We start from the raw sequence: 72,089 nt of genomic DNA, 5'->3' as shown, positions 1-72,089 counted from the left end.
ATCATGATAAGATGTGATATCAAAAATAGTATTTTTATAGACTTTTACAACCATACAGATGAATACATTATATGTATGTCCATGTAGTCAACTCTCCCTTAAAGACTCCATCACAAGGAGTAGAACAGGATAAATTCCCACATTATCTCAAACATCTTGATGCATGTCTATGGTCTTTTGGTACGACTCTTCGATTGATCTAATTTCATTATAGGCTCAATAAATAATGTGTTCTCACATATCCTACAAAATCTTAATTTTTCTTGGTAGGAACACACAAAATCATTTTAAACATATTAGATTAGCGTGAGTGAAAAGTTTTAATTGTTTCTTTATGTCTATAAATTAGTTTGAATATCCCTGCAAAAAATAGAATGAATAAAAAAGAAATGCTATAAGTATCATCTTCATTTTGTGGTGGTGCTCCATTTTAAAAAGATTATAATAGATAGTATACCGTTGTGTTCTTTGAAAACCAACTAGATTTTGAATTGTCAAAGAATTGGTACTGACTCAACGACAACCATTGAGTTTGCCTTCTACTTCGTTGCTTCATGAATTAGTCCTAAGAAAATTAGGCAAGGGTAGGAGTATGAGTTGGTTCATTTTAATGTCCAAAACAAGTTGGCATGATGAGTGTGATGATGTAAGATACATTGGAACAATAGATTTTTTTAGATTTTAAATTAATCATAGTTATCCTGAATCTAATGGTGCTTTTGTCTTACATAACTATTGTTTCATTTTCTTATGTGCTAGAAGCAACAATTAAATTTATTAATCCAACTAATTATGGATAAATATGGATGATTGTGACATCAATGAAAAGACGAAAAAAATCTAGAAAATATGTGGACAACAATTGATATTCAAATTTAGATTAGATAAGTATACCTTGAGTGTATGGTTACCAAGAATGATGTGTATATATTCTTTTTGATAGATTCTCAAGGAGATTCGTCAATATTGCAAGAAAAATGTTGAACGGGAGGCTTATATGTTGCTCTATACTGTTCACCATTACACATGCCACACTATATATAATTCTTAATTTACAGTAATTAAGATAAACTAGTCGTCAACCCGTGCACCCGCACGGGCTAGTCTTTCCTAAAACAGATAAATATATACATACTAATGCATTTATTAGATAAACCAAATTCAGAGATATAAAGTATAAAAAATACAACATTGACCACTTATTTTATTGGAAACATGCTAATTTATGATTGCTTATATAGGCAAAGAAAATTGTTTATTTTTTCTTTTATAAATGCTAACAAATAGATCCAAATTCAGAGGTACACAAAATCATGAAAAGTGATGTAGCAATAACTTAAAAACTTTCGATGACAGGTCATTTTTGACTCATTCACCTCAGTTATTGCCTTACTTTTTTGCTTCAAAACTACGGCCTGTGTGTAAACAGCTGACAGAGTTTTTGCCCACATATATTCTATTTGTGAGCTTGAACGACTGAAAATCTTGAAGAGATTACAAACTTTGAAAATCATAGAAACTACAGGTAATTCTTGGATTTGTTATCCATAGATCTCATATTCCATTTATGCCGCTACCAAGATTGGAGCTTCATATATGAGCTTCCAGATCCAATTATTCATTAGTGATTGCCCTGAATGGTATGTGAGAAGGTAGTCAAACTCGTCTCAGCTGACATATTAAACTAAAAAAATATGATGCTAATGCGTGTGCCATCTAGTAAATGGCCGAAAAAGACAGGTCACACAATGGAAGCATCACCAGTTCATTTGTTGTGGTTTAAAGACAACCTCAGATTTCACTGTGGAATAGGAAAATCGCGTTCCTAAGAAAATTACCAGGTTACCCTACATGCATAAGAAACGTTCTTCGTTAATTTATTCACCATCTGAAATAGTACTGAAGCAGACTTTTGAAATATAAATGGTTCAGAAAAATAAATATTTTTTTCTAACATGTGGTTACCTGCGGTGCTGGCTTGGTATCATATAGCAAGGAAGAAAAGATGGCAGCGTGCACTTGAGGAGAGATGGGCGGCCACTGAATTAGAGGGTGCCCAATGACCAGAATTAAAAGATCAATTCTGGTATTTCTTTCAGCAGCTGAATCGAGGAGAATAATCGAAACTGGATCAAAAAAAGCAACATGGACGGAGGAAAGGCTATGTACATTCTAGTTATTTAGAAACAAACTAACGGAACTTACTAATGGAGCTCGGAATAATGGTTCACATGAAAGCCATAGATAACTCACATTGTTTGTTGCCGCTCAAGATATATATACTACAGACTGTCTCCCCTTGATGCACTAATGTTACTAAATGATGATATACCTTCAGATTGCTTAACTATTTGGCTACTCGATGGCATGTAACTATTTGGCGAAGTTTGTGGAATGTTAATAACAAAAGGAAAAGTTCAGTAATATTATATGTCTAAAGGAAAAAAAATCATGATAAAACCAAGGCTACGAATTTGCAAAGTGTGACCTAGGTTGCTGAACGGCCGGAGGCAGCTGGTCAAGAGGCCCAGCAGTAGTGGCGTTGTTCATTGTGAACCTACACTATTAAATAACTGAGAAGATAATTTACTCTTAATTATGTGACGATTTTTGAACATTTTGCCTAGCTATTATGAAAGTTTACTATGATAGTTGCATAGCAAAAAAAAAGATGTCCTCTCATCTGTTCAACCACAATTGAAATACCATTGCTTCATTTGAAAAACATAACAGACCTAAATTCAACAGTGGCTAACACACGGCCACTATCTAAAAGCAAGTACGTTGCATCTTGTAAAAATTGATCACTATGCACAATTAGTAAAAAAATATTCTATAGGATCTTAGGCAACACACAACCACATGTACCCTGAATCTTTCGTGAACTCTTCAGTATTATTGTGCACCCCGAGCAATATAGCCATAGCATGTGCTCAGTATAGTGGGCTACAATTCGTCGAGGACATCGTGGAATGCGGCTGTATTGCCCGTGGTAGTGGCCCAATGAATTTCTTTAAACTACCATCGGTATGACTCCCATAAAGCAATATCTGTCGTGGGATATATCGATATGAGATACCAAATAGATGCTTGATTGCAGCATGGTTATAACTTGGAATCTAGGTTGCAAAGAAAATATATTATAATAATTTTGGAGTGATGAAATTGATACCTAAGAGTGATTGTCCAATTTGGAGGAGAGTGAAAAACATAACATATGTTTGACATCGTAAGAAGCTACCCCTCTCGACTCATTGAAATGCCTCCAGAAAATGATCAAGCTGAATTAGTGTGCTAACTTGCATGTATTTTGTTTACAATTAAGCTAAGTTTGAAAGTATGATACTCCTAACTATTACCATAATTACCATAATTACTATAAGCCAGAACTGCTATTAATATACTATATGATAGTAGATACGGAACCTACCCAGTAGGAACATTGGATCTAGTAACAGTAGTAAAGAGGGAAGGAGCAGGACGGGTGTAGTGGAGAGAGAAAGACCAGAAGCACCGCGGCTAGGATAATTCGATATGCAAAGAATGCCAGACGTACATGTAATAACCCATCTGACTTCCGAAGTGCAGGTAAGACATATTGCTACTTCATCCAACTGTTAACAAATGCACAATAGAGCTATGTCTGCGGCGTCGACTTATGAACTTTGACAATGCAGGATGGCTTTATTCAATCTCGACGTGATCCTACACGGAAATCGTCCGGCAAGATGCACACATGGAAGGCATCCTTGATCGACCTGAACATGCACCTACACAACATCATTATCAAAGATACACATAATCAATCTTTGCGGCTGGAAACGCAATGCACAGGAAGACGATGTGTTTACCTCTAACAAACTGATCCCATTAGAGGGTGCTAGATGATCGAATTGGGGATTCCAACCTGGATATTGTACCGATCATTGAATCGAGGCCTTGACGACGCACCGATGATGTTGTGCGCGAACTAACACTGTGGCGGAGATATTACTTCTGCCTGTTCCAATCTGGATGGAGAGTAAGCGATGTTCACAGGTTCCTTCTCCGCCATATTGCTGGAGTGATGGATCAGTCGGAGGAATATTTGTTGCCGGATCATACTCATCTCCAACAGATCATTTGAAGGTAGGGATCTTTTCCTTTTGGACATATATTGATTGAAAATAGGGCCTACCCCTAGGCAAAGGAGGAAGACTTCTTTCTCTTTCTGCAGGGAGAGGAAGGTGAATTATGCGGGAGGGGAGACGGAAAGGAAGAGGAGGTCAGAACCGGCATCTAGGAAGATAAAATTGGAGGCAGAGGGCAGGGGATCGACATGGGTTTCCTGTTTTTTTTCCAACAAAACAAACTCAGTCCTAGGATTAACGTGAAGCCTTGAAAAGGTCTTTGATGCATGTAGGTTAGTTCAGATTGGCTTCTTTTCCCAACACAGCAGTCACGGGATATAGATGCGTTCTTGAGAATTTTTCTTTTCACCCAAGAAATTGTGAGATATAGGTCGTGAGGGAGATATACGTGACATTTTATTTCCTTTTTTTTGGAGCGATGCATGAGGGATTAAGAGTTGGATGAGTTTTCTTTTTCTTGTTTTGAGAGATACATGCGGGATTAAGAATTGCATCGTGGAAGTTTTTGTTTTCTAGGGACGTGGCATCTCCTGTTTTTTTAGACAGCACGTGGCTTATGTGTTTTCTATTTTTTCTAGTTAATGTAATTTCTAGTATTGATCTACACCGAATTTTCTATTTTTTCTAGTTAATGTAATTTCTAGGATTGATCTACACCGTAATAATTCGGCCCCACCAGATTAACGGCTCCTAATTTCTAATTAACGTGATAATTTCTTGGGAGTCTGTAATTAGTATAGGTATAGAGGTATAGATAGATAGATAGATAGATAGATAGGTAGATAGATAGATTCATGTTGGTGACAGTAAAATAATTGTGCACGACAACAAAAATGCTAGAACGGGAACGCATGTTGTGTTCTATTATGATGTGGAATTGAAAATAGGGGTTGTTAGGACAAAATAAATCCTATTGAACTAATCATGACCTAAGAGAAAGCATACAATAACTACAGATGTGACGGTGTTGATATAATATGAGAAAACATTCAAAAATCAAAGAACTGAGATATTTCAAAGATCAACAAAAGTACTAGCATGAGCAGAGGAATTCAAAAGGATAACTACGTAAGCTTTCTTGGTGTATTTTCCTAATCTTTCATAATATAAGTTTCAGACCTATCTAATGACTATAAGCATCTTAGTTTTTGACTAACACATTTTTCTTATGTGTTTGCAAGAGCATGTAAATATATTCCCTGTTTAAAAAAATATAAAGCAGGTTCCGATTGATGATGAAGTCATTGTAAACCAGACTAAAAGTTTTAGGACAAGGTGCACAAGTCGTGTTATTCATCCTTATGAAGACTCAAACACTGAGTGATTTCAGGAAATAAATGAATTAAAATTCATGGAATCAAACTGCACGAGGAAGTGTGCCACAAGTTCAAAATAAAAAAATACAGTCTTGATGATGCAAAACCTAGAAAGGAAGTTACTCGGCAGCATAAATATTCAATATTCGGGACAACGCATAATGGAGTGATAAACAATCAGTGTACCGAGACATTCAGAACCAAGTTGTGTCAAGGACATAATAGACAGGTAGCACATTCAGGAAATTTTGGTAACAATTTCACTAGTAGAAAAGGGGGTATTGGTCCAGGCCGGGTCAGCCCATTAGTCCCGGTTCAGTCTAGAACCGGGACAAATGGTGGCATTGGACCCGGTTCGTGAGCCCCGGGGGCCGGCCGGGCCACGTGGGCCATTGGTCCTGGTTCGTCTGGACCTTTTGGTCCCGGTTGGTAGGATGAACCGGGACCAATGGGCCTCGCTCCTGGCCCACCACCATTGGTCCCCGTTGGTGGCTTGAACCGGGACCAAAGGCAGCCCTTTAGTCCCGGTTCATGCCACCAACCGGGACCAATGAGGTGCCTATATATACCTCCTCGCGTAACAGCAGAGCACACTGCTCTGTTTTTCTGGCAGCCGAGGGGGAGAGGGCTTGGTAGTGCTCTAGCTCACCTCCTATGCACACAAGGTGTTCGATGGAATGCCCGAGCCACACTACTTAAGCTTTCTCCTCTCCAAGCTCGACCTCCAAGCTCCATTTTCCTCAATATTTGTCTAGGTTTAGCGGTCCGTCCCCGTCTTCACCGCCGTCGATCACCCGCGCCGATCTCATCGCCGGCACCACCGTGGTGAGCCTCTTGTTCTTATCTTCTTTCTGGAAGGAAAAATATTCTTACTTGTATGTTTAGATAGATACTTGCATTATTTTTTTACTTTTATTATTGCATCTTATATAGTGCGATGGTTTTGGTATCCGCCCCCGTCGGCCCTCGTCCTGTCTATGATTCAGATGTGGTATATATTATCTTTTCATAACTATTGGTTCATTTATTGTTTATGAAAATTATGCCGACCAAGGTGACATAGATTTTATTTATCTAGGAAGTTGTTGAACCGGAAATTCCAACCGACCCTATTGTCGAGAGATTAAATTTAGTTGAAGAAGAAAACAATTTCTTGAAGGAAAAAATAAGAAAAATTAAGGAGGAGAAGATGATATTGGAGTTGCATGTTGCGGATGTCGTCGATGATCACAAGATCAAGATGGATGCAATGCGCTTGAAGATTAGAAAGATTAGAAAATATGCCATTCATACTGAGGCTTGGTATCATTATGCCGTTGGATTAGTTGTTACCTTGGTTGCGATTATGATCGCATTTGTTTTCGCATTGAAATGTTTTACATAGTTTCAATGTTTGGTTTAATTAATTTAGATGCTCTGCAGAGCTTTATGTTGTTATGTAATGATTTTCGCTTGAAGATGAGAACTATGTATGTACTTTCGTTTTAATGTGATGATGAACTTCTATTAATTTGGTCACTTAATTATCTATTCATGATGTTCTGTAATGATTTTTGACACACTTAATTATATATAATGCATGTAGATGAACCGGCAATGGATGTACGGTAACAGACACACCTCCGAGTATATTAAGGGCGTGCATGATTTTCTTGAAGTGGCTGAGGCAAACAAGAAGAATGGTTTTATGTGTTGTCCATGCCCTATATGTGGGAATACGAAGTCTTACTCTGACCGAAAATCCTTCACACCCACCTGCTTTACAAGGGTTTCATGCCACACTATAATGTTTGGACGAGGCACGGAGAAATAGGGGTTATGATGGAAGACCATGAAGAAGAAGAGTACGATGACAACTATGTGCCCCCTGAATAGGGTGATGCTACTGAACATCAAAAGGAACCAGACGATGTGCACGATGATGCTACAATGGGCGAAGCTGCTGAAGATGAATCTGGAACCAGACGATGTGCCCGATGATGATGATCTCCGCCGGATCATTGTCGATGCAAGGATGCAATGCGAAAGTCAAAAGGAGAAGCTGAAGTTCGATCGCATGTTAGAGGATCACAAAAAAGGGTTGTACCCTAATTGCGAAGATGGAAACACAAATCTCGGTACCGTACTGGAATTGATGCAGTGGAAGGCAGAGAATGTTGTGCCTGACAAAGGATTTGAGAAGCTACTGAAAATATTGAAGAAGAAGCTTCCAAAGGATAACGAATTGCTCGACAGTACATACGCAGCCAAGAAGGTCGTATGCCCTCTAGGACTGGAGATGCAGAAGATACATGCATGCCCTAATGAGTGCATCCTCTACTGCGGTGCGTACAAGGATATGAACGCATGCCCGGTATGCTGTGCATTATGGTATAAGATCAGACGAGATGACCCTGGTGATGTTGCTAGCGAGCCCCCTAGGAAGAGGGTTCCTGCGAAGGTGATGTGGTATGCTCCTATAATACCATGGTTGAAACGTTTGTTCAGAAACGGAGAGCATGCCAAGTTGATGCGATGGCTCAAGGAGTGTATGGTTTGCTTTAAGCGCGGATGGCATTAATCCTTTCGGGGAGCAGAGCAGCAATCACAGCACCTGGCCCGTGACTCTATGTATGTATAACCTTCCTCCTTGGATGTGCATGAAGCGGAAGTTCATTATGATGCCAGTTCTCATCCAAGGCCCTAAGCAACCCGGCAACGACATTGATGTGTACATAAGGCCGTTAGTTGAAGAACTTTTACAGCTGTGGAATGGAAACGATGTACGTACGTGGGATGAGCACAAACAGGAGGAATTTGACCTAAAGGCGTTGTTGTTCGTGACCATCAACGATTGGCCCGCTCTCAGTAAACTTTCAGGACAGACAAGCAAGGGATATCACGGATGCACGCACTGTTTACTTGAGACCGATAGTATATACCTGGGAAGTTGCAGGAAGAATGTGTACCTGGGCCATCGTCTATTTCTTCCGACCAACCATCAATGTCGAAAGAAAGGCAAGCATTTCAAAGGCGAGGCAGATCACCGGAAGAAGCCCGCCATGCGTACCGGTGATCACGTACTTGCTATGGTCAATGATTTACACGTAATCTTTGGAAAGGGTCCCGGCGCACTAGCTGTTTCGAATGACACTGAGGGACACGCACCCATGTGGAAGAAGAAATATATATTTTGGGACCTACCCTACTGGAAAGACCTAGAGGTCCGCTCTTGAATTGACGTGATGCACGTGACGAAGAACCTTTGTGTGAACCTGCTAGGAATCTTGGGCATGTATGGAAAGACAAAAGATACAGCTGAGGCATGGGAGGACCTGCAACGTTTGCACAAAAAAGACGGCATGCCTCCAAAGCAGTATGAAGGTCCTGCCAGCTATGCTCTTACCAAAGAAGAGACGGAAATCTTCTTTGAATGCCTGCTTAGTATGAAGGTCCCGACTGGCTTCTCGTCGAATATAAAGGGAATAATAAATATGCCAGACAAGAAGTTCCAGAACCTAAAGTCTCATGACTGCCACGTGATTATGACGCAACTGCTTCCGGTTGCATTGAGGGGGCTTCTACCGGAAAATGTCCGATTAGCCATTGTGAAGCTATGTGCATTCCTCAATGTAATCTCTCAGAAGGTGATCGATCCAGAAATCATACCAAGGCTAAGGAGTGATGTGGTGCAAAGTCTTGTCAGTTTCGAGCTGGTGTTCCCACCATCCTTCTTCAATATCATGACGCACGTTCTAGTTCATCTAGTCGACGAGATTGTCATTCTGGGCCCCGTATTTCTACACAATATGTACCCCTTTGAGAGGTTCGTGGGAGTCCTAAACAAATATGTCTGTAACCGCGCTAGGCCAGAAGGAAGCATCTCCATGGGCCATCAAACAGAGGATGTCATCGGGTTTTGTGTTAACTTCATTCCTGGCCTTAAGAAGATAGGTCTCCCTAAATCGCGGTATGAGGGGAGACTGACTGGAAAAGGCACGCTTGGAAGGGACTCAATAATATTCAGGGACGGATATTCTTGGTCTCAAGCACACTACACAGTTCTATAGAACTCTACCTTGGTGACCCCGTATGTCGATGAACACAAGAATAGTCTGCGCTCCAAACACCCGAAGTAGTGCGACGACTGGATTACATGTGAACACATCAGGACTTTCAGCAGTTGGTTGGAAACACGTCTCAGAGGTGACAACACTATTTATGATGAGCTGTACTTGTTGTCCAGGGGACCATCTTCGATTGTTACGATTTGGAAAGGATACGAGATAAATGGGAATACATTTTACACGATTGACCAAGATCAAAAGAGCACCAACCAAAACAGCGGTGTCCGCTTTGATGCAAAAACTGAGAGGGGAAAGGACACGTATTATGGTTACATAGTGGACATATGGGAACTTGACTACGGACATGATTTTAAGGTCCCTTTGTTTAAGTGCAAATGTGTCAATCTGTCAGGAGGCGGGGTACAGGTAGACCCACAGTACGGAATGACAACAGTGGATCTGAAAAATCTTGGGTACACTGACGAACCGTTCGTCCTAGCCAATGATGTGGCAGAGGTTATCTATGTGAAGGACATCTATACTAGACTGAGAAAATGCAAAGATAAGGAAGCGAATACATCATACGATGAGCCAAAGTCCCACATAGTTCTTTCAGGAAAAAGGGACATCGTGGGAGTGGAGGGCAAGACAGACATGTCTGAAGATTATGAAAAGTTTCATGAAATTCCTCACTTCAAAGTCAAGGCTGACCCCAGCATCCTGATAAACGATGAAGATTATCCATGGTTACGGCGCAATAAGGAAATGACACAAGCGAAGAAAAAGTGAAGACTTTCTCCCGCAACTATTATGATGATACCATGCCAACTTTGTAACAGACGAGTATGATACCATTGTCCGTTTTGTACATGCACATGCTATGTGGGTGAAATTATGATACCATGCCAACTTTCAACTTTTTCAAAGTTCATTTGAAATGCTTTAATGTCTTATGGTTCGGCCCTCGTAATACCATTAATCCCGGTTCGCTCCTTGTCAACTATGTTCTCACCAAGAACACTCTCAAGAGGGCAGCCACGTGGGCCATTGGTCCCGGTTCGTCTGGACTTTTTTTCTCTATAGGCGCATCTATGTTCATTTTTTTAGTAAAGTTAATCACAAACTTGTGATTCACACAAATTTCAAAGAATTCAAATTTTAACTATTCAAATTTGAAAACTAATGGCACTAACAGAAAGTTTATAGTTTTTCTAAAACTAAGCAAAAAGAATTAAAACATAAAGCAAAAAACAAAAGAAAATAAATAATGCAAAAAAACAAAACAAAAAAACTGGAAAAAAACAAAAAAAATTGCAACCTACTTGGCCACCACGGCGTGAATACGACTAGAAACCCAACCTGGGCCAGGATTCAGGCCCGCAGAAGGCCCAATAGGCCCACAGCAGCATAGTATGAGATTAGGCCCGAAAGCCTGCAGTTGAGAGGAGCTCGAGAGGGTGGGCGCAGCAGCGCTTATAAACCACTCTCGAGCCCTCTCAACTAGCGAGGTGGGACTAAACTTTGGCCGCGACGCGGGCAGCACAGGGGCCTTTGGTTCCGGTTGGTGGCACCAACCGGGACTAAATTGGGGCATTGGAACCGGTTCGTGGCACTAACCGGGACCAATGCCCCACCTTTACTCCCGGTTGGTGCCACCAACCGGGACCAAAGTCCGCCGCTTCCCACCCTTTGGGCTGCTGAAAAGAGGCCTTTGGTCCCGGTTGGTGGCACCAACCGGGACTAAAGGGGGCATTGGTCCCGGTTCGTGCCACGAACCGGGACCAATGCTCTTGCTATATATACAGCACTTAGCAGTTTTGACCAAATCCCCACTTCTCCCCGACACCCCCTGCTCCTCCTCGTCGCCATCGCCGCCCGACGGCCCTGCTCCACCTTGCAGTTGCTGCCGCCACCGACGCCGTCAGGCTGCTTGCCTTCCTCGTCACCGCCGCCACTGACACCGTCAGGCTGCTCGCTTTTGCCGTCGTGGACGCCCCCTGTGAGCACATGCTCCCGCGCCCCTCCCGTCCCGCGCCCCTGCGCAGCCACCGCGCCACCGCCCCTGCCCTGCGTGGCCGCCGCGCCGCCGCCCCTGCCCTACGCGGCCGCCGCGCGCCGCCCTTGCCGTGCGCGGCCGCCGCGCGTCGCCGCCCCTTCCTTGCGCTGGCGCTGCGCGCCGCCCCGCCGTGCCTGCCCTGCATTTTTCATAGCATTTTTTGTATTTTTTGTGTATATGTGTTTGTATGTGTATATATGTGTACATGTTCATAGTATTTTTTTTCATAAGTGTATTTTTTGTTCATTGCATTTTTTCATATATATAATGTATATATGTATGTGGTATCTATATGATGAATGGATGTGGCTATCTATGTATGAATATAATGTGTATAGCATTTTTTTGTTTATATATGTTTTTTAATATATGTATTAATTTTTTATTTAGGTTGTTAGTAGATATCAATTTTAGGTTAGTGCATTTTAAGTTAGTGTAGAGGAAAAAGTAAAATAAGGAAAAGGTAGAAAAGAGGAAGAAGGAAGAATAAGAAGAAAAAGAAGGAGAGGAAAAAGGAAAATAAGAAGAGGAAGAAAGGAGAAGAAGAGGAGAGGAAGAAGAGGAGAAATAAATAAGAAGAGGAAAAAAGAAGAAAAAGACGAGGAGAAGAAGAAAGGAATAGAGGAGAAGAAGAAAAAATAGAATATTTTCTATTTTTTCTTCTTCTCCTCTATTCCTTTCTTCTTCTCCTCTTTTTTTTCTTCTTTAGTTATCTTCGATCTTCTCCTCTGTCGTCGTCGATATACCCCACCCGATAACTTCAACATGAGGGAGAAGAAGAAAAAGAAGAGGAGAAGAAGAAGAAAGGAATAGATGAGAAAGAAGAAACTTCAACACGAGGGGGTGGGTACCGATACCCCCTCCCCGATAACATTATTTTCCCATGTATATGTATGTCGCATCGTTGTCGATATAACCCCCTCCCGGATAACTTCGACATGAGGGGCGGTCGATATATATACCCCCCTCGGCCCTCTTGCTCGACCAAAACTCTCGAGGACACCCAAACCCTAGAGAAAAAACGATGTTGGTCTCCTACCCCATCCCGCCGCACCCCTACCCGACAAACTCTCTTGAGGCCACCCAAATTTACCATGTTAAAAGAGCGTTGTCGTCGAGGCCACCCCAAACCCTTGAAGCATTGTGTCAAGGCCACCCCAAACCCTAGACAAGCAGCGTTGAGGCCACTAACATGATTCCTTATTGTGATTAGCTAGCTAGTTCTATGTTTGCCACTAATATATATCCATCTGTACCATGTTTGAATAATAATTGACATGTTGTAAATATTTGCAGAAACTATGGAGCACTCCCGAGACGAAGCAACAGAAGAGATGTTGGTGGAGATAATGGCACAAGGAAGTGATGTCGTTGCATCATTTCTCAACGACACCGATGGTCAGGAAGGACTGGGTGAAGAAGAGGTCTATGTTCATGATGGCTCCGGCCCATTAATGCCGGTACAAGAAGAGGGCTATGTTCATGATGGCTCCGGTGACCCAATGGAGGTACAAGAAGGAGACCGTGCTGACTGCTCCGATGATCGAACCGAGTCCGGCCAGGTATATATATATTAGTTAAGCCCGTGCTGACTAGTTAATTGATGCATTCATTGTTTTGGTATATGTACACATATTAATTAACTCTTGTCTTTCTTCCTTTTTCTAGCCGTCCGGATCGAGCACAACTTCGGTAAGGAGACGAGGCCCGAAGAAAAAGTTGAGCTCGGATGAAAAGTTTGAGATCACAGCAATCGCGCGCGACGGCAAACCGATTGAACCCATCCGGACAAAGAACGAATTTGGTGCTCAGTGCGGGGTTCTAGTTAGGGACAAGACCCCGATGAGCATCCACCAATGGTATAAGCCTAAGGAGGAGGACCCTCAGGTGTCTTATGTCAATGATATGCAGAAAAATGATCTTTGGACTGAGCTGAAGGCAAATTTCACCCTACCGCCAGAGGAGGATCTGGAGAAGCCAGTTAAAGAGCAATTAATCAAGTCTTGTGCTCTTAAGAAGATGGCAGGCCTATTCAGGAGGTGGAGGAAAGAGCTGAAACAGTTTGTCGACAAAGAAGAGACACCAGAATTCATCGGCAAATATGAGAAGATCAAAGATCACTGGCCCGCATTTGTAGCCCACACAACATCGGATAAGAGTAAGAAGATGTCGGCGACAAACAAGCAAAATGATGTGAAGAAGAAGTTTCACCATCGCACGGGGTTAGGTGGCTACCTCAAAGCCTGGCCTAAGTGGTCCAAGGCTGAGAATGATCTGCTTGATAAAGGGATCGAACCAGAGATAATGAGATGGCCAGACCGTTGCCGGACTTGGTTCTTCGGGGCTGGCGGAACCTTGGACCCTGTATCAGGGAAGTGCCGTTGGACGGATGAGCAACTGAAAACACCAGTCACAAGGCTTCGGCAGTATATCAATGCAGCACAGCAAGGGATGTTCGTTCCAGACAGGGAGAAGGACGAGCTCACAATGGCCCTCGGGAATCCTGAGCACCCTGGACGGACACGAGGCACGCCAGGCACCATTCGATGGAAGGTTGGTTTTCTGGACGCAGGGGTTACAAAACCCAGGAGAGGAGGAAGAAAATAGAGTAGAGCCAACTGCAGGCGCTGCACGAAAGGGTAATGGGGCTAGAGGATCGAGAAGCAGATCGCAGCAAACGACCTGTCGAAGCTTCCCCCGAAGCTAGCCCGCCATCTCAGCGGAGAAGCAGCGTGGATTCCACCGAGCTGCTTCAGCCGGAGCATGTCTTGACGGCTCCTGCCAGCTATCCCGTGGATGCTATCACGGAGTCTCAAAATTGCCACATTATGACATGATGGATCAATTTGAAGGTCAAGGCGGCTGTTGGCTCTGTTTATCCTACTGAACACGACGCAAATTTTCACTGCCGGCCGATTCCAGAAGGATATGCTCGGGTGACGGTGGATGAAATAATGGAGGGATTTGAGGACCTCCAGCTTGACTACCCTACCGGTGAAGGGGAGACTAGGCTGGGTTCTGCTATGAAGACTCCATGCCTATGGCGGAAGGAGCTCATCAACCTTCCGAACTAGACGCCTCCGCCACCTCCTCCTCCTCCAGCGAGTTAGGGCTGAAAGTGCTAGTTATCGACTAGAGGGGGGTGAATATGCAATTTTTATCAAAGTCTTCAAAACGTGGAAGTTTCGAAGACAAACAATAGAAATGACCTAATTGATATGCAGCGGAAGATAAACTACAACAAGCAAACCATAGTCAAGTATGCAATAATGTGAAAGTACAAAGACTAATAGCAGCTTGGTAGTAAGGATCGGGATGGAAGATAGTATGAAGCCAATCAACGATAGTAGTCAAGCAACGAAGTCAAACAGGTATGAAAAATAGGCAATGACTTCATGAAGACAAACTTAAGGTAAAGGGAGTTAGAGGATAGAACCAGTCACTTGTTGAAGACACGGGGTTTGTTGGACCAGTTCCAGTTGCTGTGACAACTGTACGTCTGGTTAGGGAGCTAAGGACAAACAGTCCTCGCCCAATCACTTCTGTAAGTCTTCAAGGTAGACTTTCGAACCTTCATAGACTTTGTTCACCGGCGATCCACAATGACTCTTGGATGCTTAGAATGCGACGCATAACCGGCTGGAGGATACACAGTCCTCAAGTGTAATAAGTCTTCAGGTCACTCAGACAGAAAGACTTCAGTGATGCCTAACACTCTTTGGCTTTGGGTGTTTGGGCTTTGTCCTCGCAAGGATTTCTCTCTCTCAAAGCTTCGAGGCGGGTTGCTCTCAAACGACAAATGCCGTAAACTAACTCTGAGCAGCCACCAATTTATGGTGTAGGGGGTGGGCTATTTATAGCCACAAGGCAATCTGACCTGATATGTCCAAAATGACCCTGGCTCACTAAGGAACTGACACGTGTTCCAATGGTCAGATTTCAAACACACACTGTAACTTTACTTGGGCTACAAGAAAAGCTGACTCATCAAGCTCTGGATAAGATTTGCTCTCATTGTCTTCGCTTGAAGACATAGGATTTGGGTTCAGCATCACTTCAGTCATTCTGACTTTGTTCACTTGGACCCCACTTAACAGTACGGTGGTTCCTATGACTCAACAAAGAAGAAAAGGAAACAACGAAACAACACAGTCTTCGCGCTCCATAGTCTTCACTCATTGTCTTCTCATGTCATAGTCTTCAATATGAATATCTTCACATACCACCATTGTCGTCAATATCTTCATACATTTTTAGGGGTCATCTCCGGTAGGTAAACCGAATCAATGAGGTACACTACCTGCGTTATCCTGCAATTCTTACAAACGCATTAGTCCCTCAACCAACTTTGTCGTCAATATTCCAAAACCAACTAGGGGTGGCACTAGATGCACTTACAAGGGCACTCCGCCTCCTCCACCGCCTCCTCCTCCGGCGAGTGACGATCAGGGCACTGGGCCTCCTTCTCCGGCGCGTGGCGGCACTCCGCCTCCTTCTCCGCCTGCGCCGGTGCGCCCAAGCAGCCAGCAGCCTCCTCCTTCTCCGCCTCGCCAGCAAGGGCAGAAGAGACCCACCGCCGCCCCGGCTGCTCCGGCGCGTCGTAGTCCTTCTCCTCCGCCTCGCAAGCAACCATGAAAGAAGACAGATGCCGCAGCCGCTCCATCTGCTCCATCGTCTAGCAGTACAGCCAGAGGCGGGAGGCAATACAGATACGGTCCTCCTCTCAAGCGTCTAGAGAAGTTACTGTACGAGAGTACCATGGAGGCAAACGCGAAGATCGTGCGGGCCGAAGTGGACAACTTCTTTGAAGGGTTGAAAGCAAAGAGACATCCACCTCCGGGGGAGAAGGTAGATCCGGTGAAAGCAAAGCGCACTCTCGATTCCCTGAGGAAACCAGCAAAGTCTCTGCCGAGAACCAACTATGAGCGCATCACTGAATAGACATATCTCCAAGCGGAGCGGTCGGGAAGTACTGTCAGACATCAAAGGTCAAGAGAACGAGCAGCTGCGAAAAATATTTCCCAGCTCGGCGAACAAACAAATCAATCGTGCCCCCCCGCTTAATGTGTCTAGCGGCGACATCATCGCTAATGCTCCAGGGACGGTGGCCGGTTATGGCAATCTTGCAGATTACATGCCTGATGGTCAACTTCCTGATTTCATGGAGGTGGACGAACACAGATACAAGTACAGGAAGCCTCTCGTCAAAGATGAAAAATCTCTAACAACTATGATGCGAAGATTCCATAATTGGTACATGAAAACCTGCAGAGAGTCAGGGGGGACGAATGCTTTGTATCTGAATATTAAAGAGGAGCATGACCTCGTTGGAACTGATCTGTTGACTGTTCCATTTGAGGAGTTCTTCGAGTTCTTCAATCAAAAGGCCCTCGATAAATAAACGGTCTTTTGCTACTGTCTGTAAGTGCTATTTCTGTCATTAAGTCTCTATATATAGCTCGGCTCTTTCATTGCATGTATTTATAATTAATTATCCTCACTATATTATGCAGATTGAAGATCATCGAGTGCAAAAAACAAGAAATGTATGATATTGGGTTCATTAACACAAATATCATAGATGAAATTGAGGTTACAAAGCACGCCGAAGAGGTCGAGGCTAACTTGCTACAATCATTGATCAAATATCAAAAGAAAGATTTAATACTCTGTCCTTACAACTTCCAGTGAGTGTTACTGTCGTGTGCATATTCGGTTTCCCTTATTAATCGAGTGAGGTTATAGTAATGTAATTGATGAGTTATGCATGCGTGCGCAGATTTTCCACTATGTTCTTATAGAGATTAAGCTTGAGCGGGGAGTAGTAAATGTCTTAGACTCGAGACAAAAAGATCTCGAAACCTATGCGGACATGACTAATTTGCTCGACAAGTAAGTTGAATCGATCATTATCGCACCATATTGGCAACTTTTTGTTCATTTTCTGATATCTCAAGTAATAATGACTATTTTCTTTGTCTTGCAGGGTTTGGAAACAGTTCACCGCAGAAGTTGCGGGACTGCCGAAGGAGCTGCGATATACATACCCGAAAGTAAGTACTACTAGCTAGCTAGTTGCGCGCATCTCCCTTTGATTCTATAGCTGTACTTTCATCAATGCCATTTATAATGCTTCATTATCAGTTTGATTGACTTCTATTTCTCGTAAAGTGCTTGTGGCAGGAACAAGGGAATCATTTCCGTGGATAGTACGTGTGCGAGTTCATCTACAACGCGACTTTGAAAAATAAGCGGGGCTACTCTAAAAGACAATACGAAGTGTGTAAGCAATAATATTCACAATTTCATTTTATTACACCATCATTTTTGTTGAGTTTCATTCATATATGTATTAACCCCCTTCTTCAAATTAGACGTGGCAGATGCGGGATGAAGTCCTAGAACAAGATCGCATGAAAGCAATTCAAGAGGAATTGGCGGGATTCTTTCTTGACCACGTCATCAATAAAGCCGCGGAATACCATGTGGAAGTTCATTTCAATTGCTAGGGGATTGTAAGAGATCTTACATATTGTATATGTATGTAGCCAGTAGCGTCGGATAGGTAATACGAAAACTTGTTGTTTGACCAATCTCTCGGAGAAGGAGAGGTCGATCGATCGCTTCTCTCGGTATGCATGACGAATTTCTGTACTTAATGGTTCCCTTCATTTTCTTACTAGCTAGCGTGTCGAGGGCCTCTCTATGTACAGTACGTAGCGTCGACCAAGCACGGACATAAGAGAGGACACTTCTCTTTATTAATTAGCTAGCTAACACAATATATGAAACACCTAAATTAACCCCCCAAAACCCCCAACCCCCACCCCTTTCAAAAAAAAACCAGCCACTGAATTGCTGACGTGTGGACGACTTTTGGTCCCAGTTGGTGCCACCAACCGGGACCAAAGGCCCTCCTGCCTGGGCTCGGCGCACCGGCCACGTGGAGGCGCATCTGTCCCGGTTCGTGTTAGAACCGGGACTAAAGGGGGGATGCATTAGTAATGACCCTTTAGTCCCGGTTCAAGAACCGGGACTAAATGCCCTTACGAACCGGGAAAAATGCCATGTTTTTTACTAGTGTTTGTTGTAATAGAATGTACGAGAACATCATATTTGTATGTTATATATGCTTTATCATGAATGCCTTTCCTTTTGGGTCAGCAAATTACTAAAGTGCCTCCTAATCTAGAGAAGATCATAGGTTTATATCTTAAATTTCTAAAATAATAAAATCTTTCTCACCCCTACTGCTCACTAGTTGTAGTCAACATCCATCGAGCTCATAGTGGAAAAAATAAGAAAAACATAAGGTAATTGTTACCACAACATATACCCATTAAATGATCTGATTGTTTAATCATAAAAAATTATAATGTAGCAATATGCCAGGTGATCAAACAATCCAAATGTGTAAAAAACAAAGACAAAATAGCAAAAGGTTGCTTCCTCGGCAACCAAGCTCCAAACTCGCGATACTAGAATCTAATGATAATCAATCAGACATCATTAGAGCAGCATGGAATAGAGCTACACCTTAAAGAAAGAGATATTATAGCTGACATTCTGAATATGCTAGCCCGTGCGAACGCACGGGTTGGCGACTAGTGTTACTAGACCATGATGAACCTATGAGCTATGAGGAAGCGATGATGATCCCAGATTCTGTGAAATGGCTTGAGGCCATGAAATCTGAGATGGGATCCATGTATGAGAACAAAGTATGGACTTTGGTGGACTTGCCCGATGATCGGCAAGGCATAGAATATAAATGGATCTTTAAGAAGAAGACCGAAGCAGACGGTAATGTTACTGTTTACAAAGCTCGACTTGTTACGGAAGGTTTTCGACAAGTTCAAGGAGTTGACTACGATGAGACTTTCTCACCCGTAGTGATGCTTAAGTTTGTCTGAATCATGTTAGCAATTGTTGCATTTTATGATTATGAAATTTGGCAAATGGATGTCAAAACTGCATTCCTGAATGGATTTCTGGAAGAAGAGTTGTATATGATGCAACCGGAAGGTTTTGTCATTCCAAAGGGTGCTAGCAAAGTGTGCAAGCTCCAGCGATCCACTTATGGACTGGTGCAAGCCTCTCGGAGTTGAAATAAACGCTTTGATAGTGTGATCAAAGCATATGGTTTTATACATACTTTTGGAGAAGCCTATATTTACAAGAAAGTGAGTAGGAGCTCTGTAGCATTTCTGATCTTATATGTAGATGACATATTGTTGATTGGAAATGATATAGAATTTCTGGATAGCATAAAGGGATACCTGAATAAGAGTTTTTCTATGAAAGACCTTGGAGAAGTTGCGTACATATTGGGCATCAAGATCTATAGAGATAGATCAAGATGCTTAATTGGACTTTCACAAAGCACATACCTTGATAAATTTTTGAAGAAGTTCGGAATGGATCAGTCAAAGAAAGGCTTCTTGCCCATGTTACAGGATGTGGAGTCAGACTCAAAGCCCGACCACTGCAAAAGATAGATAGAAAATGGAAGTCATTCCCTATGCTTCAGCCATAGGTTCTATCATGTATGCAATGTTGTGTACCAGACATGATGTATGTCTTGCTATAAGCATAGCAGGGAGGTACCAAAGTAATCCCGGAGTGGAGCACTAGACAGCAGTCATGAACATCCTGAAATACCTGAAAAGGACTAAGGATATGTTTCTCGTTTATGGAGGTGAAAAAGAGCTTGTCGTAAATGGTTACGTCGATGCAAGCTTTGACACTGATCCGGATGACTCTAAGTCGCAAACCAGATACGTATTTTTATTGAATGGAGGTGCTGTCAGTTGGTGCAGTTCCAAGCAGAGCGTCATGGCGGGATCTACGTGTTAAGCGAAGTACATAGCTGCTTCGGAAGTAGCGAATGAAGGAGTTTGGATGAAGGAGTTCATATTGATCTAGGTGTCATACCTAGTGCATCGGGTCCAATGAAAATCTTTTGTGACAATACTAGTGCAATTGCCTTGGCAAAGGAGTACAAATTTCACAAGAGAACCAAGCACATCAAGAGACGCTTCAATTCCATCCGTCATCAAGTGTCGAAAGGGCACATGGAGATTTGCAAGATACACATGGATCTGTATGTTGCAGAACCATTGACTAAGCCTCTCTCACGAGAAAAACATGATCAGCACCAAAGCTCCATGAGTGTTAGAATCATTACAATGTAATCTAGATTATTGACTCTAGTGCAAGTGGGAGACTGAAGGAAATATGCCCTAGAGGCAATAATAAAGTTATTATTTATTTCCTTAAATCATGATAAATGTTGATTATTCATGCTATAATTGTATTAACCGGAAACTTGGGACATGTGTCAATACATAGCCAAAACATATAGTCCCTAGTATGCCTCTACAAGACTAGCTCGTTAATCAAAGATGGTTAAGTTTCCTAACCATAGGCATGTGTTGTCATTTGATGAACGGGATCACATTGCTACCTCTTGATCACTGTGTTGGTTTTCCCTTGAAGAGGAAAGGGTGATGTAGCAAAGTAGCGTAAGTATTTCCCTCAGTTTTGAGAACCAAGGTATCAATCCAGTAGGAGGCTACACGCAAGTCCCTCGTACCTACACAAATAAATAAGAACCTTGCAACCAATATGATAAAGGGGTTGTCAATCCCATCACGGCCACTTGCAAAAGTGAGATCTGATAGAGATGATAATAAGATAAATATTTTTGGTATTTTTATGATATAGATTGGAAAGTAAAGATTACAAAATAAAATAGATCAGAAACTTATATGATGGAAAATAGACCCGGGGCCATAGGTTTCACTAGTGGCTTCTCTCAAGATATCATAAGTATTATGGTGGGTGAACAAATTACTGTCGAGCAATTGATAGAAAAGTGCATAGTTATGAGAATATCTAGGCATGATCATGTATATAGGCATCACGTCTGCGACAAGTAGATCGAAACGATTCTGTATCTACTACTATTACTCCACACATCGACCGCTATCCAGCATGCATCTAGAGTATTAAGTTCATAAGAACAGAGTAACGCATTAGGCTAGATGACATGATGTAGAGGGATAAACTTAAGCAATATGATATAAACCCCATCTTTTTATCCTTGATGCAACAATACAATACGTGCCTTGCTGCCCCTGCTGTCACTGGGAAAGGACACCGCAGGATTGAACCCAAAGGTAAGCACTTCTCCCATTGCAAGAAAGATCAATCTAGTAGGCCAAACCAAACTGATAATTCGAAGAGACTTGCAAAGATAACCAATCATACATAAAAGAATTCAGAGGAGATTCAAATATTTCTCATAGATAAACTTGATCATAAACCCACAATTCATCGGATCTCGACAAACACACCGCAAAAAGAGTAACATCGAATAGTTCTCCAAGAAGATCGAGGAGAACTTTGTATTGACAATCAAAGAGAGAGAGAGAGAGAAGAAGCCATCTAGCTAATAACTATGGACCCGAACGTCTATGGTAAACTACTCACACTTCATCAGAGAGGCTATTGCGTTGATGTAGAAGCCCTCTGTGATCGATTCCCCCTCCGGCGGAGCACCGAAAAAGGCCCCAAGAAGGGATCTCACGGGTAAAGAAGGTTGCGGCGGTGGAAATAGGTTTGCGTGGTGCTCCAAGATGTTTTCAGGGTATATGAGTATATATAGGCAAAGGAAGTCAGTCAGGGGAGCCACGAGGGTCCCACGAGGGTGGGGGCACGCCTCCCTGCCTCATGGCTGCCTTGTTTCTTTCTTGACGTCCACTCCAAGTCTCCTGGTTTGCGTTTGTTCCAAAAATAACTCTCCCGAAGGTTTCATTCCGTTTGGACTCCGTTTGATATTCCTTTTCCGCGAAACACTGAAATAGGCAAAAAACAGCAATTTGGGCCAGGCCTCCGGTTAATAGGTTAGTCCCAAAAATAATATAAAAGTGCTTAGTAAAGCCCATTAAACATCCAAAACAGGTAATATAATAGCATGGAACAATCAAAAATTATAGATATATTGGAGACATATCGAGCATCCCCAAGCTTAATTCCTGCTCGTCCTCAAGTAGGTAAATGATAAGAAACAGAATTTTTGATGTGGAATGCTACCTAGCATATTTATCAATGTAATTTTCTTTATTGTGGCATGAATGTTCAGATCCAAATGATTCAACATAAAAGTTTAATATTGACATAAAAATAGTAATACTTCAAGCACACTGATAACCCACAAGTATAGGGGATCAATTGTAGCCTCTTTCAATAAGTAAGAGTGTCGAACCCAACGAGGAGCTAAAGGTAGAACAAATATTCGCTCAAGTTCTATCGACCACCGATACAACTCTACGCACACTTAACGTTTGCTTTATCTAAAACAAGTGTGAAACTAGAAGTACTTTGTAGGTGTTGTTGGATAGGTTTGCAAGAATATAAAGAGCACGTAAATATAAACTAGGGGCTGTTTAGATAAAGAAGCAATAAAGTTAGTATAGCGAGTGTGGAAAAGAGGTGGTAGGAGTTGCGGAATTGTCCCTAAGCAATTGACTACTTTACTAGACCGGTAGCAAGTTTTATGTGGGAGAGGCCACTGCTAGCATGTCATCCCTGACTTGGAATTCTATGCACTTATGATTGGAACTATTAGCAAGCATCCGCAACTACTAATGTTCATTAAGGTAAAACCCAACCATAGCATTAAGATATATTGGTCCCCCTTCAAACCCGTATGCATCAATTTCTATGCTAGGTTGAAGCTTCTGTCACTCTTGCCCTCCAATACATAGTCTTATCAACATACAACTAACCCTATGGTGTGATCCACGTGCGCGCTCATATGATGGGCACCAAAGGACAGCAACATAACCACAAGCAAATTAAACCAATCATAGCAATTCACCAATTACCGATAGGACAACGAAAATCTACTCAGACATCATACGATGGCAACACAACATTGGATAATAATATGAAGCATAAAGCACCATGTTCAAGTAGAGGGTACAACGGGTTGCGGGAGAGTGGACCGCTGTATATAGATGGGGGAAGGTGATGAGATGTTGGTGAAGATGACGGAGGTGTTGGTGTAGATCGCGGTGATGATGATGGCCCCGGCGGCGTTCCGGCGCCACCGGGAGAGAGGGGGAGAGAGAGCCCTTTCTTCTTCTTCCTATATGGGAGAAGGGTTTCCCCTCTGGTCCATGGTCTCCATGGCGTGGGAGGGGCGAGATCCCCTACGAGATTGGATATGTCTCTCTGTCTCTCTCTGTTTTTGCGTTCCAGATTCTGGCCTTTCATCGTTTCTTATATTCCCGGAGATCCGTAACTTCGATTGGGCTGAAATTTTAACACGATTTCTATCTGGATATTAGCTTTCTTGCAGCAAAAGAAAGGCACCAACCTCCTTACGGAGTGGCCATGAGGGCCCAGGGTGCGCCCGACGCCCTGGGGCGCGTCCCCTGCCTCGTGGATCCCTCGACATCGTCTCGTGTTGATTCTTCTTCCCAAAATTCATAAATATTCCAAAAAAAATCTCCATCAGTTTTTATCCTGTTTGGACTCCATTTGATATGGATTTTCTGCGAAACAAAAAACATGCAACAAACAAGAACTGGCACTGGGCACTGGATCAATATGTTAGTCCCAAAAATAGTATAAAAAGTTGCCAAAATTATGTAAAAGTTGTAGAATATTGGCATGGAACAATCAAAAATTATAGATACGACAGAGAAGTATCAGCATCCCCAAGCTTAATTCCTACTCGTCCTCGAGTAGGTAAATGATAAAAAGATAATTTTGATGTGGAATGCTACCTAGCATAATCTTGATCATATATCTAATCATGGCATGAATATTAAGACATAAGTGTTTCCAAGCAATAGTCTATAATTTGACATAAAGACATCAATATTCAGGAATCCCAACAAACAATCGTGTCTTTCAAAATATCAATGCTAAAGAACGCTATCCCTACAAAATCATATAATATTGTCATGCTCTGTCTTCTTAACACAAAGTATTTATCATGCACAACCCCGATGACAAGCCGAGAAATTGGTTCATACTTTTTAACGCGCTTCAGCTTTTTCAACCCTCATGCAATATTTGAGTGCAAGCCATGGATATAGCACTACAGGTGGAATAGAGTATGATGGTGGAGGTTGTGTGGAGAAGAAAACAAGGGAGAAAGTCTCACATCGATGCAGCTAATCAACGGGCTATGGAGATGCTCATCAATTGATGTCAATATTAGGAGTAGGGATTGCCATGCAACAGATGCACTGGAGCTATAAGTGTATGAAAGCTCAAACTGAAACTAAGTGGGTGTGCATCCAACTTGCTTGCTCATGAAGACCTCGGGCATTTGAGGAAGCCCATCATCGGAATATACAAGCCAAGTTCTAGAATGAAAATTCTCACTAGTATATGAAAGTGATAACTCAAGAGACTCTCTATATGAAGAACATGGTGCTATTTTGAAGCACAAGTGTGTTAAAAGGATAGTAACATTGCCCCTTCTCTCTTTTCTCTCATTTTTTTGTTTTTTTGGTGGGCTTCTTTGGCCTCTCTTTTTTATTTGGGCTTCTTTGGCCTCTTTTTTTTTAAAGTCTGGAGTCTCATCCCGATTTTTGGGGGAATCATAGTCTCCATCATCCTTTCCTCACTGGGGCAATGCTCTAATAATGATGATCATCACACTTTTATTTACTTATAACTCAATATTACAACTCGATACTAGAAACAAAATATGACTCTATATGTATGCCTCCGGTGGTGTACCGGGATGTGCAATGATCTAGCATAGCAATGAAATCAGAACGAACAAGCCATGAAAACATCATGCTAGCTATCTTACGATCATGAAAAGCAATATGAAAATGAATGCTCAAGTCATGTATATGATGATGATGGAAGTTGCATCGCAATATATCTCGGAATGGCTATGGAGATGCCATGATAGGTAGGTATGGTGGCTGTTTTGAGGAAGATATAAGGAGGCTTATGTGTGATAGAGTATCGTATCACGAGGTTTGGATGCACCGGCGAAGTTTGCACCAACTCTCGAGGTGAGAAAGGGCAGTGCACGGTACCGTAGAGGCTAGCAAACTGTGAAAAGGTAAGAGTGCGTATAATCCATTGCTACGTCTTGAGCTTGCGTTGGTTTTCCTTGAAGAGGAAAGGGTGATGCAGCAATAGTAGCGTAAGTATTTCCCTCATTTTTTGAGAACCAAGGTATCAATCCAGTAGCAAGCTCCTCAAAAGTCCCACGCACCTACACAAACAAACAAGAACACGCAACCAACGCAATAAAGGGGTTGTCAATCCCTTCACGGCCACTTGCGAAAGTGAGATCTGATACAGTAGTATTACAATGGGTGAACAAATTGAAGGAAATATGCCCTAGAGGCAATAATAAAGTTATTATTTATTTCCTCATATCATGATAAATGTTTATTATTCATGCTAGAATTGTATTAACCGGAAACATGATACATATGTGAATACATAGACAAACATATAGTCACTAGTATGCCTCTACTTGACAAGCTCATTAATCAAAGATGGTTATGTTTCCTAACCATAGACATGTGTTGTCATTTGATTAATGGGATCACATCATTAGAAGAATGATGTGATTGACATGACCCATTCCGTTAGCCTAGCACTTGATCGTTTAGTATATTGCTATTGCTTTCTTCATGACTTATGCATGTTCCTATAACTATGAGAAATATGCAACTCCCGTTTACTGGAGGAACACTTTGGGTACTACCAAACGTCACAACGTAACTGGGTGATTATAAAGGAGTACTACAGGTGTCTCCGAAGGTACATGTTGAGTTGGTGTATTTCGAGATTAGGTTTTGTCACTCCGATTGTCGGAGAGGTATCTCTGGGCCCTCTCGGTAATGCACATCTTTATAAGCCTTGCAAATAATGTGACCAAATGAGTTGGTTACGGAATGATGCATTACGGAACGAGTAAAGAGACTTGCCGGTAATGAGATTGAACTAGGTATTGGATACCGACGATCAAATCTCGGGCAAGTAACATACGATGACAAAGGGAACAACGTATGTTGTTATGCGGTTTGACCATAAAGATCTTCGTAGAATATGTAGGAACCAATATGGGCATCCAGGTTCCGCTATTGGTTATTGACCGAGAATAGTTCTAGGTCATGTCTACATAGTTCTCGAACCCGTAGGGTCCGCACGCTTAACGTTACGATGACAGTTTTATTATGAGTTTATAAGTTTTGATGTACCGAAGTTTGTTCGGAGTCCCGGATGTGATCACGGACATAACGAGGAGTCTCGAAATGGTCGAGACATAAAGATTGATATATTGGAAGACTATATTTGGACATCGGAATCGTTCCGGGTGAAATCGGCATTTACCGGAGCACCGGGAGGTTACCGGAACCCCCCGGGGGTTATTGGGCCTACATGGGCCTCGAGGGAGAAGAGGGAAGGAGGCAGGAGGGGGCCGCGCGCCCCCTCCCCTTCCTAGTCCGAATAGGACAAGGGAGGGTGGGCGGCCGCCCCCCCTTTCCTTCCCTCTTTCCTCCTCTTTTGCCCCCCTTCTCCTATCCAACTAGGCAAAGAAGGGAGTCCTACTCCCGGTGGGAGTAGGACTCCCCCCTTGGCACGCCCTCCTTGGCTGGCCGGCCGCCTCCTCCCCCCTGGCTCCTTTATATACGGGGGCGTGGGGCACCCCATAGACACACAAGTTGATCTACGGATCGTTCCTTAGCCGTGTGCGGTGCCCCCCTCCACCATATTCCACCTCGGTCATATCGTCGCGGAGTTTAGGCGAAGCCCTGCGCCGGTAGAACATCATCATCGTCACCACGCTGTCGTGCTGACGGAACTCATCCCCAAAGCTTAGCTGAATCGGAGCCGGGGATCGTCATCGAGCTGAACGTGTGCTGAACTCGGAGGTGTCGTACGTTCGGTGCTTGGATCGGTCGGATCGTGAAGACGTACGACTACATCAACCGCGTTGTGCTAACGCTTCCACTTACGGTCTACAAGGGTACGTGGACAACACTCTCCCCTCTCGTTGCTATGTCATCACCATGATCTTGCGTGTGCGTAGGAATTTTTTTGAAATTACTACGTTCCCCAACAGTGGTATCAGAGCCTAGGTTTTATGCGTTGATGTTATATGCACGAGTAGAACACAAGTGAGTTGTGGGCGATACAAGTCATACTGCTTACTAGCATGTCATACTTTGGTTCGGCGGTATTGTGAGATGAAGCGGCCCGGACCGACATTACGCGTACGCTTACGCGAGACTAGTTTCACCGTTACGAGCACTCGTGCTTAAAGGTGGCTGGCGGGTGTCTGTCTCTCTCACTTTAGCTGAATCTAGTGTGGCTACGCCCGGTCCTTGTGGAGGTTAAAACAGCACCAACTTGACGAACTATCGTTGTGGTTTTTATGCGTAGGTAAGAACGGTTCTTGCTAAAGCCCGTAGCAGCCACGTAAAATTTGCAACAACAAAGTAGAGGACGTCTAACTTGTTTTTGCAGGGCATGTTGTGATGTGATATGGTCAAGACGTGATGCTATATTTATTGTATGAGATGATCATGTTTTGTAACCGAAGTTATCGGCAACTGGCAGGAGCCATATGGTTGTCGCTTTATTGTATGAAATGCAAACGCCCTGTAATTGCTTTACTTTATCTCTAAGCGGTAGCGATAGTCGTAGAAGCAATAGATGGCGTAACGACAACGATGCTACAATGGAGATCAAGGTGTCGCGCCGGTGACGATAGTGATCACGACGGTGCTTCGAAGATGGAGATCACAAGCACAAGATGATGATGGCCATATCATATCACTTATATTGATTGCATGTGATGTTTATCCTTTATGCATCTTATCTTGCTTTGATTGATGGTAGAATTTTAAGATGATCTCTCACTAATAATCAAGAAGTGTTCTCCCTGAGTATGCACCATTGCGAAAGTTCTTCGTACTGAGACACCACGTGATGATCGGGTGTGATAGGCTCTACGTTCAAATACAACGAGTGCAAAACAGTTGCACACGTGGAATACTCAGGTCATACTTGACGAGCCTAGCATATACAGATATGGCCTCGAAACACGGAGACCGAAAGGTCGAGCGTGAATCATATAGTAGATATGATCAACATATTGATGTTCACCATTGTAACTACTCCATCTCACGTGATGATCGGACATGGTTTAGTTGATTTGGATCACGTGATCACTTAGATGACTAGAGAGATGTCTGTCTAAGTGGGAGTTCTTTAGTAATATGATTAATTGAACTTAAATTTATCATGAACTTAGTACCTGATAGTATTTTGCTTGTCTATGTTTGTTTGTAGATAGATGGCTCGTGCTGTTGTTCCGTTGAATTTTAATGCGTTCCTTGAGAAAGCAAAGTTGAAAGATGATGGTAGCAATTACACGGACTGGGTCCGTAACCTGAGGATTATCCTCATTGCTGCACAGAAAAGTTACGTCCTGGAAGCACCGCTGGGTGCCAGGTCTGCTGCTGATGCAACTGACGATGTTAAGAACGTCTGGCAGAGCAAAGCTGATGACTACTCGATAGTTCAGTGTGCCATGCTTTACGGCTTAGGAACGGGTCTTCAACGACGTTTTGAACATCATGGAGCATATTAGATGTTCCAGGAGTTGAAGTTAATATTTCAAGCAAATGCCCGGATTGAGAGATATGAAGTCTCCAATAAGTTCTATAGCTGCAAGATGGAGGAGAATAGTTTTGTCAATGAACACATACTCAAAATGTCTGGGTATAATAATCACTTGATTCAACTGGGAGTTAATCTTCCTGATGATAGTGTCATTGACAGAATTCTTCAATCACTGCCACCAAGCTACAAGAGCTTCGTGATGAACTATAATATGCAAGGGATGAACAAGACTATTCCCGAGCTCTTCGCAATGCTAAAAGCCGCGGAGGTAGAAATCAAGAAGGAGCATCAAGTGTTGATGGTTAACAAGACCACTAGTTTGAAGAAAAAGGGCAAAGGGAAGAAGAAGGGGAACTTCAAAAAGAACAACAAGCAAGTTGCTGCTCAAGAGAAGAAACCCAAGTCTGGACCTAAGCATGAAACTGAGTGCTTCTACTGCAAGCAGACTGGACACTGGAAGCGGAACTGCCCCAAGTATTTGGCGGATAAGAAGGATGGCAAAGTGAACAAAGGTATATGTGATATACATGTTATTGATGTGTACCTTACTAATGCTCGCAGTAGCACCTAGGTATTTGATACTGATTATGTTGCTAATATTTGCAACTCGAAACAGGGACTACGGATTAAGCGAAGATTGGCTAAGGACGAGGTGACGATGCGCGTGGGAAATGGTTCCAAAGTCGATGTGATCGCGGTAGGCACGCTACCTCTACATCTACCATCGGGATTAGTTTTAGACCTAAATAATTGTTATTTGGTGCCAGCGTTAAGCGTGAACATCATATCTGGATCTTGTTTGATGCGAGACGGTTATTCATTTAAATCAGAGAATAATGGTTGTTCTATTTATATGAGTAATATCTTTTATGGTCATGCACCCTTGAAGAGTGGTCTATTTTTATTGAATCTCGATAGTAGTGATACACATATTCATAGTGTTGAAACCAAAAGATGCAGAGTTAAGAATGATAGTGCAACTTATTTGTGGCACTGCCGTTTAGGTCATATCGGTGTAAAGTGCATGAAGAAACTCCATACTGATGGGATTTTGGAATCACTTGATTATGAATCACTTGGTACTTGCGAACCGTGCCTCATGGGCAAGATGACTAAAACGCCGTTCTCCGGAACTATGGAGCGAGCAACTGATTTGTTGGAAATCATACATACTGATGTTTGTGGTCCAATGAATGTTGAGGCTCGCGGCGGATATCGTTATTTTCTCACCTTCACAGATGATTTGAGCAGATATGGGTATATCTACTTGATGAAACACAAGTCTGAAACATTTGAAAAGTTCAAAGAATTTCAGAGTGAAGTAGAAAATCATCGTAACAAGAAAATAAAATTTCTACGATCTGATCGTGGAGGAGAATATTTGAGTTACGAGTTTGGTCTACACTTGAAACAACACGGAATAGTTTCGCAACTCACGCCACCCGGAACACCACAACGAAATGGTGTGTCCGAACGTCGTAATCGTACTTTACTAGATATGGTGCGATCTATGATGTCTCTTACTGATTTACCGCTATCGTTTTGGGGTTATGCTTTAGAGACGGCCGCATTCACGTTAAATAGGGCACCATCAAAATCCGTTGAGACGACGCCTTATGAACTGTGGTTTGGCAAGAAACCAAAGTTGTCGTTTCTTAAAGTTTGGGGCTGCGATGCTTATGTGAAGAAACTTCAACCAGATAAGCTCGAACCCAAATCGGAGAAATGTGTCTTCATAGGATACCCAAAAGAGACTATTGGGTACACCTTCTATCACAGATCTGAGGGCAAGATTTTCGTTGCTAAAATCGGATCCTTTCTAGAGAAGGAGTTTCTCTCGAAAGAAGTGAGTGGGAGGAAAGTAGAACTTGATGAGATAACTGTATCTACTCCCTTATTGGAAAGTAGTTCATCACAAGAACCGGTTCCTGTGACAACTACACCAATTAGTGAGGAAGCTAATGATATTGATCATGAAACTTCAGATCAAGTTTCTACTGAACCTCGTAGGTCTACCAGAGTAAGATCCGCACCAGAGTGGTACGGTAATCCAATTCTGGAAGTCATGTTGCTTGACCATGATGAACCTACGAACTATGAGGAAGCGATGATGAGCCCAGATTCCGCAAAATGGCTAGAGGCCATGAAATCTGAGATGGGATCCATGTATGAAAACAAAGTATGGACTTTGGTTGACTTGCCCGATGATCGGCAAGCCATTGAGAATAAATGGATCTTTAAGAAGAAGACTGACGCTGATGGTAATGTAACTGTCTATAAAGCTCGACTTGTTGCGAAAGGTTTTCGACAAGTTCAAGGAGTTGACTACGATGAGACTTTCTCACCCGTAGCGATGCTTAAGTCTGTCCGAATCATGTTAGCTATTGCTGCATTTCATAATTATGAAATTTGGCAAATGGATGTCAAAACTGCATTCTTGAATGGATTTCTGGAAGAAGAGTTGTATATGATGCAGCCAGAAGGTTTTGTAGATCCAAAAGGTGCTAACAAAGTGTGCAAGCTCCAGCGTTCCATTTATGGACTGGTGCAAGCATCTCGGAGTTGGAATAAACGCTTTGATAGTGTGATCAAAGCATATGGTTTTATACAGACTTTTGGAGAAGCCTGTATTTACAAGAAAGTGAGTGGGAGCTCTGTAGCATTTCTGATATTATATGTAGATGACATATTATTAATTGGAAATGATATAGAATTTCTGGATAGCATAAAGGGATACTTGAATAAAAGTTTTTCAATGAAAGACCTCGGTGAAGCTGCTTACATATTGGGCATCAAGATCTATAGAGATAGATCAAGACGCTTAATAGGACTTTCACAAAGCACATACCTTGATAAAATTTTGAAAAAGTTCAAAATGGATCAGGCAAAGAAAGGGTTCTTGCCCGTACTACAAGGTGTGAAGTTGAGTCAAACTCAATGCCCGACCACAGCAGAAGATAGAGAGAAAATGAAAGATGTTCCCTATGCTTCAGCCATAGGCTCTATCATGTATGCAATGCTGTGTACCAGACCTGACGTATGCTTAGCAATAAGCTTGGCAGGAAGGTACCAAAGTAATCCAGGAGTGGATCACTGGACAGCGGTCAAGAACATCCTGAAATACCTGAAAAGGACTAAGGATATGTTTCTCGTATATGGAGGTGACAAAGAGCTAGTCGTAAATGGTTACGTCGATGCAAGCTTTGACACTGATCCGGACGATTCTAAATCGCAAACCGGATACGTGTTTTTATTAAACGGTGGAGCTGTAAGTTGGTGCAGTTCTAAACAAAGCGTCGTGGCGGGATCTACATGTGAAGCGGAGTACATAGCTGCTTCGGAAGCAGCAAATGAAGGAGTCTGGATGAAGGAGTTCATTTCCGATCTAGGTGTCATACCTAGTGCATCGGGACCAATGAAAATCTTCTGTGACAATACTGGTGCAATTGCCTTGGCAAAGGAATCCAGATTTCACAAGAGGACCAAGCACATCAAGAGACGCTTCAATTCCATTCGGGACCAAGTCCAAGTGGGAGACATAGAGATTTGCAAGATACATACGGATCTGAATGTTGCAGACCCGTTGACTAAGCCACTCTCACGAGCAAAACATGATCAGCACCAAGACTCCATGGGTGTTAGAATCATTACTATGTAATCTAGATTATTGACTCTAGTGCAAGTGGGAGACTGAAGGAAATATGCCCTAGAGGCAATAATAAAGTTATTATTTATTTCCTCATATCATGATAAATGTTTATTATTCATGCTAGAATTGTATTAACCGGAAACATGATACATGTGTGAATACATAGACAAACATATAGTCACTAGTATGCCTCTACTTGACTAGCTCATTAATCAAAGATGGTTATGTTTCCTAACCATAGACATGTGTTGTCATTTGATTAATGGGATCACATCATTAGAAGAATGATGTGATTGACATGACCCATTCCGTTAGCCTAGCACTTGATCGTTTAGTATATTGCTATTGCTTTCTTCATGACTTATACATGTTCCTGTAACTATGAGAAATATGCAACTCCCGTTTACCGGAGGAACACTTTGGGTACTACCAAACGTCACAACGTAACTGGGTGATTATAAAGGAGTACTACAGGTGTCTCCGAAGGTACATGTTGAGTTGGCGTATTTCGAGATTAGGTTTTGTCACTCCGATTGTCGGAGAGGTATCTCTGGGCCCTCTCGGTAATGCACATCTTTATAAGCCTTGCAAGCAATGTGACCAAATGAGTTGGTTACGGAATGATGCATTACGGAACGAGTAAAGAGACTTGCCGGTAACGAGATTGAACTAGGTATTGGATACCGACGATCAAATCTCGGGCAAGTAACATACCGATGACAAAGGGAACAACGTATGTTGTTATGCGGTTTGACCGATAAAGATCTTCGTAGAATATGTAGGAACCAATATGGGCATCCAGGTTCCGCTATTGGTTATTGACCGAGAATAGTTCTAGGTCATGTCTACATAGTTCTCGAACCCGTAGGGTCCGCACGCTTAACGTTACGATGACAGTTTTATTATGAGTTTATAAGTTTTGATGTACCGAAGTTTGTTCGGAGTCCCGGATGTGATCACGGACGTAACGAGGAGTCTCGAAATGGTCGAGACATAAAGATCGATATATTGGAAGCCTATATTTGGACATCGGAATCGTTCCGGGTGAAATCGGCATTTTACCGGAGTACCGGGAGGTTACCGGAACCCCCCGGGGGTTATTGGGCCTACATGGGCCTCGAGGGAGAAGAGGGAAGGAGGCAGGAGGGGGCCGCGCGCCCCTCCCCTTCCTAGTCCGAATAGGACAAGGGAAGGGGGGCGGCGCCCCCCCCCTTTCCTTCCCCTCTTCCTCCTCTTTCCCCCCTTCTCCTATTCCAACTAGGAAAGAAGGGAGTCCTACTCCCGGTGGGAGTAGGACTCCCCCCTTGGCGCGCCCTCCTTGGCCGGCCGCCTCCTCCCCCTGGCTCCTTTATATACGGGGGCGGGGGGCACCCCATAGACACACAAGTTGATCTACGGATCGTTCCTTAGCCGTGTGCGGTGCCCCCCTCCACCATATTCCACCTCGGTCATATCGTCGCGGAGTTTAGGCGAAGCCCTGCGCCGGTAGAACATCATCATCGTCACCACGCCGTCGTGCTGACGGAACTCATCCCCGAAGCTTTGCTGGATCGGAGCCCGGGGATCGTCATCGAGCTGAACGTGTGCTGAACTCGGAGGTGCCGTACGTTCGGTACTTGGATCGGTCGGATCGTGAAGACGTACGACTACATCAACCGCGTTGTCATAACGCTTCCGCTTACGGTCTACGAGGGTACGTGGACAACACTCTCCCCTCTCGTTGCTATGCCATCACCATGATCTTGCGTGTACGTAGGAATTTTTTGAAATTACTACGTTCCCCAACAGTGGCATCCGAGCCTAGGTTTTATGCGTTGATGTTATATGCACGAGTAGAACACAAGTGAGTTGTGGGCGATACAAGTCATACTGCTTACCAGCATGTCATACTTTGGTTCGGCGGTATTGTGAGATGAAGCGGCCCGGACCGACATTACGCGTACGCTTACGCGAGACTGGTTTCACCGTTGCGAGCACTCGTGCTTAAAGGTGGCTGGCGGGTGTCTGTCTCTCTCACTTTAGCTGAATCGAGTGTGGCTACGCCCGGTCCTTGCGAAGGTTAAAACAGCACCAACTTGACGAACTATCGTTGTGGTTTTTATGCGTAGGTAAGAACGGTTCTTGCTAAAGCCCGTAGCAGCCACGTAAAATTTGCAACAACAAAGTAGAGGACGTCTAACTTGTTTTTGCAGGGCATGTTGTGATGTGATATGGTCAAGACGTGATGCTATATTTTATTGTATGAGATGATCATGTTTTGTAACCGAAGTTATCGGCAACTGGCAGGAGCCATATGGTTGTCGCTTTATTGTATGAAATGCAAACGCCCTGTAATTGCTTTACTTTATCTCTAAGCGGTAGCGATAGTCGTAGAAGCAATAGATGGCGTAACGACAACGATGCTACGATGGAGATCAAGGTGTCGCGCCGGTGACGATGGTGATCACGACGGTGCTTCGAAGATGGAGATCACAAGCACAAGATGATGATGGCCATATCATATCACTTATATTGATTGCATGTGATGTTTATCCTTTATGCATCTTATCTTGCTTTGATTGACGGTAGCATTTTAAGATGATCTCTCACTAATAATCAAGAAGTGTTCTCCCTGAGTATGCACCGTTGCGAAAGTTCTTCGTGCTGAGACACCACGTGATGATCGGGTGTGATAGGCTCTACGTTCAAATACAACGGGTGCAAAACAGTTGCACACGCGGAATACTCAGGTCATACTTGACGAGCCTAGCATATACAGATATGGCCTCGGAACACGGAGACCGAAAGGTCGAGCGTGAATCATATAGTAGATATGATCAACATAGTGATGTTCACCATTGAAACTACTCCATCTCACGTGATGATCGGACATGGTTTAGTTGATTTGGATCACGTGATCACTTAGATGACTAGAGAGATGTCTGTCTAAGTGGGAGTTCTTAAGTAATATGATTAATTGAACTTAAATTTATCATGAACTTAGTACCTGATAGTATTTTGCTTGTCTATGTTTGTTTGTAGATAGATGGCTCGTGCTGTTGTTCCGTTGAATTTTAATGCGTTCCTTGAGAAAGCAAAGTTGAAAGATGATGGTAGCAATTACACGGACTGGGTCCGTAACCTGAGGATTATCCTCATTGCTGCACAGAAAAGTTACGTCCTGGAAGCACCGCTGGGTGCCAGGCCTGCTGCTGATGCAACTGACGATGTTAAGAACGTCTGGCAGAGCAAAGCTGATGACTACTCGATAGTTCAGTGTGCCATGCTTTACGGCTTAGAACCGGGTCTTCAACGACGTTTTGAACGTCATGGAGCATATGAGATGTTCCAGGAGTTGAAGTTAATATTTCAAGCAAATGCCCGGATTGAGAGATATGAAGTCTCCAATAAGTTCTATAGCTGCAAGATGGAGGAGAATAGTTCTGTCAGTGAACACATACTCAAAATGTCTGGGTATAATAATCACTTGATTCAACTGGGAGTTAATCTTCCTGATGATAGTGTCATTGACAGAATTCTTCAATCACTGCCACCAAGCTACAAGAGCTTCGTGATGAACTATAATATGCAAGGGATGAACAAGACTATTCCCGAGCTCTTCGCGATGCTAAAAGCCGCGGAGGTAGAAATCAAGAAGGAGCATCAAGTGTTGATGGTTAACAAGACCACCAGTTTCAAGAAAAAGGGCAAAGGGAAGAAGAAGGGGAACTTCAAAAAGAACAGCAAGCAAGTTGCTGCTCAAGAGAAGAAACCCAAGTCTGGACCTAAGCCTGAAACTGAGTGCTTCTACTGCAAGCAGACTGGACACTGGAAGCGGAACTGCCCCAAGTATTTGGCGGATAAGAAGGATGGCAAAGTGAACAAAGGTATATGTGATATACATGTTATTGATGTGTACCTTACTAATGCTCGCAGTAGCACCTGGGTATTTGATACTGGTTCTGTTGCTAATATTTGCAACTCGAAACAGGGACTACGGATTAAGCGAAGATTGGCTAAGGACGAGGTGACGATGCGCGTGGGAAATGGTTCCAAAGTCGATGTGATCGCGGTCGGCACGCTACCTCTACATCTACCATCGGGATTAGTTTTAGACCTAAATAATTGTTATTTGGTGCCAGCGTTGAGCATGAACATTATATCTGGATCTTGTTTGATGCGAGACGGTTATTCATTTAAATCAGAGAATAATGGTTGTTCTATTTATATGAGTAATATCTTTTATGGTCATGCACCCTTGAAGAGTGGTCTATTTTTATTGAATCTCGATAGTAGTGATACACATATTCATAGTGTTGAAACCAAAAGATGCAGAGTTGATAATGATAGTGCAACTTATTTGTGGCACTGCCGTTTAGGTCATATCGGTGTAAAGCGCATGAAGAAACTCCATACTGATGGGCTTTTGGAATCACTTGATTATGAATCACTTGGTACTTGCGAACCGTGCCTCATGGGCAAGATGACTAAAACGCCGTTCTCCGGAACTATGGAGCGAGCAACTGATTTGTTGGAAATCATACATACTGATGTTTGTGGTCCAATGAATGTTGAGGCTCGCGGCGGGTATCGTTATTTTCTCACCTTCACAGATGATTTGAGCAGATATGGGTATATCTACTTGATGAAACACAAGTCTGAAACATTTGAAAAGTTCAAAGAATTTCAGAGTGAAGTGGAAAATCATCGTAACAAGAAAATAAAATTTCTACGATCTGATCGTGGAGGAGAATATTTGAGTTACGAGTTTGGTCTACACTTGAAACAATGCGGAATAGTTTCGCAACTCACGCCACCCGGAACACCACAACGAAATGGTGTGTCCGAACGTCGTAATCGTACTTTACTAGATATGGTGCGATCTATGATGTCTCTTACTGATTTACCGCTATCGTTTTGGGGTTATGCTTTAGAGACGGCCGCATTCACGTTAAATAGGGCACCATCAAAATCCGTTGAGACGACGCCTTATGAACTGTGGTTTGGCAAGAAACCAAAGTTGTCGTTTCTTAAAGTTTGGGGCTGCGATGCTTATGTGAAGAAACTTCAACCAGATAAGCTCGAACCCAAATCGGAGAAATGTGTCTTCATAGGATACCCAAAAGAGACTATTGGGTACACCTTCTATCACAGATCTGAGGGCAAGATTTTCGTTGCTAAAATCGGATCCTTTCTAGAGAAGGAGTTTCTCTCGAAAGAAGTGAGTGGGAGGAAAGTAGAACTTGATGAGATAACTGTATCTACTCCCTTATTGGAAAGTAGTTCATCACAAGAACCGGTTCCTGTGACAACTACACCAATTAGTGAGGAAGCTAATGATATTGATCATGAAACTTCAGATCAAGTTTCTACTGAACCTCGTAGGTCTACCAGAGTAAGATCCGCACCAGAGTGGTACGGTAATCCAATTCTGGAAGTCATGTTGCTTGACCATGATGAACCTACGAACTATGAGGAAGCGATGATGAGCCCAGATTCCGCAAAATGGCTAGAGGCCATGAAATCTGAGATGGGATCCATGTATGAAAACAAAGTATGGACTTTGGTTGACTTGCCCGATGATCGGCAAGCCATTGAGAATAAATGGATCTTTAAGAAGAAGACTGACGCTGATGGTAATGTAACTGTCTATAAAGCTCGACTTGTTGCGAAAGGTTTTCGACAAGTTCAAGGAGTTGACTACGATGAGACTTTCTCACCCGTAGCGATGCTTAAGTCTGTCCGAATCATGTTAGCTATTGCTGCATTTCATAATTATGAAATTTGGCAAATGGATGTCAAAACTGCATTCTTGAATGGATTTCTGGAAGAAGAGTTGTATATGATGCAGCCAGAAGGTTTTGTAGATCCAAAAGGTGCTAACAAAGTGTGCAAGCTCCAGCGTTCCATTTATGGACTGGTGCAAGCATCTCGGAGTTGGAATAAACGCTTTGATAGTGTGATCAAAGCATATGGTTTTATACAGACTTTTGGAGAAGCCTGTATTTACAAGAAAGTGAGTGGGAGCTCTGTAGCATTTCTGATATTATATGTAGATGACATATTATTAATTGGAAATGATATAGAATTTCTGGATAGCATAAAGGGATACTTGAATAAAAGTTTTTCAATGAAAGACCTCGGTGAAGCTGCTTACATATTGGGCATCAAGATCTATAGAGATAGATCAAGACGCTTAATAGGACTTTCACAAAGCACATACCTTGATAAAATTTTGAAAAAGTTCAAAATGGATCAGGCAAAGAAAGGGTTCTTGCCCGTACTACAAGGTGTGAAGTTGAGTCAAACTCAATGCCCGACCACAGCAGAAGATAGAGAGAAAATGAAAGATGTTCCCTATGCTTCAGCCATAGGCTCTATCATGTATGCAATGCTGTGTACCAGACCTGACGTATGCTTAGCAATAAGCTTGGCAGGAAGGTACCAAAGTAATCCAGGAGTGGATCACTGGACAGCGGTCAAGAACATCCTGAAATACCTGAAAAGGACTAAGGATATGTTTCTCGTATATGGAGGTGACAAAGAGCTAGTCGTAAATGGTTACGTCGATGCAAGCTTTGACACTGATCCGGACGATTCTAAATCGCAAACCGGATACGTGTTTTTATTAAACGGTGGAGCTGTAAGTTGGTGCAGTTCTAAACAAAGCGTCGTGGCGGGATCTACATGTGAAGCGGAGTACATAGCTGCTTCGGAAGCAGCAAATGAAGGAGTCTGGATGAAGGAGTTCATTTCCGATCTAGGTGTCATACCTAGTGCATCGGGACCAATGAAAATCTTCTGTGACAATACTGGTGCAATTGCCTTGGCAAAGGAATCCAGATTTCACAAGAGGACCAAGCACATCAAGAGACGCTTCAATTCCATTCGGGACCAAGTCCAAGTGGGAGACATAGAGATTTGCAAGATACATACGGATCTGAATGTTGCAGACCCGTTGACTAAGCCACTCTCACGAGCAAAACATGATCAGCACCAAGACTCCATGGGTGTTAGAATCATTACTATGTAATCTAGATTATTGACTCTAGTGCAAGTGGGAGACTGAAGGAAATATGCCCTAGAGGCAATAATAAAGTTATTATTTATTTCCTCATATCATGATAAATGTTTATTATTCATGCTAGAATTGTATTAACCGGAAACATGATACATGTGTGAATACATAGACAAACATATAGTCACTAGTATGCCTCTACTTGACTAGCTCATTAATCAAAGATGGTTATGTTTCCTAACCATAGACATGTGTTGTCATTTGATTAATGGGATCACATCATTAGAAGAATGATGTGATTGACATGACCCATTCCGTTAGCCTAGCACTTGATCGTTTAGTATATTGCTATTGCTTTCTTCATGACTTATACATGTTCCTGTAACTATGAGAAATATGCAACTCCCGTTTACCGGAGGAACACTTTGGGTACTACCAAACGTCACAACGTAACTGGGTGATTATAAAGGAGTACTACAGGTGTCTCCGAAGGTACATGTTGAGTTGGCGTATTTCGAGATTAGGTTTTGTCACTCCGATTGTCGGAGAGGTATCTCTGGGCCCTCTCGGTAATGCACATCTTTATAAGCCTTGCAAGCAATGTGACCAAATGAGTTGGTTACGGAATGATGCATTACGGAACGAGTAAAGAGACTTGCCGGTAACGAGATTGAACTAGGTATTGGATACCGACGATCAAATCTCGGGCAAGTAACATACCGATGACAAAGGGAACAACGTATGTTGTTATGCGGTTTGACCGATAAAGATCTTCGTAGAATATGTAGGAACCAATATGGGCATCCAGGTTCCGCTATTGGTTATTGACCGAGAATAGTTCTAGGTCATGTCTACATAGTTCTCGAACCCGTAGGGTCCGCACGCTTAACGTTACGATGACAGTTTTATTATGAGTTTATAAGTTTTGATGTACCGAAGTTTGTTCGGAGTCCCGGATGTGATCACGGACGTAACGAGGAGTCTCGAAATGGTCGAGACATAAAGATCGATATATTGGAAGCCTATATTTGGACATCGGAATCGTTCCGGGTGAAATCGGCATTTTACCGGAGCACCGGGAGGTTACCGGAACCCCCGGGGGTTATTGGGCCTACATGGGCCTCGAGGGAGAAGAGGGAAGGAGGCAGGAGGGGGCCGCGCGCCCCTCCCCTTCCTAGTCCGAATAGGACAAGGGAAGGGGGGCGGCGCCCCCCCCCTTTCCTTCCCCTCTTCCTCCTCTTTCCCCCCTTCTCCTATTCCAACTAGGAAAGAAGGGAGTCCTACTCCCGGTGGGAGTAGGACTCCCCCCTTGGCGCGCCCTCCTTGGCGGCCGCCTCCTCCCCCCTGGCTCCTTTATATACGGGGGCGGGGGCACCCCATAGACACACAAGTTGATCTACGGATCGTTCCTTAGCCGTGTGCGGTGCCCCCCTCCACCATATTCCACCTCGGTCATATCATCGCGGAGTTTAGGCGAAGCCCTGCGCCGGTAGAACATCATCATCGTCACCACGCCGTCGTGCTGACGGAACTCATCCCCGAAGCTTTGCTGGATCGGAGCCCGGGGATCGTCATCGAGCTGAACGTGTGCTGAACTCGGAGGTGCCGTACGTTCGGTGCTTGGATCGGTCGGATCGTGAAGACGTACGACTACATCAACCGCGTTGTGCTAACGCTTCCGCTTACGGTCTACGAGGGTACGTGGACAACACTCTCCCCTCTCGTTGCTATGTCATCACCATGATCTTGCGTGTGCGTAGGAAATTTTTTGAAATTACTACGTTCCCCAACAGTGGCATCCGAGCCTAGGTTTTATGCGTTGATGTTATATGCACGAGTAGAACACAAGTGAGTTGTGGGCAATACAAGTCATACTGCTTACCAGCATGTCATACTTTGGTTCGGCGGTATTGTGAGATGAAGCGGCCCGGACCGACATTACGCGTACGCTTACGCAAGACTGGTTTCACCGTTACGAGCACTCGTGCTTAAAGGTGGCTGGCGGGTGTCTGTCTCTCTCACTTTAGCTGAATCGAGTGTGGCTACGCCCGGTCCTTGCGAAGGTTAAAACAACACCAACTTGACGAACTATCGTTGTGGTTTTTATGCGTAGGTAAGAACGGTTCTTGCTAAAGCCCGTAGCAGCCACGTAAAATTTGCAACAACAAAGTAGAGGACGTCTAACTTGTTTTTGCAGGGCATGTTGTGATGTGATATGGTCAAGACGTGATGCTATATTTTATTGTATGAGATGATCATGTTTTGTAACCGAAGTTATCGGCAACTGGCAGGAGCCATATGGTTGTCGCTTTATTGTATGAAATGCAAACGCCCTGTAATTGCTTTACTTTATCTCTAAGCGGTAGCGATAGTCGTAGAAGCAATAGATGGCGTAACGACAACGATGCTACGATGGAGATCAAGGTGTCGCGCCGGTGACGATGGTGATCACGACGGTGCTTCGAAGATGGAGATCACAAGCACAAGATGATGATGGCCATATCATATCACTTATATTGATTGCATGTGATGTTTATCCTTTATGCATCTTATCTTGCTTTGATTGACGGTAGCATTTTAAGATGATCTCTCACTAATAATCAAGAAGTGTTCTCCCTGAGTATGCACCGTTGCGAAAGTTCTTCGTGCTGAGACACCACGTGATGATCGGGTGTGATAGGCTCTACGTTCAAATACAACGGGTGCAAAACAGTTGCACACGCGGAATACTCAGGTCATACTTGACGAGCCTAGCATATACAGATATGGCCTCGGAACACGGAGACCGAAAGGTCGAGCGTGAATCATATAGTAGATATGATCAACATAGTGATGTTCACCATTGAAACTACTCCATCTCACGTGATGATCGGACATGGTTTAGTTGATTTGGATCACGTGATCACTTAGATGACTAGAGAGATGTCTGTCTAAGTGGGAGTTCTTAAGTAATATGATTAATTGAACTTAAATTTATCATGAACTTAGTACCTGATAGTATTTTGCTTGTCTATGTTTGTTTGTAGATAGATGGCTCGTGTGTTGTTCCGTTGAATTTTAATGCGTTCCTTGAGAAAGCAAAGTTGAAAGATGATGGTAGCAATTACACGGACTGGGTCCGTAACCTGAGGATTATCCTCATTGCTGCACAGAAAAGTTACGTCCTGGAAGCACCGCTGGGTGCCAGGCCTGCTGCTGATGCAACTGACGACGTTAAGAACGTCTGGCAGAGCAAAGCTGATGACTACTCGATAGTTCAGTGTGCCATGCTTTACGGCTTAGAACCGGGTCTTCAACGACGTTTTGAACGTCATGGAGCATATGAGATGTTCCAGGAGTTGAAGTTAATATTTCAAGCAAATGCCCGGATTGAGAGATATGAAGTCTCCAATAAGTTCTATAGCTGCAAGATGGAGGAGAATAGTTCTGTCAGTGAACACATACTCAAAATGTCTGGGTATAATAATCACTTGATTCAACTGGGAGTTAATCTTCCTGATGATAGTGTCATTGACAGAATTCTTCAATCACTGCCACCAAGCTACAAGAGCTTCGTGATGAACTATAATATGCAAGGGATGAACAAGACTATTCCCGAGCTCTTCGCAATGCTAAAAGCCGCGGAGGTAGAAATCAAGAAGGAGCATCAAGTGTTGATGGTTAACAAGACCACCAGTTTCAAGAAAAAGGGCAAAGGGAAGAAGAAGGGGAACTTCAAAAAGAACAGCAAGCAAGTTGCTGCTCAAGAGAAGAAACCCAAGTCTGGACCTAAGCCTGAAACTGAGTGCTTCTACTGCAAGCAGACTGGACACTGGAAGCGGAACTGCCCCAAGTATTTGGCGGATAAGAAGGATGGCAAAGTGAACAAAGGTATATGTGATATACATGTTATTGATGTGTACCTTACTAATGCTCGCAGTAGCACCTGGGTATTTGATACTGGTTCTGTTGCTAATATTTGCAACTCGAAACAGGGACTACGGATTAAGCGAAGATTGGCTAAGGACGAGGTGACGATGCGCGTGGGAAATGGTTCCAAAGTCGATGTGATCGCGGTCGGCACGCTACCTCTACATCTACCATCGGGATTAGTTTTAGACCTAAATAATTGTTATTTGGTGCCAGCGTTGAGCATGAACATTATATCTGGATCTTGTTTGATGCGAGACGGTTATTCATTTAAATCAGAGAATAATGGTTGTTCTATTTATATGAGTAATATCTTTTATGGTCATGCACCCTTGAAGAGTGGTCTATTTTTATTGAATCTCGATAGTAGTGATACACATATTCATAGTGTTGAAACCAAAAGATGCAGAGTTGATAATGATAGTGCAACTTATTTGTGGCACTGCCGTTTAGGTCATATCGGTGTAAAGCGCATGAAGAAACTCCATACTGATGGGATTTTGGAATCACTTGATTATGAATCACTTGGTACTTGCGAACCGTGCCTCATGGGCAAGATGACTAAAACGCCGTTCTCCGGAACTATGGAGCGAGCAACTGATTTGTTGGAAATCATACATACTGATGTTTGTGGTCCAATGAATGTTGAGGCTCGCGGCGGATATCGTTATTTTCTCACCTTCACAGATGATTTGAGCAGATATGGGTATATCTACTTGATGAAACACAAGTCTGAAACATTTGAAAAGTTCAAAGAATTTCAGAGTGAAGTGGAAAATCATCGTAACAGGAAAATAAAATTTCTACGATCTGATCGTGGAGGAGAATATTTGAGTTACGAGTTTGGTCTACACTTGAAACAACACGGAATAGTTTCGCAACTCACGCCACCCGGAACACCACAACGAAATGGTGTGTCCGAACGTCGTAATCGTACTTTACTAGATATGGTGCGATCTATGATGTCTCTTACTGATTTACCGCTATCGTTTTGGGGTTATGCTTTAGAGACGGCCGCATTCACGTTAAATAGGGCACCATCAAAATCCGTTGAGACGACGCCTTATGAACTGTGGTTTGGCAAGAAACCAAAGTTGTCGTTTCTTAAAGTTTGGGGCTGCGATGCTTATGTGAAGAAACTTCAACCAGATAAGCTCGAACCCAAATCGGAGAAATGTGTCTTCATAGGATACCCAAAAGAGACTATTGGGTACACCTTCTATCACAGATCTGAGGGCAAGATTTTCGTTGCTAAAATCGGATCCTTTCTAGAGAAGGAGTTTCTCTCGAAAGAAGTGAGTGGGAGGAAAGTAGAACTTGATGAGATAACTGTATCTACTCCCTTATTGGAAAGTAGTTCATCACAAGAACCGGTTCCTATGACAACTACACCAATTAGTGAGGAAGCTAATGATATTGATCATGAAACTTCAGATCAAGTTTCTACTGAACCTCGTAGGTCTACCAGAGTAAGAACCGCACCAGAGTGGTACGGTAATCCAATTCTGGAAGTCATGTTGCTTGACCATGATGAACCTACGAACTATGAGGAAGCGATGATGAGCCCAGATTCTGCAAAATGGCTAGAGGCCATGAAATCTGAGATGGGATCCATGTATGAAAACAAAGTATGGACTTTGGTTGACTTGCCCGATAATCGGCAAGCCATTGAGAATAAATGGATTTTTAAGAAGAAGAATGATGCTGATCGTAATGTAACTGTCTATAAAGCTCGACTTGTTGCGAAAGGTTTTCGACAAGTTCAAGGAGTTGACTACGATGAGACTTTCTCACCCGTAGCGATGCTTAAGTCTGTCCGAATCATGTTAGCTATTGCTGCATTTCATAATTATGAAATTTGGCAAATGGATGTCAAAACTGCATTCTTGAATGGATTTCTGGAAGAAGAGTTGTATATGATGCATCCAGAAGGTTTTGTAGATCCAAAAGGTGCTAACAAAGTGTGCAAGCTCCAGCGTTCCATTTATGGACTGGTGCAAGCATCTCGGAGTTGAAATAAACGCTTTGATAGTGTGATCAAAGCATATGGTTCTATACAGACTTTTGGAGAAGTCTGTATTTACAAGAAAGTGAGTGGGAGCTCTGTAGCATTTCTGATATTATATGGAGATGACATATTGTTGATTGGAAATGATAGAGAATTTCTAGATAGCATAAAAGGATACTTGATTAAAAGTTTTTCAATGAAAGACCTCGGTGAAGATGCTTATATATTGGGTATCAAGATCTATAGAGATAGATCAAGACGCTTAATTGGACTTTCACAAAGCACATACCTTGAAAAAGTTTTGAAAAAGTTCAAAATGGATCAAGCAAAGAAAGGGTTCTTGCCTGTATTACAAGGTGTGAAGTGGAGTCAGACTCAATGCCCGACCACTGCAGAAGATAGAGAGAAAATGAAAGATGTTCCCTATGCTTCAGCCATAGGCTCTATCATGTATGCAATGCTGTGTACCAGACCTGATGCATGCTTAGCAATAAGCTTGGCAGGAAGGTACCAAAGTAATCCAGGAGTGGATCACTGGACAGCGGTCAAGAACATCCTGAAATACCTGAAAAAGGACTAAGGATATGTTTCTCGTATATGGAGGTGACAAAGAGCTAGTCGTAAATGGTTACGTCGATGCAAGCTTTGACACTGATCCGGACGATTCTAAATCGCAAACCGGATACGTGTTTTTATTAAACGGTGGAGCTGTAAGTTGGTGCAGTTCTAAACAAAGCGTCGTGGCGGGATCTACATGTGAAGCGGAGTACATAGCTGCTTCAGAAACAACAAATGAAGGAGTCGGGACCAATGAAAATCTTCTGTGATAATACTGGTGCAATTGCCTTGGCAAAGGAATCCAGATTTCACAAGAGGACCAAGCACATCAAGAGACGCTTCAATTCCATTCGGGACCAAGTCCAAGTGGGAGACATAGAGATTTGCAAGATACATACGGATCTGAATGTTGCAGACCCGTTGACTAAGCCACTCTCACAAGCAAAACATGATCAGCACCAAGACTCCATGGGTGTTAGAATCATTACTATGTAATCTAGATTATTGACTCTAGTGCAAGTGGGAGACTGAAGGAAATATGCCCTAGAGGTAATAATAAAGTTATTATTTATTTCCTCATATCATGATAAATGTTTATTATTCATGCTAGAATTGTATTAACCGGAAACATGATACATGTGTGAATACATAGACAAACATATAGTAACTAGTATGCCTCTACTTGACTAGCTCATTAATCAAAGATGGTTATGTTTCCTAACCATAGACATGTGTTGTTATTTGATTAATGGGATCACATCATTAGAAGAATGATGTGATTGACATGACCCATTCCGTTAGCCTAGCACTTGATCGTTTAGTATATTGCTATTGCTTTCTTCATGACTTATACATGTTCCTGTAACTATGAGAAATATGCAACTCCCGTTTACCGGAGGAACACTTTGGGTACTACCAAACGTCACAACGTAACTGGGTGATTATAAAGGAGTACTACAGGTGTCTCCGAAGGTACATGTTGAGTTGGCGTATTTCGAGATTAGGTTTTGTCACTCCGATTGTCGGAGAGGTATCTCTGGGCCCTCTCGGTAATGCACATCTTTATAAGCCTTGCAAGCAATGTGTCCAAATGAGTTGGTTACGGAATGATGCATTACGGAACGAGTAAAGAGACTTGCCGGTAACGAGATTGAACTAGGAATTGGATACCGACGATCAAATCTCGGGCAAGTAACATACCGATGACAAAGGGAACAATGTACGTTGTTATGCGGTTTGACCGATAAAGATCTTCATAGAATACGTAGGAACCAATATGGGCATCCAGGTTCCGCTATTGGTTATTGACCGAGAATACTTCTAGGTCATGTCTACATAGTTCTCGAACCCGTAGGGTCCGCACGCTTAACGTTACGATGACAATTTTATTATGAGTTTATAAGTTTTGATGTACCGAAGTTTGTTCGGAGTCCCAGATGTGATCACGGACGTAACGAGGAGTCTCGAAATGGTCGAGACATAAAGATCGATATATTGGAAGCCTATATTTGGACATTGGAATCGTTCCGGGTGAAATCGGCATTTTACCGGAGCACTGGGAGGTTACCGGAACCCCCCCGGGGGTTATTGGGCCTACATGGGCCTCGAGGGAGAAGAGGGAAGGAGGCAGGAGGGGGCCGCGCGCCCCTCCCCTTCCTAGTCCGAATAGGACAAGGGAAGGGGGGCGGCGCCCCCCCCTTTCCTTCCCCTCTTCCTCCTCTTTCCCCCCTTCTCCTATTCCAACTAGGAAAGAAGGGAGTCCTACTCCCGGTGGGAGTAGGACCCCCCCCCCCCCTTGGCGCGCCCTCCTTGGCCGGCTGCCTCCTCCCCCCTGGATCCTTTATATACGGGGGGGGGGGGGGGCACCCCATAGACACACAAGTTGATCTACGGATCGTTCCTTAGCCGTGTGCGGTGCCCCCCTCCACCATATTCCACCTCGGTCATATCGTCGCGGAGTTTAGGCGAAGCCCTGCGCCGGTAGAACATCATCATCGTCACCACGCCGTCGTGCTGACGAAACTCATCCCCGAAGCTTTGCTGGATCGGAGCCCGGTGATCGTCATCGAGCTGAACGTGTGCTGAACTCGGAGGTGCCGTACGTTCGGTGCTTGGATCGGTCAGATCGTGAAGACGTACGACTACATCAACCGCGTTGTGCTAACGCTTCCGCTTACGGTCTACGAGGGTACGTGGACAACACTCTCCCCTCTCGTTGCTATGTCATCACCATGATCTTGCGTGTGCGTAGGAATTTTTTTGAAATTACTACGTTCCCCAACACAAATTACTGTCAAGCAATTCATAGAAAAGTGAATAATTATGAGATTACTAGTCGTCAACCCGTGCACCCGCACGGGCTAGTCTTTCCTAAAACAGCTAAATATATACATACTAATGCATTTATTAGATAAACCAAATTCAGAGATATAAAGTATAAAAAATACAACATTGACCACTTATTTTATTGGAAACATGCTAATTTATGATTGCTTATATAGGCAAAGAAAATTGTTTATTTTTTCTTTTATAAATGCTAACAAATAGATCCAAATTCAGAGGTACACCAAATCATGAAAAGTGATGTAGCAATAACTTAAAAACTTTCGATGACAGGTCATTTTTGACTCATTCACCTCAGTTATTGCCTTACTTTTTTGCTTCAAAACTACGGCCTGTGTGTAAACAGCTGACAGAGTTTTTGCCCACATATATTCTATTTGTGAGCTTGAACGACTAACAATCTTGAAGAGATTACAAACTTTGAAAATCATAGAAACTACAGGTAGTTCTTGGATTTGTTATCCATAGATCTCATATTCCATTTATGCCGCTACCAAGATTGGAGCTTCATATATGAGCTTCCAGATCCAATTATTCATTAGTGATTGCCCTGAATAGTATGTGAGAAGGTAGTCAAAGTCGTCTCAGCTGACATATTAAACTAAAAAAATATGATGCTAATGCGTGTGCCATCTAGTAAATGGCCGAAAAAGACAGTCGCACAATGGAAGCATCACCAGTTCATTTGTTGTGGTTTAAAGACAACCTCAGATTTCACTGTGGAATAGGAAAATCGCGTTCCTAAGAAAATTACCAGGTGACCCTACATGCATAAGAAACGTTCTTCGTTAATTTATTCACCATCTGAAATAGTACTGAAGCAGACTTTTGAAATATAAATGGTTCAGAAAAATAAATATTTTTTCTAACATGTGGTTACCTGCGGTGCTGGCTTGGTATCATATAGCAAGGAAGAAAAGATGGCAGCGTGCACTTGAGGAGAGATGGGCGGCCACTGAATTAGAGGGTGCCCAATGACCAGAATTAAAAGATCAATTCTGGTATTTCTTTCAGCAGCTGAATCGAGGAGAATAATCGAAACTGGATCAAAAAAAGCAACATGGACGGAGGAAAGGCTATGTACATTCTAGTTATTTAAGGCATGTTCGGATTCCCTCCGGCTCTGCAACTCTGTTCCGAAGCGGAGCAGCAGCCAGTTGTAATTTATGGAGCGGCTGAAACGATGCTCCGTCCGCTCCGCTCCGTGATTGAGGACTGGAGGGTTGCCGAACGCAGCCTTAGAAACAAACTAACGGAACTTACTAATGGAGCTCGGAATAATGGTTCACATGAAAGCCATAGATAACTCACATTGTTTGTTGCCGCTCAAGATATATATACTACAGACTGTCTCCCCTTGATGCACTAATGTTACTAAATGATGATATACCTTCAGATTGCTTAACTATTTGGCTACTCGATGGCATGTAACTATTTGGCGAAGTTTGTGGAATGTTAATAACAAAAGGAAAAGTTCAGTAATATTATGTCTAAAGGAAAAAAATCATGATAAAACCAAGGCTACGAATTTGCAAAGTGTGACCTAGGTTGCTGAACGGCCGGAGGCAGCTGGTCAAGAGGCCCAGCAGTAGTGGCGTTGTTCATTGTGAACCTACACTATTAAATAACTGAGAAGATAATTTACTCTTAATTATGTGACGATTTTTGAACATTTTGCCTAGCTATTATGAACGTTTACTATGATAGTTGCATAGCAAAAAAAAAGATGTCCTCTCATCTGTTCAACCACAATTGAAATACCATTGCTTCATTTGAAAAACATAACAGACCTAAATTCAACAGTGGCTAACACACGGCCACTATCTAAAAGCAAGTACGTTGCATCTTGTAAAAATTGATCACTATGCACAATTAGTAAAAAAAAATCTATAGGATCTTAGGCAAGACACAACCACATGTACCCTGAATCTTTCGTGAACTCTTCAGTATTATTGTGCACCCCGGGCAATATAGCCATAGCATGTGCTGAGTATAGTGGGCTACAATTCGTCGAGGACATCGTGGAATGCGGCTGTATTGCCCGTGGTAGTGGCCCAATGAATTTCTTTAAACTACCATCGGTATGACTCCCATAAAGCAATATCTGTCGTGGGATGTATCGATATGAGATACCAAATAGATGCTTGATTGCAGCATGGTTATAACTTGGAATCTAGGTGTCGGGAAAACTGATCCACGAACACCTATGGGGCCGGCGGACCGAGCCCCTTTCGGTTCGGCGGGGGGCGGAGGTCGCGCGAAGAGCAGATCGAGGCGAAGCACACGAGCAGTTTACCCAGCTTCGGAGCTCTCCGGAGAGATAACACTCCTACTGCTGCTTGTCTGATTATATTGTGTTCTTGCTCAAGAGAGCTAAGTGTTCTCCTAGCTTCGAATGGTACGAACTAGCCGAATTTGCGAACCAGTCGAGCCGAACCCCCTCTGTTGCGCATGGGCCTCCTTTTATATGCGCAAGGGGTCACCGACAGGTGGCAACGCAGAGAAGGGTAAAAACGTAAAAAGAGAGGTGGTTGGTATAGTTGCCTGCACAGTGCACCCTACCTAACCCTGACGGCAGGGGACAAGGGCCTTAAATGCCCGTCTGTGTCGCCCAAACAGTGCAGAAAAGGACCGTTAGGTGTGCCACCGTTCGCCACAATGGCGATCTTGTCAGCGTCGCATGCCTCCGCGCACCGCTGGCTGCACAGCCCTCCGCCACGCGCGCTTGGAGAGGCCCCCAGGGCGACACGTTGGTGGATGCGCTGGAGCGTGGGCACAGATAGGCCGCTTGCCGCGGCAAGCGCCTTGCCGCGGTCGTGGTCTTGTCGCGCCCGGAAGCTTGTCGCTCGCCGAGCCTTGCCGGGACGAGTGGTGCGTCGCGGCATGTTCCTTGAGATGCCTCGGTTGGCCTTCCCGGCAAGCTCCTCTTGCCGGGGCCTTGTCCTCTTGACTTGAATACTTTGTTCTTGAATGGCCCCAAAGGAGCCACAGAGTATCTTGGCGGTCACCCGGCAAGCCCTTGCCGCGGGGCGCTGCAACTGCCCATGCACAAGTTCGGGGTACTAGGGTACCCCTATTCTAGTACGCCGACAGGAGCCCCCAGGCCTGGGCCAGACACGGTGCCGAGCGTTGTTGGGCCAGGCCCAAAACAGGGCACGGGCACGCGCGGCCCGGGTAACGCCAAATCTTGCTCCGGATCCACCGCGCCCTCCCCCAACGGCACGCGCTGAACGCGGCATCGTGGGAGAGATCGTGGGGGGTTTCTTTATTCGGAGGGGCGAAACGTCCGCCCCCTCCCTCTTTATAAGCAGGGGAAACAGGGGCAGTTTCCCCACTCCGCCGTTTGTTGACTCGTCCTCGAAAATCTCCGCCGCTCCCCCTTTCTTCTCAAAGCCAAGAGAGAGCAGCGCTCCGCCCCCCGTCGCCACCAGCACCACCAACACCGTCGACCTCCCCTGCCACTTCCGCCATGGCTCCGAAAGCCGACAAGGGGAAGGGCGTGAAGTCGGTCGAGGCGCAGCGGCTCGCGGCGCTGCGGAAGGAGCGGGCCGTCTTCCCCCCTTAGCTCGACGCCAAGGAGCTAAGGGAGCACTACCACCTTTTCTGGTCGACGGAGACGCGGGCGCACCCGCGCACGAGGGTACTTCCGGCCGCCGCATTGGAATTGGCTCCAACCGGGTACCCGTTCTTCGCATTGTTCTTTTACTGCGGGCTCTGCCCGCCCTTCTCGGAGTTCTTTTGTGATATCATGAACACGTACGGGCTTCGCCTCCTAGATTTCACCCCCAACGCCGTCCTGACCATGGCGGTTTTCGCACATCTGTGCGAAAACTTTGTCAGAGTCCACCCCAATGTAGCCCTTTTCCGTCACTTCTTCATGCCTCGGGTCGAGAGAGGAGAGCCGCTTGCCGGAGGGATCGCCTGGATCTCGAGAGTCGGCAAGAAGGAGGCGTATCTGGAGGGTGAGCTTCGCAGCAAATGGGAGGAGTGGAGAGCGGAGTGGTGTTGGATTACTGAGGAGAACCCGCAGCCGTGCACCGCCGTGCGCCAAGCCCCAATAGTACGCGGCAATGATTGGAGGAACGTGGCCCCAGAAGATGACAGGATGAAGATCACCGTCACCAGAATTCTCCGCCTTAGGCTTGCCGGGCTCACTGTAGGCGCTGTCGGCGGAGATTTCCTTCGCCGCCGCATCGCCCCCCTGCAGGAGAGAGGGAGGCCTGCCTGGGAGTTCAAGAACTCGACGGACATCATGAGGCTGCGCCCGGGCCTCAACTTCAATTTCACGGTCCTAGAGCTGGATGCAATGCTCCTGGAGCTGTTCAAACGGGACCCTCAACACCCGTTCCCGTTGCCGAGGAGCGTCGTTCCGTTGTGCAACAATTCTTCACTTGACCGGATCCGCGCGATGATGCCGTTGTGCGATTCTCACGGAATCGCCCCAACTTGGCAAGAGCCGGCGGATGACGTCGTGCGGGGGTTCTTCGATAGCCTGGAGGAAGTGCCGACGCGGAGCTGCAGCGCATCGCCACTAGGGCAGATGAGGCCGCGGCAGCAGCCGCCGCGGGCGAGTTCGGGTTCACCGAGGCGGAGGCAGAGGCAGCAGAGGCGGCAAGCCTTGCCGAGCGCGAGGAGTTCGTCGGCGAGGAAGATCTTGTCGGCCCCGAAGCCGAGCGAGCAAGCCCGGCGAGGAAGAGCCAGAGCCTTCGGACAACCTGCCGCAAGTGGAGCCCTAGGCCGCACCAAGAAGGCGTCTCCGCAGGGCCGGGGACGTAGCGGGGCGGCAGACGGGTCAACAGCCGCCGAGCCGCGCGACGCGCTCTACCGCGGCAAGCACCGTTGCCGCGGGAGCGCCTCCCGCCGCTACGGCAACTAGAGCGGGACCTTCCCGGCCTACCGCTGCTGCTCCTGCCAAGCGGGCAAGAGAGCCTACTTCTCCGCCTCGTCGCACCGGAGACGAGCCGGACTTCGATCTCTCCACGCTCAGCTCCGATGATGAAGAAGAAGAGTAAGCTTTTCTTGCTGTCCTCGTAGTTCTTCAATTTTGTCGCTTTCATTCTGTATCTAACTTGCTTCGATCTGAATCCATTCCTTTTCAGGACGCTGGCCCAGAGAGCGGCGAAGAGGGCCAAGGCCTCGGTGATCGTCATCGAAGACGATCCCACCGTGTCAGCAGGGGGCGTGCCTGAGCCCACCTTGACGGACCCGGCAACTACTCCCCAGAGCAGCCCTCAGCGTAGCCCCCCGCGTAAGTACATAATTTTTACTTCTTGCTGACAGGCGCTCATGGTGGCTCTTTCCTCTTACTGACATCTTGATTGTTGAATTTGTGTAGGAGCAGAGAAGCCTCACCAGGAGGGCCCAGAAGCCACCCCCGAAGCGCCATCTACTTCGACTACGCCGCCAAGGGTGGAGTCCCCGGCAACGGAGCACTCCCCGGCAAAGGAGAACTCTCCGGCAAGGGCTGGTTCTCTGGCAAGGGAACACGCCAGCGATCCTCCGGCGGCTGAAACCGCGACCGCAGATCCCATCACAGGTAATCCACTTGCCTAAAAACTTGCCCTTGGGTTTTTGTTCTTCTGACTTTGTTTTTGCATATTTTCTTGACTCCTCTCCATTCTTCGTTCTTCAGATCCAACCGCCCCAGAGCCGATGTAGACCGAAGCCGCTGAAGGAGAGGCCGGCGCTGATGAACCCGCCGGCAAAGAGGCCGCCAAGGCCGCAGCCGCAGAAGCTGGCGAGGGAACCGGTGGTCGTACTGACGGCCCTGAGGCCACAGGAGCGCCAGGTGCTGCACCGACCGCCAATCCTCCTGCCGCTGCCGCAGAGCCAGACTCCGAGGAGCCCTAGCCCGGCGCCTACTTGAAGGCCGGCGATGGTGTCTTCATCAAGCTTCCCTGGGCGTCAAGCTCCAGGGCGCCGGTCGTAGGAGAAACTTTCGACGGAGAGGTGCTCGCCTCCGCCGGGTTGTCGTTGATTGACGCGCCAAGCAGCAGCGACGAGCCTGAAGAGGAGCGGCTGCTGCAGAAGCTGACACTGCTCTACCGTGCCCGACAAGCCAAGCTGGCTTCCCGAGAAGCGCTTGTCGCGAGGGCGGGAGTTGATATCGAGAAGCGCGCGGAGGAGCTCCAGGATCTCAGGCAGGAAACTCTCCGGAGCTTGGCGGAGGAGCGGGAGCAAGTCGCCAAGGAGAGGAAGGCCTTCCTCCTCGTGAAAGCTGAGGTTGAAGAGCAGCAGCGGCTTGCTGCCGAGGGATTATCTGCGCGGGAGGGAGAGTTGGCGCAGCGCAAGGTGAACCTTGACAGCCACGAGGAGGAGCTCGCCGCGCGGGAGCAAGCCATTGACGGGGCTCTCAAGGAGTCAAAGGATGCTGCCGCAGCTGCGGAGGCCGCCAAGAAGGAGCTGGAGGCGAAGGTGGAGCAGCTGGAGGCCAATCTCCGGACGAGCGGCGAGGAGCTCGCCGTGCTCAAGCGCGAGCGCGAGAAGGACGCTGCTGCCCACGGTGAGCTGCAAGGTCTCCTCGCGGAGAGGAACAAGGAGCTCAGCGCCGCCAAGGACTCCAACACGGATCTCGAGCTGAAGCTGGCCACGCTGACGCAGACGCTGGACGCCGCCAAGGAGCGAGAAGTGACTTTGTCGGAGAAGATCAAGGCCGACGAGGCGCTGCTGGCGAGCATTGCCGTCACCCAGAACTCGTTCAGGGAGACGGTGGAGCACTGGACCGAGGGCCTGGTGAACATCGCCGCTGTCATCGACAGAGAGCTGGCGCAGCTGGGGATGGAGGACTTCGGGTACTCTTCCGACGAGCATCTCCAGCCCAGTGCCAAGCTCAGTCTATTCTTCAAGGGCGTGGCGACAGCTCTCCAGCGGCTTCGGGAGAAGATCCCAAAGCAGCTGGCCGACGAGTCGCGCAAGATTTGCGCGGGAGTTCTTCAGAAGGTGCTGGTGAAGGTGGCTTTCCGCAACCCGGGCCTCAACCTCACCAACGTCCTCAGATCCTTGCCGCCCGACGCCGATCTGGAAGCGCTCAAGGCCCTTGTCGCACCCATTGTGGACAAGGTGAGCGAGGTCAGGAGGGTTGAGGGTGGTCGCGCAGACTAGGCTGCTTGTTTTATCTTTTTCCTTGTCGCTGTTGATCATGTCATGGAAACAATGTGTTAGAGCTGCGACAAGTTATCTTGTAATATAACTTTATTTTGGATATCAATTGCTATGTTGTTTCCTTTACTAGATCCTTTGCTTTGTATGTTTTCAACCTACGCTTTTAGGGAACTTGTCGGCGCAGGCACCCGAGCCACGAGTGCTGAGTGCGGGACGTCAGCAGCCTGCTGGCGGTGCCGCTCCGACAAGAAACCTTGTCGCGACTAGTTGCAGCACACTTAAGTTGTTGAGCGGACTCGAAACAAAGTAAGGGCGCATCTAGCTACGAGTTGGTTCCTCTGCGCACAGGTTTTCCATACAAAGCACAGTCGTTCGAGGAAGATAACTTTTAAAAATTAAAACTAATTGCTCAGACTTTTGCAACTTAGCTTTTCTGTCGTTTGCTTCCCGGCAAGGCAAATCTTCCTTAAACGACGCCTGGTCCACACCATTATCTTCTCCTTCCCCCCGGCAAACTTGTGTGCGAGGGAACCTTCCTTTCCTTTGTTTGAGAAAAAGAAAGAAGAGAAAATAAAGATATGGGGCCTTTCGGCTCGTTATTGCTTACCGGGGGTAGGTGCTGCACAAAGTGTCAGATAAAGCATGCAAATGTAAAGTAAAAAGCATGAAACTGACAAGATGTGCGGAGCACATGAGCTTTACTTATGCACGGGATCTGCGCCCGGCTTTGTACAAAAGGATTGCATGCAACAGCGGCAAGACTTGTACAAAAGGTGGTTGCCGGAACAGGTTCCGGCAACCGCGCCCTACGGGTAAAACTTACGAAGATGCTCAACGTTCCAGGAGGCTCACCGGAATGCCATCTTCGGTCTCAAGGCGGACAGCGCCAGGCCAAGTGACTCGTTTCACCCGGTAAGGGCCTTCCCACTTCGGCGTCAACTTGTTGGAATTCTTGGCGGACTGAACTCGCCGAAGAACAAGGTCGCCTTCCTCGAAGCTTCTGGCATTAACTTTGCAGCTATGGTAGCGGCGCAAAGCTTGCTGTTATCGAGCAGCTCGTACAGCAGCCTGAAGACGGTCCTCGTCAAGGAGCAGCGCGTCATCTTGTCGCAGCTGCTCTTGCTCAAGCTCATCATAAGCGAGCACTCGAGGCAACCCGTATACGAGTTTCGTGGGGAGAATTGCCTCTGCTCCATAGACTAGAGCGAAAGGCGTCTGGCCAGTGGCTCGATTTGGCGTCGTCCTGATCGACCAAAGAACCACCGGCAGCTCCTCGATCCAGTTTCTTCCGCACTTGTGCAGCCTGTCGAAAGTTCTGGTCTTGAGCCCGCGCAGCACTTCAGCATTTGCCCTCTCCGGTTGACCATTGCTTCTTGGGTGAGCAACAGAAGCGAAGCAGACCTTGGCGCCAAGATCTTGGACGTACTGCATGAAGGTGCGACTCGTGAATTGTGTGCCGTTGTCAGTGATGATCCGGTTAGGGATCCTGAAACGGCAAACAATCGACCTGAAGAACTTGACTGCTGACTGTGCTGTCACCTTCCTCACTGGTTCCACTTCCGGCCACTTTGTGAATTTGTCGATTGCAATGTACAAGTACTCAAAGCCCCCGACAGCTCGGGGGAAGGGGCCGAGGATATCGAGCCCCCAGACCGAAAATGGCCAGGATAAAGGGATCGTCTGGAGAGCTTGAGCTGGCTGATGTATCTGCTTGGAATGGAACTGGCACGCTTCACACTTGGTTACTTGTGAAGTTGCATCCTGAAGGGCTGTCAGCCAAAAGAAACCTTGCCGGAAAGCTTTGCCGGCAAGTGCTCTTGCGCCAATGTGGTGGCCACATATGCCTCCATGTATCTCTGCCAATAGCTTCTGTCCGTCTTCCCGGCAAATACACTTCAATTTCACACCGTTGAGTCTCCTTCTGTATAGTATGTTGTCGACAAACTGGTACATACTTGACTGCCGGGCTACTTTTTCCGCTTCTTCTTGCTCTTCGGGAAGTTCTCCTGTCTGAAGGAAATGGACAATCTGCTGTGCCCATGCTGGAGCTTGGGCTCGACAACAAGGACTAAAGGCACATCTACTGCTGCGGGAACATCCGCTTCTACGGCGAGAACCTGCGGCTCGGCCGGAGCTTGATGTTCCCCGACAAGCTTGCCGGAGCAAAACTTGTCAGGAGCGTCTGCTTCAACGGAACAAGCACTAAGACTTGCCGGAGCATACTGCTCCTCAGCATTCTTGGTGTTGATCTTGGAGACCTTCTTGGCGGCTGCTTCGGGAAGCTCTGCCGAAAAGTAGTCGTCGGAAATCAACTTTCTCTTCTTGCTCTGTCCAGTTGATGGTGTCACGGATGGTTGAGTCAGCTTGAGCACAAAGATCCCTGGTTCCACAGGCAACTTAAGTGCGGCGCACTTTGACAGGCCATCAGCAATATCATTCTGAGCTCTTGGAACATGTTCCATCTGTAGGCCGTCAAAGTGCTCTTCTAGCTTTCTCACTTCATCAACATAAGCTTCCATCAATGGACTCTGATAACTCTTGTTCACTTGGCGGACGAAAAGTTGTGAGTCTCCCCTGACAATGAGTTTCTTAATCCCAAGGTCTGCCGCGATCCTGAGACTGGCAAGCAAGCCTTCATACTCTGCAGTATTGTTTGTTGCTTGCTCCTTGGGAAAGTGCATCTGGACTACGTACTTGAGGTGCTCTCCGGTGGGCGCGACAAGCAGCACGCCCGCACCGGTGCCTTGCAGCGAGAAGGCACCATCAAAGTACATCAGCCACTCTTTGCTTGCCTCCTTGATGGGGATGCTCGTCTCGGGAATTTCTTCATCTGGTGTTGGCGTCCACTTTGCTATGAACTCTGCGAATGCTCTGCTTTGGATAGCTGAAGTGCTTTCGAACTTGAGGCCAAAGCTTGACAGTCCCAGCGCCCACTCGACAATCCTGCCTGTTGCTTCTGGATTTTGCAGTATCCTCTTCAACGGAAAGCGAGTGACAACTGTGATCTCATGTGCTTGGAAGTAATGGCGCAGCTTTCTCGAGGCCATGAGAAGGACGAAAAGCAACTTCTGCACACCATAGTACCTTGACCTAGCCCCCTGCAAAAGGGAACTGAAAGTAAACTGGGCGCTGCACCATTCTCTTCTGCACCTCCTTATGCGTCTGCGCAGATCCATCTTTGTCGGGACTAGAGCTTGCCGGACCAGAGCTTGCCGGACCAGAGCTTGCCGGTGAAGCCCCCTGCTCATCGTTGGATGCATCTGCCGTGGTTGCTGGCTCATCATCTGCCTCCCTCTCCGCCACTAACGCAGCACTAACCACTTGATTGGTTGCCGCTATAGACAGCAGCAACTTCTCTTGTGTCCTAGGTGCGACAAGTGTTGGAGCGGAGGACAGGTATCTCTTCAAGTCCTGCAACGCAGCCTCCGCTTCTGGAGTCCATTTCATTGGACCTGCCTTTTTCAATATTTTGAAAAATGGCAGGGCGCGTTCGGCAGATCTAGAGATAAACCTGCTGAGAGCATCCACGCAACCGGCAAGTCTTCGTACATCCTTGACGCGCTTTGGTGCTTCAATCTGCTCAATGGCCTTGATCTTGTCGAGATTGGCTTCAATCCCCCGTTGAGACACAAAGAACCCGAGAAGCTTGCCGGAAGGGACTCCAAACACACACTTCTCGGGGTTCAGCTTGAGGTTGATCTTGCGCAGATTTGCAAATGTTTCATCTAAATCCTGGATCAGGGTTGCTTTGTCCTTGCTCTTGACCACTATGTCATCCATGTAGGCTTCCACATTTCTGTGCATTTGCGGCTCAAAAGCGTGATGGACTACCCTTGCAAATGTTGAACCAGCATTCTTCAAACCAAAGGGCATCGGTACAAAACAGTATGTGCCACACGGGGTAATGAACGCGGTTTTCTCCTCATCCTCTTCTGCCATGAAGATCTGATGGTATCCTGAGTATGCATCAAGAAATGAAAGCAAGTCACATCCGGCTGTGGGGTCAACAATCTAGTCGATGCGCGGCAAGGGAAATGGGTCTTTGGGACAAGCTTTATTGACATCGGTAAAATCGATACAAAGCCTCCATTTCCCGTTAGCTTTGCGCACGACAACAGGATTGGCCAACCACGTAGGATGGAGCACTCCTCTGACAAGGCCTGCTGCTTCCAACTTCTTGATTTCTTCCGCGATGAATTCTTGGCGCTCCACTGCTTGTTTCCTAACTCTTTGCTTGACGGGTCGCGCATGAGGACATACGGCAAGGTGGTGCTCAATTACTTTCCTGGGAACACCGGGGATGTCAGACGGTTGCCATGCAAACACGTCGACATTTGCCCGTAGGAAAGCAATGAGCGCGCTTTCCTATTTAGGATCGAGCGTGGCACTGATGGTGAAGGTACCACCAGTGCCGTCCTCCTTGGCGGACACCTTCTTGGTCTCTGGTGGAGCTGCCATTGCCTTCTTACACTTGCTGGTGGAGCTCGATGGTGCGTCCTCGACGGTAGCGCAGCACTCCGAAGAGGTGCGCTTGCCGGAGTGGGCATCAAAACTCTTGCCGGACTTGGTCTTCTTCTTCCCCCCGGGAGCTTCAGCGGCAAGTGTCGTGCGATCCGCTGCGGCTGCTGCCTCCCGGTAGATCTTTTCGGCGCAGATAAGAGCATCCTTCTTGTCGCCAGGGACAGAGATGACGCTTATCGGGCCTGTCATCTTCAGTACGTTGTATGCATAGTGAGAGGCTGCCATGAATTTGGCGAGTGCGGGACGGCCGAGTATCCCATTGTAAGGCAATGGGAAATCGGCAACGTCAAACGTGACCCTCTCAGTCCTGAAGTTCAGCTCGCTGCCAAATGTCACAGGCAACGTGATCTTTCCCTTCGGCTTGCTCCTTCCCGGATTGATTCCTTGAAAAGTGCCGGTCTCTTCGAGCTCGCCGTCAGGGATCTGGAGTTTCTGGAGCACCGCGGAGGAGATCAGGTTCAAGCCGGCCCCGCCGTCAACTAGCATCTTAGTGACCTTGAGGTTGCGGATAGTTGGTGAAACCAACATCGGCAAGCATCCGACCGCAGTTACGCGATCTGGGTGGTCCTCAATATCAAAGATGATAGGCGTGCTGGACCATTTCAGAGACCTGCGTGACTCGACGGGTGGTTCTGCCGCATTGACCTCCCGTACCCATTGTTTGAGCTGGCGGTGTGAAGTATGCAGAGAAGCACCGCCGTCAACGCATAGGACCTCTGTAGCTTTCTGGAACTCCTGCTCATCGGTCTCGTCATCATCCATGTCTTCGTCGTCGTCGTCATCTTCATCCTTGTCGCGGCCGCGGGGAGGTCTGTCTCCTTGCCGCTGCTTGGCCTTGCCGCGGCGTCCTCCCCGGCCGGGACGTTTCTTGCCGGATCCCCCAGCACCTTCCTGGGCCTTCTCCTTGTCGCGCCGCTCGTATTCACCCTTTTGCTGTTCGACAAGCTGCTCGACTTTCTTGCAACTCTGGAGGTCATGGCCCTTGGTGCGGTGGATCTTGCAATACTGTTTGTTGGTGTTGTCCTATTTGTCGGCGGCCGCCACAGCCTCTGCGGCAATCTCCTTGCCGGAGCCACCAGCTTTGGCTTTCTGGGCGCCACCTCCGTTGCCGGACTGCTCGACAACTAGTACCTCTTTGCCTTTCTTTTTTCTGTTATTCCACCGCCGGTTTTTTCTTGCCGGGGCAGTATCCTCACTGTCAGATCCTCCTGCTCCTGTGTTCTCTCCGGGGAGCCTCCTCCCTTCCTCAGCACGTGCACACTTGTCGGCCAGGGCATATAGCTCACTTACGTCTCTGATCTTGCACATCGCCATCTCCTCCCGCATCCTACAGTTCTGCACGTTCTGATGGAGCGCGCTGGTCACCGCGGCAGGGTGGACATCTGGGATGTTATGCTGTACGCGGCTGAATCTCTGTATGTACTTGCGCAAGGGCTCTCCTTCCTTCTGGGCGAGCAGGTGAAGGTCACTCTCTTGGCCATGAGGCTTGTGGCCGCCTGTGAAGGCGCCGACAAACTGATGGCACAGGTCCGCCCAGGAAGATATGGAGTTGTTCGGCAAGTGCATGAGCCAGGATTTGACATTGGGCTTGAGCACCAATGGGAAGTAGTTGGCAAGGATCTTGTCGTCTCGCCCCCCAGCAGCTTGCACCGCAATGGTGTAGATGCTGAGGAACTCCGACGGGTGCGTCTTGCCATCGTACTTCTCCGGTACATCTGGCTTGAAATTCTTCATGCTGGGCCACTGGACCTGCCGCAGCTCACGAGTGAGCGCAGGGCAACCTACCGCGTATGGCAAGTCGCCTAGTTCACCGGGCACGTGCATGTCAACAGAGGTCCCAGCGCGCTTATCGGATTGACGTCGCGCTTCTCTTCGGCGCTCGATGCGAGTTCGAGCGTCTTCTTGCTGTCTATCGCGAAGAACTTGGCGCTGATCGCGACGAGCTCGCGGATCCGACGACGCGGTGGATTCGCTGTCGAGGTGGATCCGGCGAGTCGGCGATCTTGGCCTTCGTGGTGGAGAGTGCATGGTGGTTGCACCTCCACCAGTTTCGTCGCCACCGGCTTGCGCCTGGCAGTCCTGCCGTGGCAGCGACGTGCTCGGCTGCCGTGGAGTGTCGCCGTTGGCGAAACCGATGAGGCTCTGAATGGTGGCCCTCCGTTGGTCGATCTTGTCTTCCGCAGGAGGATAGTCCAGGAGCAGTTGAGCTCACGCTAGAGCTTCTGCTGGAGTGGTGGGCGGTAGTGGCGATCGGTGCGAGGAGCGGGATGTGCTCGGACTTCAAACTATGTTAGAAGGAGCAGTACCCCGTCCGGGCAACCGTGCGTCACTCGTGCCAGCATGTTGGCGTGCATGCTGGTCTTGAGCGCCCCGAGACCCACCAGCTTGATCTTGGTCCAACAAGCGTATGGTACTACGAACACCATGACGCTGTCGGTCCTGCGTCTCCTGAGAGGGGCACGGTGGATGTGAAGACGCCAGGGTTTGTGCAGCCTTGTCCTTTGACCTGGCTGCACCGTGAGCTTCCTCGTCGATGTTGGTTCTTCCACCAGCGTCAACCCCACCACCCGTTTGTTCTGGTGGCGGTGAGATCGACGTGGACGGAGCAACTGCCTCCAAAGCCTTCTTCTTCGGCGGCATGTTGATGAAGAAAATGAAGATCTGGCTCGTGTGAACGCCGGATCAGGTTCGCACAATCTCAACACCCCCTACCTGGCGCGCCAAATATGTCGGGAAAACTGATCCACGAACACCTATGGGGCCGGCGGACCGAGCCCCTTTCGGTTCGGCGGGGGGCGGAGGTCGAGGCGAAGCACACGAGCAGTTTACCCAGCTTCGGAGCTCCCCAGAGAGATAACACTCCTACTGCTGCTTGTCTGATTATATTGTGTTCTTGCTCAAAAGAGCTAAGTGTTCTCCTAGCTTCGAATGGTACGAACTAGCCGAATTTGCGAACCAGTCGAGCCGAACCCCCTCTACGTTGCGCATGGGCCTCCTTTTATATGCGCAAGGGGTCACCGACAGGTGGCAACGCAGAGAAGGGTAAAAACGTAAAAAGAGAGGTGGTTGGTACAGTTGCCTGCACAGTGCACCCTACCTAACCCTGACGGCAGGGGACAAGGGCCTTAAATGCCCGTCTGTGTCGCCCAAATAGTGTAGAAAAGGACCGTTAGGTGTGCCACCGTTCACCACGATGGCGATCTTGTCAGCGTCGCATGCCTCCGCGCACCGCTGGCTGCATAGCCCTCCGCCATGCGCGCCTGGAGAGGCCCCCAGGGCGACACGTTGGTGGATGCGCTGGAGCGTGGGCACAGAGTGGCCGCTTGCCGCGGCAAGCGCCTTGCCACGGTCGTGGTCTTGTCGCACCCGGAAGCTTGTCGCTCGCCGAGCCTTGCCAGGACGCGTGGTGCGACGCGGCAAGTTCCTTGAGATGCCTCGGTTGGCCTTCCCGGCAAGCTCCTCTTGCCGGGGCCTTGTCCTCTTGACTTGAATACTTTGTTCTTGAATGGCCCCAAAGGAGCCACGGAGTATCTTGGCGGTCACCTGGCAAGCCCTTGCTGCGGGGCGCTGCAACTGCCCGTGCACAAGTTCGGGGTACTAGGGTACCCCTATTCTAGTACACCGACACTAGGTTGCAAAGAAAATATTTTATAATAATTTTGGAGTGATGAAATTGATACCTAAGAGTGATTGTCCAATTTGGAGGAGAGTGAAAAACATAACATATGTTTGACATCGTAAGAAGCTACCCCTCTCGACTCATTGAAATGCCTCCAGAAAATGATCAAGCTGAATTAGTGTGCCTAACTTGCATGTATTTTGTTTACAATTAAGCTAAGTTTGAAAGTATGATACTCCTAACTATTACCATAATTACCATAATTACTATAAGCCATAACTCCTATTAATATACTATATGATAGTAGATACGGAACCTACCCAGAACATTGGATCTAGTAACAGTAGTAAAGAGGGAAGGAGCAGGACGGGAGTAGTGGAGAGAGAAAGACCAGAAGCACCGCGGCTAGGATAATTCGATATGCAAAGAATGCCAGACGTACATGTAATAACCCATCTGACTTCCGAAGTGCAGGTAAGACATATTGCTACTTCATCCAACTGTTAACAAATGCACAATAGAGCTATGTCTGCGGCGTCGACTTATGAACTTTGACAATGCAGGATGGCTTTATTCAATCTCGACGTGATCCTACACGGAAATCGTCCGGCAAGATGCACACATGGAAGGCATCCTTGATCGACCTGAACATGCACCTACACAACATCATTATCAAAGATACACATAATCAATCTTTGCGGCTGGAAACGCAATGCACAGGAAGACGATGTGTTTACCTCTAACAAACTGATCCCATTAGAGGGTGCTAGATGATCGAATTGGGGATTCCAACCTGGATATTGTACCGATCATTGAATCGAGGCCTTGACGACGCACCGATGATGTTGTGCGCGAACTAACACTGTGGCGGAGATATTACTTCTGCCTGTTCCAATCTGGATGGAGAGTAAGCGATGTTCACAGGTTCCTTCTCCACCATATTGCTGGAGTGATGGATCAGTCGGAGGAATATTTGTTGCCGGATCATACTCATCTCCAACAGATCATTTGAAGGTAGGGATCTTTTCCTTTTGGACATATATTGATTGAAAATAGGGCCTACCCCTAGGCAAAGGAGGAAGACTTCTTTCTCTTTCTGCAGGGAGAGGAAGGTGAATTATGCGGGAGGGGAGACGGAAAGGAAGAGGAGGTCAGAACCGGCATCTAGGAAGATAAAATTGGAGGCAGAGGGCAGGGGATCGACATGGGTTTCCTGTTTTTTTCCAACAAAACAAACTCAGTCCTAGGATTAACGTGAAGCCTTGAAAAGGTCTTTGATGCATGTAGGTTAGTTCAGATTGGCTTCTTTTCCCATCACAGCAGTCACGGGATATAGATGCGTTCTTGAGAATTTTTCTTTTCACCCAAGAAATTGAGAGATATAGGTCGTGAGGGAGATATACGTGACATTTTTTTTCCTTTTTTTTTGGAGCGATGCATGAGGGATTAAGAGTTGGATGAGTTTTCTTTTTCTTGTTTTGAGAGATACATGCGGGATTAAGAATTGCATCGTGGAAGTTTTTGTTTTCTAGGGACGTGGCATCTCCTGTTTTTTTAGACAGCATCTGCCTTATGTTTTTTCTATTTTTTCTAGTTAATGTAATTTCTAGTATTGATCTACACCGAATTTTCTATTTTTTCTAGTTAATGTAATTTCTAGGATTGATCTACACCGTAATAATTCGGCCCCACCAGATTAACGGCTCCTAATTTCTAATTAACGTGATAATTTCTTGGGAGTCTGTAATTAGTATAGGTATAGATCTAGGCATGATCATGTATATAGGCATCACGTCCGTGACAAGTAGACCAACTCCTGCCTACATCTACTACTATTACTCCACACACCGATCGCTATCCAGCATGCATCTAGAGTATTAAGTTCATAAAGAACAGAGTAACGCATTAAAAAAGATGACATGATGTAGAGGGATAAACTCATGCAATATGATATAAACTCCATATTTTTATCCTCAATGGCAACAATACAATATGTGCCTTGCTGCCCCTGTTGTCACTGGGAAAGGACGCCGCAAGATTGAACCCAAAGCTAAGCACTTCTCCCATTGCAAGAAAGATCAATCTAGTAGGCCAAACCAAACTGATTATTCGAAGAGACTTGCAAAGATAACTTAATCACACATAAAAGAATTCAGAGGAGATTCAAATATTTCTCATAGATTAATTTGATCATAAACCTACAATTCATCGGATCTCGACAAACACACCGCAAAAAGAGTTACAACGAATAGATCTCCAAGAAGATCAAGGAGAACATGGTATTGAGATTCAAAGAGAGATAAGAAGCCATCTAGCTTATAAATATGGACCCGAAGGTCCGTGGTAAACTACTCACAACTCATCGGAGAGGCTATGGTGTTGATGTAGAAGCCCTCTGTCAGGACCCCGACTCAATGCCACATCGATCTAGCATGTAACACCTCATATCACTTTGCGGCCTCACGCACGGTATTCCCACGGGTGTCGCCTTACCTTTGCCCGGGACCGTTTGCGCCTTTTGGCACACGTATATGATAGTGTCGCTAGCATCCATATGATAAGGAGCCCGGGCTGACATGGCTAGTCGTAAACCCAAAGTGGCACAGACTTACAGGGACAGGCATCCATGACCCAGCATCGAACGTGTCGGTCATCAGCGAGTGAATCCGGACTGTAGCACTGGGCTAGCAGGACTCCGGTGAACCGGGCTGTAGCGGCCTAACAGGACTCCGGTATTCATCGCGTGACATTTCCCCGAAGGGACAGACACAGGAACGAAGAAGGACACATGCCGGCCAGCCTGAGTGTTCCAGAGCAGTAGCAAGCTACCAAGGCTCAGTGGAAACACTAGGAGACATTTCCCGGTAAGTGAGGCTACTAAGAATAAACAACTAGATAGTCAGATCCCACACATACCAAGCATTTCAATAACATACACACAATATGCTCGATATGTGCAAATAAAACATGGCATCACAACATGACCCTACAACTCAATTATTTATTCAATAGGCTCTGAGGAGCGAGATATTACAAACATGGGTCTCACGACCCAACATTCAGAGCATACAAATCAAAGCACATGCGGAAGCTTAACATGTCTGAGTATAGACATCTACAAATGAAAAAGGCTTAGAAGCCGGACTATCTACCAGATCCTGCCAAGGGCACAAGATCGTAGCTGAGGTATCAAGCTAAACATCGAAGTCCACGCGGAATACTAACGAGACCGAAGTCTCTCTGCAAAACATAAAATAGGAAAATGTGAGTACAAATGTACCTAGCAAGACTTACATCAGAACTAACTACATATGCATCATTATCAACAAAGGGGATGGTGGGGTTTAACTGCAGCAAGCCAGCTTTGACTCGGTGGCTATCCTGAACTACGACTGCAAGTAACTCTTTTGAGGTGGCGCACACGAGTCCACATATTCACCATATCAATACACCACTATGGATCCGCTCCCGTCTCCCTACGAGAACGCCATCCATAGCACTCACGCTTATCTTGCGTATTTTAGGGTATCCAGTTTCACTTGTCTATGAACTGATATAAGTAACCCAGAAGTCCTTTACCGCGGACACGGCTATTCGAATAGATGATGTTAACCCTGCAGGGGTGTACTTCTTCATACATGTTTCCACCACTTAGCGTCTGCACACGACATGTGCTCGGCAGACTTCAAGCGAAAGCCGACGTGGGTGTAGACCACGACCTACCTAAACACTCAAGTCTCTAGTCCAGGTTTATCGCCTATTCAGGTTCCATCCATGAGGAGATCCGGCCGGGGTTTCGCTCACAGCCCCAAACAATGTGAACAGGGTTCCGTGACACCAAACGGGCGCCCGGTATACTCGGCCACGTGCCTACCGCATCACAGCCCACCCCTCCGGTCAGCGCTGCGCACGGCCTCCAGCATACTACAAACACCAGAAACTACTTGCAACTCCTGGACAGAGGACAAGGGTGAATAAGAAGTCGAGCGGGGTCATATTTCAGGGCCCAATGCATGGTAGTAGCTGAATCATGGATCACAAACACAGAACTCAGTTCCTGAGGACGGCTGCAATGAGACAACCCACCATGTACTCCTACATGGCCTCTTACCGCTACCTTTACCAAATTGTGTTCACCACACACAGTAGGACATGTTCACACACCTCTGATTCATCCCCGATGAATCAGACCTGACTCAACTCTAAGAAATAGCAGGCATGACAAACAAACATGAATGAGTAGGCACAACAGGGCTCAAACAACTCCTACTCATACTAGTGGGTTTCGTCTATTTACTGCGGCAATGACAGGTCATGCAGAGGATAAAGGGGTTCAGCTACCGCAGCAAGTAACAGATGAATCGTTGTTGACCTAATGCAGTAAAAGAGAGTAGGAGCGAGAGAGTAGGATTGTATCGGAATGAACAAGGGGTTTTTGCTTGCCTGGCACTTCTGAAGATAGCATTGAGTCTTCATCAGTGTCAACGATCACAACATCGGTATAACGTCTACCGAGGGGGAACAACACCGGCAAACAGAGAAGAAACACGATCAATGCAATGCACAATATGATGCATGCTATGACATGGCAATATGAGTGTGTTGGCCTGATGCAACTACAACCAGATGGGTTTGAACCATTTTGAATCAAAGATTCAAGTTGCAAGCTCATGCATGGTCATTACTAGTGCTTTATCTTATTCTGCACTAAACAGCTGGTTAGCTTGTTTAAACATGCATGAAACTAGTACAGATGGATAGATTGGATTTTTCTGGTAATATTTCATATATAATTTGTTTGATTTGGAGTTACTTTTGAATTACTATGAATTTTTGAAGTTTGCAACATTTTCTGGAATTCCTATATGAGAATAAATCCAGAAAAGGATTTACTGCGTCAGCGTGGCATTAGTGTGACGTCAGCGGTCAACTGAGACAGACCAGGTCAAACTGACCAGTGGGTCCCGCGTGTCAGTAGCTAAACTAGGTTTAGTTAACCCTAATCTCGGTTAGTTAGCGGGGCGACCCCACCTGTCATTGAGTCAGGAGAGGTCAAACCCCTGGTCAACTGGGGCTAACGCGCCGGCGGCTCGACGCCGGCGACGACAGGTGCGGCGAATGGGCTCGGGTTCGCTCCTCCGACGCCCAAATCAACGAAGGAGAGCATCTACGAGCTGCTGGTGATCCCGCGCATCCAACGGTGCAAACGGGGTGAGCTGGGGTGGCCGGAAAGTGGTCGGCGACGAGGTTTAGCGGCGGCAGCAGCTCGGGCATTCTCGGGGTGGTGCTACAGAGCTCGGGAGGAGGCTCTGTGGGTGGCTACGGGCTCATGAGAACGTGTTGAGCATGGTGGTGTGCTCGGACACAAAGTGCGGTGGCTGTGGCCACGGCGGTGACTTGGCCGGTGGAACCGAGCTCACGGCTCCGGTGGAATCGGTGGCTACATGGTGCAAATAACGCGGGGAAGAGAGGGGTTAGTGGCAGGAGCTCACAAAGGTTTGAACGGGGCGGACGACGAACTCGGGGAGGCGTCAGGGAGGGCACACGGTCGCCGGTGATCTCGGTGGCCGAAGCTTGAAGAAGAGGTCGGGGAAGCCGCTGCAGGGCGCGTCCGCTCGTGTGGCTTGGTGGGGACGGTGTAGAGGTTAGCGGCGGAGCTTATGGACCTGGCGGCGGGGCGAGGGAGGGCTGGTGGCTGCGGCTATGGCGAACAGCGGCGACGGCGCGTTCGGGTGGTGCGAGGGAGAGAGACAGAGGAGGGGAGGAGGTCCAGTGAGAGAGGGGAGAGGTGCAGAGGGTCGAGGGGGGGTGCGTGGCGTCGTGGGGGCGTCCAGGGGGAGGAGGAGGCAGCTAGGCAGGGAGGAGCTGGCCTCCTCGGCCGCACGTATGCGAGCACGCAGCTGCTCCTACTGGCAGGAGGAAGACGACAGGGAAGGAGGCGGTGGTGGGCTGGGCCAGTTGGCTGGGCTGCCAGCTGGGCCGGCCAGGTGGGCTGCACAGTAGGTAGGTCCAGGTAAGTCTCTCTCTCTCTACCTTTTATTTCTGTTTTCTATTTCTATTATTCTGTAGTCTTTAGGGCTTTATTAAAAATGCCAGGGCATTTCCAAAAATCACCAAACTGCTCATGCCCACTGTTTGGAATATAACCAACATGGAACATTTCAGTTTAGGATTATTTGGACATTTAAAATATTTTATAGAATTTAAATGTCCAAATTCAAATAGAGTATGATTTAATTCAGGGCCCAAATATTTCATGAAAAAATGTGCATCACTTCCGGCTACTGTTTACAGTTTTTTCCAGAAATGATGAACATTTTTGAAAGTCATTTGGATTCACTGAGAATATTTTAGTTGAACCTAGTGGATTCCTTAGCTGCTAGGGTTTAGGCAATCCCCATTTCAAGTTTCATAAAATTTAAACATGATGCATGGATGCTAAACAAAAAAACAAGCAAGGCCTGAACTGGGGATGTGACACCCTCCGTGGTTGATTCCCCCTCCGGCGGAGCGCCGACGAAGGCTCCAAGATGGGATCTCGCGGATACAGAAGGTTATGGTGGTGGAAATAGTTTTTCGTGATCGCCTTTGATGTTCTCGGGGTACGTGGGTATATATAGGAGGAAGAAGCAGGTCGGTGGACGCCTGAGGGGCCCACGAGATAGGAGGCGCGCCGAGTGGGGGGCGCCCCCCACCCTCGTGGCTTCCTCAATTGCTTCTTGACTTGCACACCAAGTCCTCTGGATCACGTTTGTTCCAAAAAGATCGCTCCCAAAGGTTTCATTCCATTTGTACTCCGTTTGATATTCCTTTTCTTCGAAACACTAAAATAGGCAAAAAGAACACCAATACGGGCTGGGCCTCCGGTTAGTAGGTTAGTCCCGAAAATGATATAAATGTGTAAGGTAAAGCCCATAAACATCCAAAACGGGTAATATAATAGCATGGAACAATCAAAAATTATAGATACGTTGGAGACATATCAAGCATCGCCAAGCTTAATTCCTACTCGTCCTCGAGTAGGTAAATGATAAAAACAGAATTTTTGATGTGGAATGCTACCTAGCATAATTCTCAATGTAATTTTCTTTATTGTGGCATGAATGTTCAGATCCAAATGATTCAAAATAAAAGTTCATATTGACATAAGAAATAATAATACTTCAAGCATACTAATCAAAGCAATCATGTCTTCTCAAAATAGCGTGGCTAAAGAAAGTTCATCCCTACAAAATCATATAGTTAGGTTATGCTTCATTTTCGTCACACAAAAATGCTCCCATCTTATACACCCCCGATGATAAGCCAAGCAATTGTTTCGTACTTAAATAATCTCAAACTTTTCAACTTTCACGCAATACATGAGCGTGAGCCCTGGATATAGCACTATGGGTGGAATAAAATATGATGATGGAGGTTGTGTGGAAAAGACAAAAAAGGCAAAAGTCTCACATTGACGAGGATAATCAATGGGCTATGGAGATGCCCATCAATTGATATCAACATGAGGAGTAGGGATTGCCATGCAATGGATGCACTAGAGCTATAAATGTATGAAAGCTCAACAAAATAAACTAGTGGGTGTGCATCCAACTTGCTTGCTCACGAAGACCTAGGGTATTTTGAGGAAGCCCATCGTAGGAATATACAAGCCAAGTTCTATAATGAGAAATTCCCACTAGTATATGAAAGTGACAACATATGAGACTCGCTATATAAAGAACATGGTGCTACTTTGAAGCACAAGTGTGGAAAAAAGATAGTAACATTGCCCCCTTTTTTATTATCTTTTTTTGTGCCTTTTTTTATTTGGCCTTTCTCTTTTTTTATTTAGCCTTTCCTTTTTTTTATTTGGGGACAATGCTCTAATAATTATGATCATCACACTTCTATTTATTTACAACTCATGAATTACAACTCAAAACTAGAACAAGGTATGACTCTATATGAATTCCTCCGGTGGTGTACCGGGATGGGCAATGAATCAAGAGTGACATGTATGAAAATTTATGCATGGTGGCTTTGCCACAAATATGATGTCAACTACATGATCATGCAAGGCAATATGACAATGGTAATGTGTGTCATGATGATAAACGGAACGGTGGAAAGTCGCATGGCAATATATCTCAGAATGGCTATGGAAATGCC

Source organism: Triticum aestivum, chromosome 6B (genome assembly GCF_018294505.1).
Source record: "Triticum aestivum cultivar Chinese Spring chromosome 6B, IWGSC CS RefSeq v2.1, whole genome shotgun sequence".
Classification (NCBI taxonomy): Eukaryota; Viridiplantae; Streptophyta; class Magnoliopsida; order Poales; family Poaceae; genus Triticum; species Triticum aestivum.
This window is presented reverse-complemented; position numbering follows the sequence as displayed.